Raw genomic sequence first — 72,089 nt, forward strand, 5'->3', positions numbered from 1 at the left:
AATCCCCCTCCGGCAAGATGCCGGAAAAGGCCCCAAGATGGGATCTCACGGGAACACAAGGTTGCGGTGGTGGAAAAGTGTTTTCGTTCTGGAGGTTTGGGAATATTTGCAGGTATCTAGGAGGACGATCTAGGTCAGGGAGTCACCGAGGGGCCCACAAGGTAGGGCCCCCCCTAGGACACGCCCTCCACCCTTATCGCCACCTCGTGGCTCTTCTGACTTACACTCCAAGTCCCGTGGGTGTCTTCTGGTCCAAGAAAAATCTTCGTGAAATTTTATTCCGCTTGGACTCCGTTTAGTATTCCTTTTCTGCGAAGCTCAAAAACAAGGAAAAACAGAAAATGGCACTGGCTCTAGGTTAATAGGTTAGTCCCAAAAATAATATAAAATAGCATATTAATGCATATAAAACATCCAAAACAGATAATATAATGGCATGGAACAATCAAAAATTATAAATACGTTGGAGATGTATCAATCATCAACATGCGACTGCCAGGCATTCACAATGTCCACGGATGCTGGAGGGGGTGGTGCACCAAGCGGTGCATCAAGGACATAAGACTTTTGGGCAGCCATGAGGATAATCCTTAGATTACGCGCCCAGTCCACAAAGTTGCTTCCATCATCTTTCAGCTTAGCTTTCTCTAGGAATGCATTGAAATTCAGGGGAGCTACTGCATGGGCCATTGATCTACAACATAATTTGCAAAGACAACTTAGACTATTGTTCAAGATAATGAGTTCAATTAATCATATTACCTAAGAACTCCCACTCAAATCAACATCCCTCCGGTTGTCCGAGTGTAACATGATCGAAATTCACCAACCCAAGTCCGATCATCACATGAGATGAGGTGGTTTCAATGGTGAACATCTCCATGTTGATCATATCTACTATATGACTCATGTTCGACCTTTTGGTCTCTTGTGTTCTGAGGCCATGTATGTACATGATAGGCTCGTCAAGTTTAACCCAAGTGTTCCGCATGTGCAAAAATGGCTTGCACCCGTTGTATGCGAACGTAGAATCTATCACACCCGGTCATCACGTGGTGCTTCGAAACAACGAACTTTCGCAACGGTGCACACTTGGGGAGAACACAATTAATTTTATCTTGAAATTTTAGTGAGGGATCACCTTATAATGCTACCGTCATCCTAAGAAGAATAAGATGCATAAAAGGATTAATATCACATGCAAATCATGAGTGACATGATATGGCCATCAACTTGTGCTTTCGATCCCCATCTTCAAAGCACCGGCATGATATTCATCATCACCGGATGACACCATGATCTCCATCATTGTGTCGCCATCAGGGTTGTCACGCCAACCATGCTTCTACAACTATTGCTACCGCTTAGCGATAAAGTAAAGCACTACATAGCGCTTAATGATTGACACGCAGGTCATACAATAATTAAATACAACCCTATGACTCCCGCCAGTTGCCAGATTCATCAACATGCAAGTCGTTATAATCTATAAAAAACATGATCATCTCATATATCAAATATATCTCATCATGTCTTTGGCCATATCATATCACAACATACCCTGCAAAAACAAGTTAGACGTCATGTACTTTGTTGTTGCATGTTTTACGTGGCTGCTATGGATGACTAGTAAGAACCGTTCTTACCTACGCAAAGCCACAACGGTGATATTCAAGTTGCTATTTAACCTTCTACAAGGACCGCCTTTCTAGAATCTGACTCAACTAAGGTGGGAGAGACAGACACCCGCCAGCCATCATTATGCAATCAAGTTGCATGTCTGTCGATGGAACCGGTCTCATGTACATGGACATGTAAAGTTGGTCCGGGCCGCTTCATCCCACAATACCGCTGAATCAAGATAAGACTAAGGAAGGAAGCAATCTAAATATCAATGCCCACAAACTCCGTTGTGTTCTACTCATGATGTCATCTACGCATAAACCTAGCTCATGATGCCACTCTTGGGGAACATTGCATGGGAAACAAAAATTTCCTACGCTCACCAAGATCAATCTAGGAGATGAACATCTATGAGAGGAGAGATTGAATCTACATACCTTGTAGACCGCTAAGCGGAAGCATTAAGAAACGCGGTTGATGTAGTCGAATGTCTTCGCGATCCAATCATGATTCGTCCATGAACTCCTGATCCAAGTGCCGAACGGCCGGCACCTCCGCGTTCAACACACGTACGGCTTGATGACGCCTTCACCTCCTCGATCCAGCGAGCGATGGTGAAGTAGTAGCTCGAGTTCCCCGGCAGCACGACGGCGTGGTGGCGGTGGTGGTGGTGGTGGAGAAATCTCAGCAGGGCTTAGCCGAGCCTAGCAAAGAAGGAGAGGAACTACAAGGGAGAGGAAGGGCAGCGCCGTGGCATGAAAGGGTGCGACTACACTCCCTCTCCACCTCTATATATAGGGGGAAGGGAGGAGGGGTGGCGCCCTAGAGTTTCCCCCTAGGTGGGGACGGCGGCCACCAAGGGGAGGCGCCCCCTAGCTACCTTGCCTCCCAAGCAAGGGAGCGGCTGCCCTAGGGGGGCGCCCAACCCACCTGACCGAGTGGGCTAGGATTTGGGGTGGCGCCCAGCCCCTTGTGGGCTGGTGTGCCCCTCTTCCTTGGCCCATGAGGCCCCCTGAAACCTTTTTCGATTCTCCGACGAAAACCAGTACCTCCCGGAACACTTCCAGAATCCGAATCCCTTCATCCTGCATATCAATCTTCACCTCTGGACCATTACGGAGTTCCTCGTCATGTCTGAGATCTCATCCGGGACTCCGAACAACCTTCGGTCACCAACACAATAACTCAACTATACTTAGATAGTCACCAAACATTAAGTGTGTAGACCCCGCGGGTTCGAGAACTACGCAGACATGACTGAGACACCTCTACGGTCAATAACCAATAGCGGGACCTGGATGTACATATTGGTTCCTACATATTCTACGAAGATCTTTATCGTTCGAACCTCGATGCCAAGGATTCAGCTAATCCCGTATGCAGTTCCCTTTGTCCATCGGCATGTTACTTGCCCGAGATTCGATCGTCGGTATCTCCATACCTAGTTCAATATAATCTCGTTACCGACAATTCTCTTTACTCGTTCCGTAATACAAGATCCCGTGGCTAACTCCTTAGTCACATTGCTTGCAAGCTCATTGTGATGTTGTATTACCGAGTGGGCCCCAAGACACCTCTCCGCCACACGGAGTGACAAATCACAGTCTTGATCCATGCCAACTCAACAGATACCCTCGAAGATACCTGTAGAGCATCTTTATAGTCACCTAGTGACGTTTCGACGTTTCATACACACAAGGTACTCCTCCGGTGTCAGTGAGTTGCATGATCTCATGGTCATAGGAACAGATACTTGACATGCAGAAAATGATAGCAATAAACTTGGTACGATCATATGCTACGCTTATAGTTTGGGTCTTGTCCATCATATCATTCTCCTAATGATCTGATCCTGCTATCAAATGACAACTCATGTCTATGGCTAGGAAACCATAGCCATCTTTGATCAACGAGCTAGTCCGGTAGAGGCTCACTAGGGACATGTTGTTGTCTATGCATCCACACATGTATTTGAGTTTCCAATCAATACAATTATAGCATGGATAATAAACAATTAACATGAACAAGGAAATAATATAATAATCACTTTATTATTGCCTCTAGGGCATATTTCCAACATTTCACACTACAAAACCTCTTACATTCAGAGTACAGGCACGTCTTCTATTAGATATAGGGTGAAACCAGATCAGATTTGGACGTATAATGCTTATACTGTATCATTTTTCACATTTATTTTCATATTCAGAAGAGGAACGGATGTGGATTCGAATATTGGATTACGCGGATTTGTACCAGGTACTGTAACGAAGCGACGTTGGATCGCAAACATTCACTTATCACATATGCATATATGAGGAATATATAAATGCTTTAAACTAAAATTGTACATAAATAATGAGGAGATATTAATACTTGTATGTTTAAAAAACCAAATAAAGCACTAGATAGTATTAAAACTGGCCAAATAAATTACTAATAAGCATATTCCATGTCTCATAAGAAAAGATAGCCTTCATGTATTGCCAGTTAATACTTCAAAATTTAGCCATAAATCGTATGTCCATATTTAAAATGGTTGGATTATCCTGCTAGAAAGAACCAATTATCCCACTGTGTCTCTTATTAGTAATATCATATCCTATCAATCAGATTTGAATTTGGAAATGGTTTCGGAAACGGTTTCAAGCGGAAATTGTTCTAACCACTTTCACCCTTAATTAGATACATGAAGTGATTGGAAATATATATGGTCTTGTCTATCCATATCTAGTGGAAATGTGTGTAAAATCATGTTATAAAACATATAATCTCTTGGTGCTATTTTTAGCAACTAATATTTACATGTCTCTAAGATGATATGGTCGTTCCTATATATAGAGATTGTGTTGTTGTTTGAATTTAATCATAATAAATGTGACCAGGTTAGGTATAAAACATTGATCTTATGCCAATATTATTCATGATATCTAGCCTTTTGGGCATGAGTTTTAAGGACATTTTCTACCCATGGGTTTTTGTCGGTTGATATGCACAAAGTCACCGATTGGGCTTAGATTCAAATATGCCCCATGCCCCTGCCCCCGGGACACCCGTTAAATAACTATCTGACAGGTGGGTGCCAAGTCCAAAGTGTTGGGAAACGTAGCATGCAATTTCGAAAAAATTCCTACGCTCACGCAAGATCTATCTAGGAGATGCACAGCAGCGAGAGGGGGAGAGTGTGTCTACGTACCCTCGTAGACCAAAAGCGGAAGCGCTTGACAACGCGGTTGATGTAGTCGAACTTCTTCTCGTTCTGACCGATCAAGTACCGAACGTACGACACCTCCGAGTTCTGCACACGTTCAACTCGATGACGTCCCTCGAACTCTTGATCCAGCAAAGTGTCGAGGAAGTATATGAGTTCCGTCAGCACGATGGCGTGGTGACGGTGATGGTGAAGTGATCCGCGCAGGGCTTCACCTAAGCACCGCGAGAATATGGCCGAGGGTGTAATCTGTGGAGGCGGGCGCCGCACACGGTTAATAGATGTTGTTGTTATGTTCTAGGCGCCCCTCCCCATGTATATATAGGTGGGAGAGGGAGGGGAGCAGCAAGTGGGTGCCCCAAGTAGGAGGAATCCTACTTGGGCACCTCCCCAATTCGGCCTTCCCCCTTCCAAAAGTTCCGGAGGGGGAAGGAAGGATGAAGGAGGAGGGAAGGAAGGGGGAGGCCGAATCCCTCCCCTTCCTTCTCTCTTCCCCTATTTCCTTCTCCTCTGGTTTGGACCATATGGGGGGCACAGCAGCCCCTGTTGGCTGCTGCATTTCCCCTCTTGGCCCATTAGGCCCATATCTTTTGTCGGGGGTGCCCGGAACCCCTTCCTGTGACCCGATATGTACCCGGTACCCTTCAGAACACTTCTGGTGTCCGAATACCATCGTCCTATATATATATCAATCATTACCTCTCAACCATTTCGAGACTCCTCGTCATGTCCATGATCTCATCCGGGACTCCGAACAGCATTCGGTCACCAAATCACATAACTCATATAATACAAAATTGTCATCCAACGTTAAGCGTGCGGACCCTACGGGTTCGAGAATTATGTATACATGACCGAGACACCTCTCCGGTCAATAACCAATACCGGAACCTGGATGATCATGTTGGCTCCTACATATTGTACGAAGATCTTTATCGGTCGAATCATTATGACAACATACGTTATTCCTTTGTCCATCGGCATGTTACTTGCCCGAGATTCAATCGTCGGTATCTTCATACCTAGTTCAATCTCGTTACTGGCAAGTCTCTTTAGTCGTTCCGTACTACATCATCCTGTAACTAACTCATTAGTCACTTTGCTTGCAAGGCTTCTTATGATGTGCATTACCGAGAGGGCCTAGAGATACCTCTCCAATACTCGGAGTGACAAATCCTAATCTCGATCTATGCCAACCCAACAAATACCTTCGGAAATACCTGTAGAGCATCTTTATGATCACCCAGTTACGTTGTGACGTTTGATAGCACACAAGGCATTCCTCCGGTATCCAGGAGTTGCATAATCTCATAGTCGAAGGAATATGTATTTGACATGAAGAAACCAATAGCAATAAATAGAACAATCATTATGCTAAGCTAACGGATGGGTCTTGTCCATCACATCATTCTCCTAATGATGTGATCATGTTCATCAAATGACAACACATATATCTGGTTAGGAAACTTAATCATCTTTGATTAACGAGCTAGTCTAGTAGAGGCTTACTAGGGACACGGTGTTTTGTCTATGTATCCACACATGCATCAAGTTTCCGATTAATACAATTCTAGCATGAATAATAAACATTTGTCATGATATAAGGAAATATAAAATAACAACTTTATTATTGCCTCTAGGGCATATTTCCTTTAGTCTCCAACTTGCACTAGAGTCAATAATCCAGTTCACATCGCCATGTGATTTAACACCAATAGTTCACATCTTTATGTGATTAACACCCATAGTTCACATCGCCATGTGACCAATACCCAAAGAGTTTACTAGAGTAAATAATCTAGTTCACATCGCTATGTGATTAACACCCAAAGAGAACTAAGGTGTGATCATGTTTTGTTTGTGAGAGAGGTTTAGTCAACGGGTCTGCCACATTCAGATCCGTATGTATTTTGCAAATTTCTATGTCTACAATGCTCTGCACGAAGCTACTCTAGCTAATTGCTCCCACTTTTAATATGTATCCAGATTGAGACTCGGAGTCATCCGGATCAGTGTCAAAGCTTGCATCGACGTAACCCTTTACGACAAACTCTTTGTCATCTCCATAACCGAGAAACATTTCCTTAGTCCTCTTTAGGTACCTAAGGATAATTTTGATCGCTGTCTAGTGATCTACTCCTGGATCACTATTGTACCCCCTTGCCAAACACATGGCAAGGTACACAATAGGTCTGGTATACAGCATGGCATACTTTACAGAACCTATGGCTGAGGCATAAGGAATGACTTTCATTCTCTCTCTATCTTCTGCCGTGGTCGGGTTTTGAGTCTTACTCAACTTCATACCTTACAACTCAGGCAAGAACTCCTTCTTTGACTGATCCATTTTGAACTCCTTCAAAATCTTATCAAGGTATGTACTCATCGAAAGTCTTATCAAGCGTCTTGATCTATCTCTATAGATCTTGATGCCCAATATGTAAGCAGCTTCACCGAGGTCTTTCTTTGAAAACTCCTTTCAAACACTCCTTTATGTTTTCCAGAAAATTCTACATCATTTCCGATCAACAATATGTCATTCACATATACTTATCAGAAGGCTGTAGTGCTCCCACTCACTTTCTTGTAAATACAGGCTTCACCGCAAGTCTGTATAAAACTATATGCTTTGATCAACTCATCAAAGCATATATTCCAACTCCGAGATGCTTGCACCAGTCCATAGATGGATCGCCAGAGCTTGCACATTTTGTTAGCACCTTTAGGATTGACAAAACCTTCTGGTTGCATCATATACAACTCTTCTTTAATAAATCCATTAAGGAATGCAGTTTTGATATCCATTTGCCAGATTCCATAAAATTCGGTAATTGCTAACATGATTCGGACAGACTTAAGCATCGATACGAGTGAGAAATTCTCATCGTAGTCAACACCTTGAACTTGTCGAAAACCTTTTGCGACAATTCGAGCTTTGTAGATAGTAACACTACCATCAGCGTCCATCTTCCTCTTGAAGATCCATTTATTCTCAATGGCTTGCCGATCATCGGGCAAGTCCACCAAAGTCCACACTTTGTTCTTATATATGGATCCTATCTCAGATTTCATGGCCTCAAGCCATTTATCGGAATCTGGGCTCATCATAGCTTCTCCATAGTTTGTAGGTTCGCCATGGTCTAGTAACATGACTTCCAGAATAGGATTACCGTACCACTCTGGTGCGGAACGTGCTCTGTTCGACCTACGAGGTCCAGTAGTAACTTGCTATGAAGTTTCATGATCATCATCATTAGCTTCCTCTCTAGTTGGTGTAGGCATCACAGGAACGGATTTCTCTGATGTGCTACGTTCCAAATTGAGAGAAGGTACAATTACCTCATCAAGTTCTACTTTCCTCCCACTCACTTCTTTCGAGAGAAACTCCTTTTCTAGAAAGATTCCATTCTTGGCAACAAATATCTTGCCTTCGGATCTATGGTAGAAGGTGTACCCAATTGTCTCCTTAGGGTATCCTATGAAGACGCACTTCTCCAATTTGGGTTCGAGCTTATCAGGCCGAAGTCTTTTGACATAAGTGCCGCAACCCCAAACTTTAAGAAACGACAGCTTAGGTTTCTTGCCAAACCACAGTTCATACGGTGTCATCTCAACGGATTTAGACGGTGCCCTATTTAACGTGAATGCATCTATCTCTAATGCATAACCCCAAAACGATAGTGGTAAATCGGTAAGAGACACCATAGATCGCACCATATCTAATAAAGTACGGTTACGACATTCGGACACACCATTACGCTGTGGTGTTCCAGGTGGCGTGAGTTGTGAAACTATTCCATATTATTTTAAATGAAGGCCAAACTCGTAACTCAAATATTCGCCTCTGCGATCAGATCGTAGAAACATTATTTTCTTGTTACGATGATTCTCCACTTCACTCTGAAATTCTTTGAACTTTTCAGATGTTTCAGACTTGTGTTTCATTAAGTAGATATACCCATATCTGCTCAAATCATCTGTGAAGGTCAGAAAATAATGATACCCGCCGCGTGCCTCAACACTCATCGGACCGCATACACCGGTATGTATTATTTCCAATAAGTCATTGGCTCGCTCCATTGTTCCGGAGAACGGATTTTTAGTCATCTTGCCCATGAGGCATGGTTCGCAAGTATCAAATGATTCATAATCAAGTGATTCCAAAAGCCCATTTGCATGGAATTTCTTCATGTGCTTTACACCAATATGACCTAAACGGCAGTGCCACAAGTATGTTGCACTATCATTATCAATTTTGCATCTTTTGGCATCAATATTATGAATATGTGTATCACTACGATCGACATTCAATAAACCATTTACATTGGGTGTATGACCATAGAAGGTTTCATTCATGTAAACAGAACAACAATTATTCTCTGACTTCAATTAATAATCGTATTGCAAAAAACATGATCCAATCATATTTATGCTCAACGCAAACACCAAATAGCATTTATTTAGGTTCCACGCTAATCCCGAAGGTAGAGGGAGTGTGCGATGGTGATCTTATCAACCTTGGAACCACTTCCAACACACATCATCACCTCGCCCTTAACTAGTCTCTGTTCATTCTGCAACTCCTGTTTCGAGTTACTAATCTTAGCAACTAAACCAGTATCAAATACCGAGGGGCTACTATGAACACTAGTAAAGTACACATCAATAACATGTATATCAAATATACCTTTGTTCACTTTGCCATCCTTCTTATCCGCCAAGTATTTGGGGCAGTTCCACTTCCAGTGACCATTCCCTTTGTAGTAGAAGCACTCAGTTTCAGGCTTAGGTCCAGCTTTGGGCTTCTTCACGGGAGTGGCAACTTGCTTGCCATTCTTCTTGAAGTCCCCTTTCTTTCCCTTGCCCTTTTTATTGAAACTAGTGGTCTTTGTTAACCATCAACACTTGATGCTTTTTCTTGATTTCTACCTTCGCTGATTTCAGCATCGCGAAGAGCTCAGGAATCATTTTCGTCATCCCTTGCATATTATAGTTCATCATGAAGTTCTAGTAGCTTGGTGATAGTGACTAGAGAACTCTGTCAATCACTATCTTATCTAGAAGATTAACTCCCACTTTATTCAAGTGATTGTAGTACCCAGACATTCTGAGCACATGCTCACTAGCTGAGTTATTCTCCTCCATCTGGTAGGCAAAGTACTTGTCAGAGGTCTCATACCTCTCGACACGGGCATGAGACTGAAATACCAATTTCATCTCTTGGAACATCTCATACGCTCCATGGCGTTCAAAACATTTTTGAAGTCCTGGTTCTAAGCCTTAAAGCATGGCGCACTAAACTATCAAGTAGTCATCATAACGAGCTTTGTCAAACGTTCATAACATCTGCATCTGCTCCTGCAATCGGTCTGTCACCTAGCGGTGCATCAAGGACATAAGTCTTCTGTGCAGTAATGAGGATAATCCTCAGATCACGGACCCAGTCCGCATCATTGCTACTACCATCTTTCAACTTATTTTTCTCTAGGAACATATCAAAAATAGGGGAGCTACAACGCGAGCTATTGATCTACAACATAATTTGCAAATACTATCAGGACTAAGTTCATGATAAATTAAGTTAAATTAATCAAATTCCTTAAGAACTCCCACTTAGATAGACATCCCTCAAGTCATCTAAGTGATACTTGATGAACTAACCCATGTCCGATCATCACGTGAGATGGGGTAGTCATCAATGGTGAACATCTCTATGTTGATCATATCTACTATATGATTCACGTTCGATCTTTCGATCTCTAGTGTTCCGAGGCCATGTCTGTACATGCTAGGCTCGTCAAGTTTAAACCAAGTATTCTGCATGTGCAAAACTGTCTTACACCCGTTGTATGTGAACGTAGAGTCTATCACACCCGACCATCACGTGGTGTCTCAACACGACAAACTGTCGCAATGGTGCATACTCAGGGAGAACACTTATACCTTGAAATTTAGTTAAGGGATCATATAATAATGCTACCATCGTACTAAGCAAAATAAGATGCATAAAAGATAAACATCACATGCAATCAAAATATGTGACATGATCTGGCCATCATCATCTTGTGCTTTTGATCTCCATCTCCAAAGCATCGTCATGATCCCCATTGTCACCGGCTCGACACCTTGATCTCCATCGTTGCGTCGTGGTCGTCTCGCCAACTATTGCTTCTACAACTATCGCTAATGCGTAGAGATAAAGTAAAGCAATTACATGGCGTTTGCATTTCATACAATAAAGAGACAACCATAAGGCTCCTGCCGGTTGCCGATAACTTTTACAAAACATGATCATCTCATACAAAAATGTATATCACATCATGCCTTGACCATATCACATCACAACATGCCCTGCAAAAACAAGTTAGACGTCCTCTACTTTGTTGTTGCAAGTTTTACGTGGCTGCTACGGGCTTCTAGCAAGAACCGATCTTACCTACGCATCAAAACCACAACGGTGATTTATCAACTTTGCTATTTTAACCTTCAACAAGGACCGGCCGCAGTCAAATTTGATTCAAGTAAAGTAGGAGAAACAGACACCCGCCAGCCACCTTTATGCAAAACTAGTTGCATGTCTGTCGGTGGAACCGGTCTCATGAACGTGGTCATGTAAGGTTGGTCCGGGCCGCTTCATCCAACAATACTGCCGAATCAAAATAAGACATTGGTGGTAAGCAGTATGACGATCACCGCCCACAACTCTTTGTGTTCTACTCGTACATATCATCTATGCATAGACCTGGCTCGGATACCACTATTGGGAAACGTAGCATGCAATTTCAAAAAAATTCCTACGCTCACGCAAGATCTATCTAGGAGATGCATACCAACGATAGGGGGAGAGTGTGTCTACGTACCCTCGTAGACCGAAAGCGGAAGTGTTTGAAAACGTGGTTAATGTAGTCGAACTTCTTCTCGTTCCAACCGATCAAGTACCGAATGTACGACACCTCTGAGTTCTGCACACATTCAGCTCGATGACGTCCCTCGAACTCTTGATCCAGCAAAGTGTCGAGGAAGTAGATGAGTTCCATCAGCATGACGGCGTGGCGACGGTGATGGTGAAGTGATCCGCGCAGGGCTTCGCCTAAGCACCGCGAAAATATGACCGAGGGTGTAATCTGTGGAGGGGGGCGCCGCACACGGCTAACAGATGTTGTTCTTATGTTCTAGGCGTCCCCTCCCCATGTATATATAGGTGGGAGAGGGAGGGGAGCAGCAAGGGGGCGCCCCAAGTAGGAGGAATCCTACTTGGGCGCCTCCCCAATACGGCCTCCCCCCTTCCATAAGTTCCGGAGGGGGAAGGAAAAGGAGGAAGGAGGAGGGAAGGAAGGCAGAGGCCGAATCCCTCCCCTTCCTTCTCTCTTCCCCTCTTTCCTTCTCCTCTGGTTTGGCCCATATGGGGAGCACATCAACCCCTACTGGCTGCCGCGTTTCCCCTCTTGGCCCATTAGGCCCATATCTTTTGCCGGGGGTGCCCGGAACCCTTCTGGTGACCCGATATGTACCCGGTACCCTTCAGAACACTTCCAGTGTCCGAATACTATCGTCCTATATATAAATCTTTACCTCTCAACCATTTTGAGACTCCTCGTCATGTCCATGATCTCATTTGGGACTCCGAACAACATTCGGTCACCAAATCACATAACTCATGTAATACAAAATCGTCATCGAACGTTAAGCGTGCGGACCCTACGGGTTCGAGAACTATGTAGACATGACTGAGACACCTCTCCAGTCAATAACCAATAGCGGAACCTGGATGCTCATATTGGCTCCTACATATTCTATGAAGATCTTTATCGGTCGAACCGTTATGACAACATACGTTATTCATTTGTCCATCAGTATGTTACTTGCCCGAGATTCGATCACCAGTATCTTCATACCTAGTTCAATATCGTTACTGGCAAGTCTCTTTACTCGTTCCTGAAAGTGCAACTAATCCCTGGGTGGTTTTGGTAATTCTTAACCACATAGCTCATTGAACTAACACTCTTTCAAGATGAACATTTCAGAAAGTTCAATGATTGGCATGGCATGGACTAGAGATGTGGACCCCTCAAGATGCTAAGGACATATATTGGCTCAAGCTCAAGACTCTATATTTTCATTTTAGTGATCCAAGATCACATTGAGTCCATAGGAAAAGCCAATACTATTAAAAGGGGACGAGGTGTTGCTTAATGGCTTGGTTGCTCAAAATGCTTAGTGATATGCTCCAAAAGTTCTCAATCACTTTCTCATTTCCACATATGTCCTAAACTTAAAGTCAAACTCGGCCCCACCGATTTGATCTATCCGGTGCCACCGAGTTCATTTGACATAGCCATAGCCAGAAACCCTAATCAGTTCGGTCTCACCGATAGGGATCTCGGTCTCACCGAGATGGGATTGCAAACTCTCTGTTTCCCTTCATAACATTTTGGTCTAACCGAGATGAGCGATCGGTCCCACCGAGTTCGTAATGCAAACTCTCTGTTTCCTTTTCATAACATTTCGATCTCACCGAAATGAGCGAATCAGTCCCACCGAGTTTGCCTGACCAACTCTCTGTTTGCCTATTACAGAAATCGGTCTCACCGAGTTCATGTGATCGGTCTCACCGAGATTACGTTATGCCCTAACCCTAATGAAATCGGTCCCACCGAGTTGATGTGTCGTCCCACCGAAAATCCTAACATTCACATTTTGAACTAAATTGGTCTGACCGAGTTTGAATATTTGGTCCCATAGAGTTTGGTAAATTGTGTGTAACAGTTAGATTTTGTGTGGAGGCTATATATACCCTCCAACCATTCTTCATTTGTGGAGAAAGCCATCAGAACGTGCCTACACTTCCAGCATTCATTTTTTGAGAGAGAACCACCTACTCATGTGTTGAGACCAAGATATTCCAATCAAACCACAAGAATATTGATCTCTAGCCTTCCCCAAGTTGCTTTCCACTCAAATCATCTTTCCACCAAATCCAAATCTGTGAGAGAGAGTTGAGTGTCGGGGAGACTATCATTTGAAGCACAAGAGCAAGGAGTTCATCATCAACACACCATCTATTACTTTTTGAAGAGTGGTGTCTCCTAAATTGGTTAGGTGTCACTTGGGAGCCTCCGTCAAGATTGTGGAGTTGAACCAAGGAGTTTGTATGGGCAAGGAGATCGCCTACTTCGTGAAGATCTACCCTAGTGAGGCAAGTCCTTCGTGGGTGATGGCCATGGTGGGATAGACAAGGTTGCTTCTTCATGGACCCTTCGTGGGTGGAGCCCTCCGTGGATTCACGCAGCCGTTACCCTTCGTGGGTTGAAGTCTCCATCAACGTGGATGTACGATAGCACCACCTATCGGAACCACGCCAAAAATCTCTGTGTCTACATTGCGTTTGCTCCCTCCAAACTCCTCCCCTTTACCTTCATATGCAATGATTTACATTCCCCTACTATACTCTTAGAATTGCATGTGTAGGTTGATTGCTTGACTTGTGATAAGTTGCTAAAATCTGCCAAGACTTAAAATTGGGAAAATGCTAGATTTTTATTCGGTCAAGTAGTCTAATCACCCCCCTCTAGACATACTTTCGATCCTACAGTTCCGTAATACATCATCCTGTAACTAACTCATTAGTCACTTTGCTTGTAAGGCTTCTTATGATGTGCATTACCGAGAGGGGCCAGAGATACCTCTCCGATACTCGGAGTGACAAATCCTAATCTGGATCTATGCCAACCCAACAAATACCTTCGGAAATACCTGTAGAGCATCTTTATGATCACCCAGTTACGTTGTGACGTTTGATAGCACACAAGGAATTCCTCCGGTATCCGGGAGTTGCATAATCTCATAGTCGAAGGAATATGTATTTGACATGAAGAAAGCAATAGCAATAAACTGAACGATCATTATGCTAAGCTAACGGATGGGTCTTGTCCATCACATCATTCTCCTAATGATGTGATCATGTTCATCAAATGACAACACATGTCTATGGTTAGGAAACTTAACCATCTTTGATTAATGAGCCAGTCTAGTAGAGGCTTACTAGGGACACGGTGTTTTGTCTATGTATCCACACATGTATCAAGTTTCCGGTTAATACAATTCTAGCATGAATAATAAAATTTTATCACGATATAAGGAAATATAAAATAACAACTTTATTATTGCCTCTAGGGCATATTTCCTTCACAAAGCCCAACGGCCCCAAAGACCCAAAGGTGAACCTGAATATGTGCTTATGTGTGGCTAACCCTAGCCAACTAACCTTCTCTGGAGTCCGGACTCATCCATATGTGGATGTGTCCAGGATGTCGTGGACTCCCTTGTGCACAACTGCACACACAACCACTAGCTGGCCACGCACGCAATGCCAGCAAGCGCAACCCCGACAATCCCCATCTAGGCATGCACATGTTGGTACTATGCTACTTCGGTCTTGACCAAACTACCATGAGTGACGAGCCCAATAGTTGTCCCCAGGCGCCTCTTTTTCAGCCATATTTTGCTATCTTACTTTTATGCGTCACTTGTTGTAACATGACTAAGATTTGATCGTGGTGTGTAACTTTTGGCTATGTGAGACCATTTATTTGGTGGTGACTCATTGCTGCAATTTTGTATCAGAAATGAGTATTGACTATATTTATGTTGTGACGTTTGTGCAAGCAAGTGAGATAGTTAAGTATATGTATTGTTCTTATGTTGTGCAAGGTTAAATATTTTATTTTCATATATGACTTTTACTGTTGTTGTTATTGTCGTTGTTGTTGTTGTTGTTGTTGTTGTTGCATTGTACATGTTGTGTACACAACTACACATTGTTATGGATGCTTCTTTTATTGCTCAATGAGTATATCCATGGGTACTTGAATATCCAACATGTATGTATGAATATTTGCAGAATCCATGTCCCGTTGATAATATCACGTGTGGGGAATGGATAGACACATGGATTTGGAGAGGAATTCTACCCGTCCAAACCACCCCGTTGTCATTTGTATGAGTCGTACTCGTCCAAACTATCCATCGTCACCCTTTAATGTTAAGCTCTAAGAGATAATCTCCTAGCCGGTAGAAAACATTCATTGTTTTTGCCATTTATCTTCCTTTCACATCGCCTATCGCTGTATGCGACACCTCTAAAAAGAGGTTGACAACTTTGACAACATCATGTTGTGTGTGCATCTAACTATAATCTCGTGATATTCCCTAATAATTAAGACAAAGCCATTTTGATCTCCATCTATTGCATTAGATGCCATATCCTAACAATACTTGTTTGTTATTTACCTTTGATCGTCACATAAAATTCAGGAGCATGCAAACATTAACTGATAAATATAGCACCAAGCGATAATCCATTCTATAATTTGTTTTTACCGTCTCTGTGTGACATAGAGGGGCTTCATCTACCTTTTTTTTGCGGGAAGACTTCATCTACCTTTTTTCCGCAGGAAGGCTTCATCTGCTTTTTTTGCGACAATAACTCTTCCATTACTCAAATGTTCAAGTGATTACAATCTCGCAATACAATATCTAGGACATCCTCGGGACTCGAACCAAGCCAGACCATGGTTCGGCCCTGAGTTCTAACAAAATTTGCTAAAACATGACTAGCACAATTGCCATTGCGATGAATATGAGTAATGGAAGAGTCCCGTTCCCCCATACTTTGCTTAATCTCTCTGATCATGAAAGAGAACTTTGACATGTTACCCTCAGCGCTCTTCAACATAGTCACAGCTTCTAGGCAGTCAGATTCAATATCGATAGGTAAGGTGCTCCATTGCAGTGCAAGGTTGATCCCTTCCCGAACAACCAGAATTTTAGACTCCAGTGCATCCTCACAAAGCTGAACATGCCTGCACGCACAGAATATTATGTTGCCTAGATGATCACGAAGAACCATGCCTGTCCCGGCCACACCATTTAGAACCGAGCCGTCTGTATTAAGCTTCACTCGCCCATGACTTGGAGGTAGCCAACCTATGCTCTCAGCCATTCTGTCAACACACACGTCCTATAATAATGGGAAGCAATGGTTGACAGCCATTTTGCCTATAAACAAAACTGCATTGGGATTCACTCTTATGCTGGAGAGTGTGTCGAGGTAACTTGACAGGAACCTGACCCAAACATCAATAGGTGGAGTTGGTTTAGCATGTACGACCTCATTTCTGACGTACCAGACTCTCCAAAGCAGCATCAACACACGGACTCGTGTCTGTTCATTTGCTTCAATTATCAACTGTAGGAGCCAGTCATCATGCCGCTTAATATTTGTTAGAGTCGGTAATTCCCAGACTTTGGCCATCGCCCTCCAAAGACGCTGAGCGTTATGACATGCACAAAGAACATGGAACAGATCTTCCTCCTCTCTCCCACAGACCGGGCAAACTGCATGTAACCCCAGAGTTCTACACTTTTTATTTAGCCACGTAGCCAAAGAATCAGTAGCAGCACGCCATGCAAAAGAAAGGACTTTTGGTGGCGCTCGGCAAGACCATATCAATCTCCAAATGTCCCGGCGTCCATCAGGAGCGCTGCTGGTGGAAGGAATTGAGGCACAGTTCACTTCATCCGTTGCTAGCCAGTAGGCACTTCGTACTGAAAAGTGGCCATTCTTCTCCGGCGCCCAGGCTAAAAAATCTTCGCCAAGTCGAGGCGACGTCTTGATCATTCGTATGGCATGAACATCCACAGGCAAGAAGAATTGATTTAGTCGGTCAATATCCCAGTTACCATTATGATTGAGCAGATCGGACACCCATTTGAAACGACATCTCCCTCTCCTAGAAAGCATTTCGCCTGTAGTACCCCGGACTAGCCAGCGATCACAAATGCGTACTTTCTGTCCATTAGCTATACGCCAAACCATACCCTTCTTCAAGAGTTCAAGACCATGGCACACAGCTTGCCAAGTTGTGGAGGGATTTCCTGTGAAAACGGTATCCTCAAGCCTCCCACTAGGGTAGTATTTGGCTTTAAGCAATCTTGCACACAGACTGTCCGGAAAAACAAGAAGCCGCCAAGCCTGTCTAGCCAATAGGGCTTGGTTAAAGATCCGGAAGTCCCTAAAACAGAGGCCACCTCGGGATTTTGGCCGAGTCATCTTGTGCCAAGCATACCAGTGGGTTTTCCTCTTGCCTTTTTTCAGCTCCCCAATAGTAATTCCGCACCATGTGATTCAGGTCATCACAAACACCTAAAGGCACTTTAAACACACTCATAATAAAGGTTGGAATTGATTGTGCAACGGACTTGATATGAACCTCCTTGCCAGCTTGAGTAGGGTGGCCATCAAAAGCAAACAAGCGTTTTGTTAACTTTACTTGCAAATTTTGAAACTTGCCTTTTGTCATTCGGCCATCAGGAGTGGGCAAGCCCAAATACTTCTCTTCGAATCCCGAAGTAGTGACTCCTAGCTCAGCTTTGATCATGTCCATAATGGATTCCGGGCAGGAACTACCAAACAAAATAGATGATTTTGAGGGGTTCAAAAGTTGTCCCGTGGCCTGCCCATACACCTGTAGGATTTGTTTAACATAACTTGCCTGCTGCACATTTGCTTTAAAGAACAGTAGTGTGTTGTCCGCAAACAGAAGATGAGATATCCCAGGGGCTCTCCTTGTAATTCTCAAAGGAGATAAGTCACCAGAGGTTATACCCTTATTGAAAAGAGCAGAGAGACCATCAGCCACAAAAAGGAATAAGTATGGGGATAATGGATCACCTTGCCGAAGCCCACGCAACGATGCAAACGAATCCGAGACGACTCCATTAAATTTTACGGAATACCTCACCGAGGTTACACATGACATGATCCAATCAACCCAACGGTGAGCGAAGCCAATATTTTGCATCATTTGCTTAAGGTAGTCCTAGTCAACCCTATCATAAGCCTTAGAGAGGTCCAGCTTGTAGGCACAAAAACTTTTGGTGGGATCCTTCTCTTGCTTGATATGATGAATACACTCAAACGCAATTAAAGAGTTATCGGCGATCATACGTCCAGGGATGAAAGCACTTTGTGTTGGTGAGATAATGTCATCGAGCACCGGCCTCAACCGGTTAACCAAGCACTTAGAGACCACTTTATATATGACGTTACATAAACTGATAGGCCTAAAATCAGTTATCTTAACCGGGTGTGAATTTTCGGAATCAACACAATAGTAGTATTATTTACCTCCGCTGGCATGACTCCGGACCGGAAGAATTCCTTGACCGCAGCAACAATACTCTCCTTCAGAGTGCCCCAGTTGCGCTGAAAAAAGCGTGCCGGGAAGCCATCAGGGCCAGGGGCCTTCAAAGAACCAATTTGAAACAATGCGTCTGAGATCTCCTTCTCAGAAAAATCAGCACATAGGGAAGCATTTGTAACATCATCTATAACAGGACCAAAGAGATCAATAATGGGCGCTGGATCCAAAGATGGGTCCATAGAAAAAATCCCTTTGAAGTACTCTGTAGCCACACACCCCATCTCATCATTCTTAGTGAACAGATTACCATCTGTATCTTCTAGTTTCTTTATTTTGTTTTTTCTTGCACGCCAAACAGATTTTGATTGGAAAATTTTTGTATCATGATCCCCATCTTTTAGCCACGTAATGCGAGATCGTTGCATCCACATGAGTTCCTCCCGGTACAACAGCTCATTCATCCTATCCGTCACTCGGCGGATCTGGCACCTATCCGCATTTATTAACATAAGCTCTTCTAATTGTGTGCGAGATTTTTCAATTTTCTGCACTACATTGCCAAATTTTTCTTTGCTTCAACTATACAATTTGCGCATTGTTCCTCTAAGGGCAGCATGAACGTCTCCAAGAGAATGCTTCTCCCCTGCTTCTCTCCATGCAGCTGCAATTACTTCCTGGAGGGCGGGCTCACGTTCCCACATAACTTCATACTGTCGAATCCTTGGCTTAACTTGTCGATCCTCCAAAACCTCACATGAGACGTGGACTGGTACATGATCAGAGCAAGGCGAGGTGAGGTGCCTAACAAAGACATTGTCAAACATATTTCTCCAAGCTGGGTTTGCAACTGCTCGATCGAGCCTAACTCTAACATTTGCATTTCCGCTCCTCTTGTTATCATAAGTGTAGGCTTCATCTGCTTTTGGTTGCATTACTCTATGTTACCCTTACACTTTATTATCGTAGAGATGTACTCCTCATGTGGTTAACGAAATAATTGATCGATGTTTTCCTCTTCTTTTCCGACATAACGGGAGTAATGGTCTTATTCGCTAAACATATCTGCAAGCTTGAAATATTGAATCAAATCCCCACATAAATAAATGATCTATGCATTAAGCTGTTCCCTGGACCAAAGAAGGCTCATCATCACATTACACATCCTCGTCAGGAAATGATGGTGTTCTAAGGAAACTTAATGAGCAGCCGAGAAAATCAGAACATGATAGTACCAGGCATGAATAAATGAAACGCGTACGATCAATCATCAAGCTGCATTTACCCCACCTACCGCTCTCCTCTCCCTGTGAGGAGACTGCCATTAGTTATTACTTCGTTCATCTCAAAATAAGTGTCGTGATTTTAATTTTAATTTAAGCTATTTTTTAAGGTTTTGTATTTAAACTACTATTCTTCCGTCCTAAATTAAGTGACTCAATTTTATACTAACTTTGTCTTTCGTCCCAAAATAAATGACTTAACTTTGTACTAAAGCTTCACTTATGTTGGGACGGAGGAAGTATTTTGAAACGGCGGGAGCAGTGGAAGAAAAAATGGACTGCCGTTTCATCGTCTGAAGTTCCACATTCCGAGTGAAAAATAAACGGACAGCCAACAACGACCGCAACGGATTGCCGGCAGCATTCTCGCCGATTAACCACAACGGTAACAAAGTAAAACTTCACACCTGCCGATCTTCTTTGACTGATGCGCCAGTGCCAACCTCTGCCCTTGACTTTTCCACTAGAAAATCAGTAAAAAAAAGTATAGTAAAAAAGTGTAGTACTACTAAACAAAGTGGGTAAACAAGTGTGGCAGAGGGAGCACTGCACCACACGTAGGCACTGTTCCTCCTGACACCCTGTTCTGGAGTAGCAAAATATACTGTCCCTCCCTCCCCAAGATCGTACCGCTAATCCGCCTTAATCTTTGTCCTTACCTTTAACACTATTTATTTATCAAATTACTAATAAACAATTAATATACCCATCACGCCGCCCGGACCCTTTCCTCCTCCTCCCCCACCCCCCACACTAGTACTCCACTGCTGCTTCCCTCTGCTCCTCCATGATTGCATTCACTCCTGTCCGTCCAGGAAGCACACACTCTCTTCTCTTCTCACTCCCTCTCTCCTCCATCCTTCTCCTCGGGCGTTCGTGTACGGGGTTCATGTGTAGGATGATGATGTCCTAGGGTAGGGTGGAGTAGCGGTGGGATGGGGAGCGGCTGGATCTCCGCAATCCTGAACGGTTCGCAGCTGCGGCGGCGGCGCTGAGGGGTTCAAGATCTTGTGCTACTCAAGGTACGTCTCGATTTGGGCGCCGCGTAATCTTAGGCGGCAATGTGGAGATTGTGCCGGAGGAACATAGATTCCCCCACTTCTTTTCTCGTGGATTTCGTTCGCGGGTGCTTTTGGCTATTTTTGGCCGCGGGCTGCGCTGCCCGCCCTGTTTCTTGGCCGGGGCCGTTTGCTTGTGCTGTTCCTCGTGCGTGCCGTGCCGTGCCCTGACGACGATATCTTCCCAGATAATCCCATTCCCAGAACGCGAACTGCCCATCTTTTCCTGCCAAAAAGGCTGTGGTTTTAGTTCCAGTGAGGGGGCTGGGTTGCTTCAGGCTGCCTTTTTCTCTCGGCGTGGTGGTGGTGGGCTTATTCTCCTTCTCCTTCTTCTTCTTCTTCTACAGGATGGATGTGACGCGGGGATCTCGCTCTCTGCCTCTTTAGGAAATGCGGCGATTTCTCCCCTTTATTGGTAATTTGTTTCGAGGACCCACATCTTGCAAATATCTCGAGATTTTCTTCTTCTTCTTTCCTTGGATTTGCCCTTGATGGCGCTGCTGATTCCGGGTTCGTTCGTCCCCTTTTTATGCCGCTCGCTTGTGATGCCTATCACTGCCGTGGACGGTCAGTTTCCCCCTCTTTGCGGCCGGCCGGGTGGGTGCGGGTGGGTTTCTTGCTGCGTCTCTCCTTTCTGCTGCTGATTTGAGGCCTAGGTTAGTTGGTGATATCTATCTTTCTCTGTTTCTGTCGTTGGTTGGCTTCTCTTGTCACTGCCCTCCTTCTCCTTCCATCCACCATTCGTGCATTCATTTGCGTTGGTGGGATTAGGCCCCATTTTGAAGGATTTTTTCTTCTTGTGATTTTGGTGTGTGAAGTGGGATTTTAGCCATTCTTGTTTCTTGATGAGGCCAGGCCTCTGCATCTTCTTCTTCCCCAAGTGTTCGTTTCCCAATCTTGCTCCACTTCTTCCAATCTTGTCTTGTAGTAGCAGTGTTCTGGTAAATCCATGCCCCCTTTTCTTGGCTTCAACTTTTTCTCCGGGCATTGCTTGGATCATCAACAAGCTGCTAGAATCCATGAAAATTTCGTGTCTATCCCCCCACTGAACTTGGGGACTCGTGGCTGCCATCTTGGCACGTTTCTGAGCTTGTTGGAGAAATCCTCTGCAGATGTGGGTGATCCAGCTGTGGCTGATGCCCTCTGTTTTGTCATGGCTTCATCTCAAACCAAAAGTCATTAATGGCCTTAATGGCGTTTCCCTCTTAGTGCGGTCATACGTAAAGATACTCCTAACAAACAGCTGGGCCGTTTCAGAAAGATGCTAATTTTTTGGAAACAATTTACTGCCTTACCGTTTACCCAGTCATAGTTTTTGACCGTTGTGCGCTACTGCTGGCCGGTTTGTTTCGAAGATGTCTATATATAGCAGAATACAGCCACCCCCTACTGCAATTTCTGTCTCCAGAGAGTCTCTTGGTTTCCTAGGGTGATCAGTTCAGATCCATCTTTTTTTGTGTTTGTCTAGTTTTGGTTTCGTTCATAAGAAATCTTCTGCATATAAGGCACTAACTAACATTCAGTGTTTCTGTTGTGCCGCAGGTTGTTGGCCGGGAATAGATCTTATGTAGGCCGATTTCTGGTCGATTTGAATTTCGCAACAGGTTCCCTTAAGGATCCAAGGAGCACTGTTCTGTTGCGCTCTCTTGGCCGGCTCTGATGTCGAGGACGAAGATGGCGGCGAACAATCCGATGCGCAAGTACTCGTGGTGGTGGGACAGCCATATCAGTCCCAAGAACTCAAAATGGCTCCAAGAAAACCTCTCAGGTAAACATGTTGGGTCACTGTGGTCATATCTGTTGAGATCTTCATATTCATTGTTTGGAAAACACCAACCATATGAAATATACTTGAACTTGAATTATTGCTGGTCCTCTGTCAATTCAGTTTGGAAACAGTTGTTATCCTTGCTGTCTCTTGCGTTGGTTGGTATAGGCTATGTTGAACCCCAAGCATTTTCTTGCCTTACCACGTCATTATCTTAGCAGTGTGTTGTGCATGTTCAAGTTCAAGGGTAAGGGTGGACTGCTTTTAATTATAAAGGACAAATTCAGTTGAACGCTCTGCCTGTTATAATGTTGTACAAAAATGGCCCATCTCCTCATGTCTCGTTGAAAGTCATCAAAGTTATTGAGGAAAGGCACATGGGCAAGTTCAATGCCCCTGTACAAGAAAACGCTACTTAAATGGGCAATCTTTGTTGGGAGTCACATGTCCCTGTGCTGGATTAGGTTGTTTAGGAGGTACATGGTAAATTCTTGTGAGGAATCAATATAAGTTGAATTGACCTGTCAACAATCTGGACTAGTATAGCTCCTATGGTGAATATTAAGTTCAGGTTCAGTAGGGCGACATTCATTAATCTTTTTTTTCAACAATGGATATTTGATGCTCGTACCACATGTGACACTGTTCTATAATATAATGTGGGCACCGCATCAATGCCACACCTGAACTAACAATTTGATATACAAGTATGATAATTAAAACTTGCTAAACTTCATATGAAAATACAGTAGTAAAATATAATACAAGTACAATAGTTAAAACTTGCTAAAGTTCAGATGAAAATACAGTAGTAAAATACTTAATGTAAGAATAAACATTGTTAGTTTACTGTTTTGTTTGTGGAGAATAGATGGAAAATTATATCAATTTCATTTTTTGTGTGTTACTTTCCGAAACTATTAGATTAAGTGTTTGCCGTGTCAACGTGTATCAGTAGATAACTATTTTTCCTTTTGCAACATTTACGTGGATTGTATACTGAACCAATCTCCATTAATGCATGATTACACAGATACGGATAGCAAAATCAAAGTTATGATCAAGATCATTGATGAGGACGCCGACTCGTTTGCAAAAAGAGCAGAAATGTACTACAAAAGGCGCCCAGAGCTGATGTCCCTGCTTGAGGAGTTATACCGTGCTTACCGAGCTTTAGCTGAAAGACATGACCATGCAGCTGGGGAACTCCGATCGGCTCATCGGAAAATGGCAGAAGCATTTCCGGATGAATACCAGTTAGATTTGGATGATGACCTGCCATCTGAAACTGCATCCTCTGAAACTGACTCTGACAGCCGTGACATGACACCCTTTTTCCGCTCTTTCATCAACACTGGCGACTCGAAAAAACGTAGTAAAGGTATCTGTACAAACTCACTTCTTTTGTAGATGCAATATGCAAACATGAGTGAGATAAAACTAATACACATGTATTTAAAATTGCAGATGATCAGGACCATGAGAAGTTACAGAAAGAAATTTCAAGCTTGTCACAGGAAAATCAAGACCTTAAGAAGAAGATTTCATCTGTGTTAGAAAAGAGTGAAAGTGCTGAATCTGAAGTTCGATCCCTCAAGGAGGCCCTTGCACAACAAGGATCCGAGAAAGAAGCCGCGGTTTCACAATGCCAGCAATCCAGTGACAGGTTGCAGAACCTCAAGTCTGAAATATCACATACCCAGGAGGAATTCAAGAGGCTAAAAGAGGAGATGCAAAATGGCCTGCAGAATTTAAGCACTGCAGAGGAACAGTGCCTTATGCTTGAGAGGGCTAATCAGGATTTGCATGTGGAGCTAGATAAGCTGAAGTATGCTTCAAAAGAGAAGCATGAAGAGCTTAATGAGAAACAGATTGAGCTGGAAAAGCTCAGCATCTCTATACAAGAGGAGCAGCTCAAGAGCATGCAAGCAGAAATGGCACGGCTGTCTTTAGAGAAGCAATTGGCACAAGTACAGGAGAAGCTGCGGCTTTTGTCTCTTGAAAAGCACGGTGAAACAAGTAAGTTTAAGGATGTTGAAGCAAGCAAGCTTATGCTTCAGAAAGAATTGGAGATGATTCGAGAAGAGAACCGTAAACTGGATGATCAAAACCACTCCTCGACATCCGTGATAATACGTCTGCAGGATGAGATAATTTCCTTGAAGAATGCACAACGGAAACTCGAGGAGGAGGTGTCTCGGCATGTGGAGGAAAAGAAGGTACTTCAAAATGAGCTTTCACACATAAAGAATGACAGAGGTGATGTTGAGAGGAAGCACTTCTCAATCAAGGAGCAAATACAAGTGGTTAATTTCAATGTGGAGTCACTCCAAGCAATTGCACAAGAGATGAGGGATGGAAATGTTGAGCTAAAGGAGACTATCAAGAATCATGATGGCATGAAAGCGTTGTATGTTGAGAATCTGATGCAGCTGGAGAGAACAATGGAGAAAAATGCTCATTTGGAGAGATCTTTGTCAGCTGCTACCACCGAGGTTGCAGGATTGAGACAGAATAAGGCCACACTGGAAGAATCTTGCAAACAGCTTAGCTCCAAGATTAATGGCTACCAGTCTGAGCGAGCCATGTTCATTGCGCGGATTGAGGGAATTTCTCATACCATGGAGAAGCTATCAGAGAAGAACGTGTTTTTGGAAAATTTATTATCTGAAAACAATACTGAGCTTGAAAACCATAGGATGAAGCTTAAAGACTTGGAAGAGTCTGCACAGGCACTCCGCAATCAGAATTCTTTACTTCGATCTGACAAGAGAACTCTTGTGCAGGAGGTACAATGCCTGATATCTATTTTACTTTGTTACTCCCTCCGTCCCATAATATAAGAGTGTTTTTGACACTACACTAAAAAACACTCTTATATTATGGGACGGAGGGAGTAGTTCATTGTAATGCTAAAAGCGATGTAACTTCATCTAAAATAACATGTAACTTGATGCCTGGATTCTTTGATGTTGTCTCAGGTGGATAGCATCAATGGTGCTCTACTTGATTTGGAAACGCAGTATGCAGAGTTAGAAGGAAGGCATTTGGATCTCCAGCAGGAGAAAAACGTGGTTCGTAATGAAGCGGTCAAACTACAGGAACTGTTAAGGCTAGAGAGAGAGAAGAGCCAAGAACTCACCCACTCAGATAAGGCTCAGTTCAGTGCTATACAGAAGCAGATAGCCCTACTTCTAGAAGATGGACGGCATAAGGAGAACCAGCTTCAAGATGAGGAGCACAAGATTGTTGAAGCTCAGATCGAGATTTTCATCTTGCAGAAGTGCTTAGGTGACCTGGCAGAAGCAAATTCTGATGTCTCAGGGCAACTGCAGAAGCAACAAGAGGCACACAAAGTTCTTGAGGAGAAATTGGCATGTTTGACACAGAACAACCAGCAGCTTACTGAAGGGATTGGTTCTGTGATGGAAGTACTACAGTTTGATGAGAAATATGGACCCTTGGATCTGATGAAGGTTGACGTGGTTGTGCAGCTCATCTTGCATGAGATTAAGTGCCTGCTGAACACCATTTCTGATGCCCAGGATGTCAAGCAGAACCAGATCCTTGAGAAGTCGCTTGTTGTCACCCTCCTGGAGCACTTTGGACGGGAGGTGGCGGATCTGAGGTCAGAAAGGAGTGTTCTGAGGCAAGAGTGGCAAGCGAAGAGCGAGGAACTGCTGCAACTGCAGAGTGAAAGGCATGACCTTCTAAAGATCAGCTGCGACTTGCGTAAGGATGTGGAGGCCCGTAACCGCAAAGTGGATGAGATGAAAGCCGAGTCAAAGTTCTTGGTTCGACAACTCTCAGAGCTGCAAGAATCACGCCAGTCATTGCAAGCTGAGATTATTAAGCTCATAGAAGAGAACTCCTCGCAGGCAGGAAAACTTTATGACTCAAGGGAGAAAGAGAAGTCGTCTGAAGATGATTTCAGTAATCTGATTGGTGAAGCAATCAGGACAGATATCCTTGGTATTGTTTTCAAAAGCCTTCACGATGAGAGGACATCAGAACTGCAAGCTTTGCATGATGATTTCGGTTGCCTCCATGCGGCAGGCAACGAGCTTTATCAAGAGATCAGACTGATGAACAAGAAGCTTGGCGATCTGCAACTCGAGAATAACTACCTTGAGAAGGAGCTCAGCAGAACTTTAAGCATCTGTGATGGCTCTAGTCCAGAGATTGGTTCTGCAAGAAGGCGTACCATGCGAAGAGATACCAAGCTATTGAAATCTGGCAGGAAGAGCCTACAGGAGAGTGCGGTGAACGTGGAACAGCGCAAAGAAGTCGACAATGCTGGTCTTGAAAAATCAAACGAGATGTTAAGGGAGGAGCTTCACAAGCTGCAGAGTGAAATGCAACTGCTTAAGAACAACAAGCAGCCAGTGATTGATGTCCGGTCTTGCGACGCAGAGATCTCGAAATTGCTGGCGAACATGCAAATTGCCACTGCCAACGCAGCTCTCTTCAAGGAGAAGGTCCTTGAGCTCATCGTAGCATGCGAGAGTTCTGAGATCAGTGAAATAGTACAGAAGGAGGTGTTGAAAGAGGAGATCAGTCGAAGGAACTCCTACGTGGATGCACTGAAGGACAAGCTAAATGCTGTTGAGATTGAGAACAGGAGGCTGAAGGTTGACCTGAATGGTGACTTCACGGTGCTAGGCGCATTGCAAACTGAAGTCAGTGCCTTGGAGAAACAAACCCTGTCACTGGCCAAGGATTGCGTACCTTCGAACAAACTCAAGAAAGAGGTATACAACCATGCATTTTATCCGTACCATGTTCTTTTTGTATCTTCCCCATTTGTATTCACGTTGAAGTATGATGCCAGTTTATTCAACTCTTTTTGCTAGACGTTTTTTTCTTCATATTTGTGTTGTAAATATAAATAGTATGTATTTTTTATTGATTACCTTATGTGATTTTGTTTCACTCATATGGGTCTCATTTCACTTGCCCCTTTGCCAGGAATTTCTTTTGTCACCTCAGCTCTCAAAGATTGCTGTGAGACCAAGCGATGACCAAAACTCGCCGAAGCTGGTGAAAGACATGGAGCTGCAGAGATTGCATGGAACCATCAAAGCACTCCAGAAGGTGGTTACGGACACCGGAGTCGTTCTTGAGCAAGAAAGGCTTGATTTCAGCAGCAACCTCCAGGACGCCAGGAAGCAGATCGAAATGCTCAAGCTCAAGGACGCCCTGGACAGCGACGCGAGCGACGCAAACTACGAGAGAATGCTCAAGGACATACAGCTTGACCTCGTCCAGACCCCCAGCCGTCGAGCCATCGGCTCGCACCGCCTCAAGAAGAAGATCACGGCCCCGCCCGACGACAAGATGCTCGCGCTCTGGAGCGTGGTGAGAACAAGCAGCGGCAGCGGCAGGCACGACGATCTGCGGCCGCCGCAGAGCGAGGCGGCGTCCGAGAAGGACAAGGGCAGACGGTCCACCTCCGAGCTGATGCTGGTGAAGGACCTGGTGGTCGACAAGCAGGACCTGCCAAGGCCCGTGGTCACCACCACAGAGCCGCACCGCGAGTGGAAGAAGAAGGTGATCGAGCGGCTGTCCTCGGACGCGCAGCGGCTCAGGGACCTCCAATCCATCCTCCAGGAGCTGAGGGCGAGCGTGGAGGCGTCGGGGGAGAGCGAGCTGGAGAGCGTGCGGGCGCAGATGATCGAGTCCGAGGAGGCCATCACGCAGCTCATCGACACCAATGGCAAGCTGCTGACCAAGGCCGAGGAGTTCACCTCGGCGGACGGGCTCGACGGCGGGAGCGTGGACCTCCGGAGCCGGAGCCAGCGCAAGATCCTGGAGCGGGTGAGGAAGATGTCCGAGAAGGTGGGCCGGCTGGAGATGGAGATGCAGAAGTTCCAGCAGGTCCTGCTCAAGCACGAGGAGGAGCGCGCCAGCCGGCGCGCCGCCAAGACGGTGCAGCGCCGGTCCAGGGTGCAGCTGGTGGAGTACCTCTACGGGAAGCGGCGCGGCGGCGGCGACGGTGGCTCCCGCCGGCAGAAGCGCGGGCCCTCCTGCTGCATGAGGGCCAAGGCCATCGACGACTGACTGACGTCCCCAGTTTGTTTATCCAGCCCAGTGCTAGAAAGGCGCCAAGTTTTTTTTTTCTTACCTAGCTTTAATCTTCAGAAAATGCAGCAAACTTTGCTCTTGTTTCATCATTTTATTATGCTGCTCTAGGTAAATAATTATGTGAACTGTCTATCCTAGTTTCTTCATTACCTCAAGTAAGGATGTAAATGGTAGTCGTCAGGACAGCGGTAAACTGTTAATCTTTTGTCGTATAAACTGTTAAATCTTTCGTCGTAATTTTGTTCGCTCATGTACAATTATGATGCTGTTTTTCATTCCCGTTGACAGAGGTAAACTGTTAATCTTTGGTCGTATGAACTGTTAATCTTTCGTCGTAATTTTGTTCGCTCATGTACAATTCTGATGCTGTTTTTCATTCCCGTTGGTTGATCCAGTTCATGTTCTTCGGTTATGCTTCCTCCGCCCGAAAATAAGTGTTGCTGATTTAGTATAACTTTGTATTAAATCAGCGACACACATGTTTTGAGATGGAGGGAGTAGTATGAATGAATATGTAGTGACCCCCCTAGTTGAAAATATTTTGCAATGAAATCGCAGGCCAAGATCTTTGGAGTTTGCCATGATCTTTTTTTTTTGAGGGGTTTGCCATGATCTAGAAAAGCTACAAAATGGACTCACAAGTTTGGGCTTCAGGGTTGTTTAGAACGACCGCTGTTTGGGCTTGGGCGCAACATTGTCAACCATGTAACTATCACACGTCTCTCCTTGATGCGGTTGATGCGGCTCTTGACGTCTTTGATGTCAACGGGTACCTCGCCCTTTATTGTCACGTTGAATTGTTGATGCTTCTGTGTATGAAACCCATAAAGGTGTGTGCGGAATCTGTTGGCGTGTCTTCGGTCTCATAGTACAGCTCCCTGGTTTGTGAGGAGTCCCGCACCTGTTTCTATAAAAAATGATGTTTCGCCTCCTGGAGAAAGCGAAATATGTGTGTTGTGTAGTGTGGCCAGGGGAATCGACCTTATTAGAACTTTGATTATTTGCTTATTATGTTGGCCATGACTTTGTTTTGCCATTTCACTTGCATCCAATATCAATAGCTACAATACCAAATAAATATTAGATGGACATATATTTCATAGTGAATCTAATGACACTGATTTGGTAGTTTGGGACATATATTTCATAGTGAATCTAATGGCACTGATTTGGTATTGTGGATGTTGATGTTAATATAAAAAAATTCAAACTTTACAAAATTTTGCTTAGGATAAAACTAATATGCTATGTATTTAGACATGGGGGAATTATATAAACAAGAATTTTATGCATTGAGGAATCCCAACCTGAGCCCTAATTGACTAACCACACGAATAAATATTCTTTGAGAGTTCTGATGCAACAACTCTCCTTCTTTGTCCCGTCTTTCTTCTAGAAAATACTTAATCCCAAAATCCCTATGTTTTCCCCATACAACATCCAAACAAAGCAGATCATAATTCCATAAAAACCAGTCATGCCATGACATCCAAATCATGTCTTTTTACCTATTCATGTGTGTTTGGATTCCAGCTTTCCGAAATGCCCTAAACCCACCTGGACATCCAGGTCTGCAACCCTAAAAATCTCAGTGCTAGGCACTGTAAGGGTTGTTGGCATTTCTCATTGCAACTAGGGCCTTCTGATGGTCATAGGCTCTGTTAGGACAACCTCTCGATCCGCACCTGCTCTAATCGTCTAGATTTTGTTGCTGGTGAATACGCACAACTGGTATCTAGAACGAGAGCTCCACTACCATCTTAGTGGCTACCAATTCTCGTCACCTTCGCCCATTCTGTTGCCGAACAACGTTGGACCAACATTAGTGATGCTCGGCCACACATGCGACCGGAACAAGGGTATCACGACTGAAGGGCATGGCTGCTAGGTTTGTTGTGGCTAGGTGCCCGTGAAACAGAGGTAGATTTTTGACGGTTTCTTTTTGTTTGTGCTATACTTGCAACCACACACAAATGTCATAGGCTTTTTTCCTCGCCAAAACCTTCTTTTGTTCCTGAAGGTAAGGGTGGAAAGTGGCAGTGGATAAATATAAATAACTGATGTTTGTATTTAAGAACATGCCTATTCGTATTTGAAACATCCACGTATGAAATAAAATGGGATGGAAGATATCTGGATATATTTGAAAAATACAAACACAAACATGGTACAAAAGTTTATCACAAATATGAACATGGAAGTGGATATATCTGTATCCCGATAAAAATTTCATGAGCTAATTTAAGCAATCCTAGCCCAACATGGCAATATCCAGCATAAAAGCCTAACAAGCTGTCAATTTTACTTTATTATCTAATTAAACTTAGGAATAATTATGCATTATAGTAGAATTTATTCATAAACTTGTCCATCATTGACTTGTTGTATATTGCAACTTGATTATTTTGTGTCACTTAGCTATTCACTTATTTTCTTTAAATAATATATCACTATTATTCGTACCTGTTTCGAATCAAGTAAGCATCTGATATATATTTGTATATTGGAGCAACATTCGATCCGCATATGTATTCGTATTCGTATTTGTTTAGGAAATATTCTATAACACTAAGCTCCCTAGTTTTAAAGAGCCCACATTCAATTGAGGTCTTCAATTAGAATTGGGTCACCTGATTTTTGGCCGGGTCAACAATTTCTCAAAGCTCTCTCATTCAATTTTTTAACATTATACAATATGCTTCCTAATTTTTATGGCCTCACAATTAATTGAAGCATTCAATTTAGAATTGGGTCAACCAATTTTGACCGGGTTAACTCTTTCTCAAGCCCTCATATTCAATTCTTTTAATTCACTATGTTCGCTAATTTTGAAGCTCTTTCATTCAATTGACGTATTCAATTTTGGATTTGGTTTACGATTTTGAATGGGACAACGATTTTGCAAATCAATCAGCAACAACCGTTCTATAAAAACATATCAATCCCGTGCACCCTCCCACCACCTAGAAAAAAGAAGCACCACCATGTGATATTGTAGAACCAATATAGTAGTACATGTGACCACTGATACGGAAAATACTAACACAAACATGTTATGGAAGATACCCGGATATATTTGAAAAATACAAACACAAACATGGTACGGAACTTTAACACAAATATGAACATGGAAGTGGATATGTCTGTATCCCGATAAAATTTCACGAGCTAATTTAAGCAATTCTAGTTCAATATGCCAATATCCAACATAATAGCCTAACAAGTTGTCAATTTTACTTTATTATCTGATTAAACTTAGGAATAGTTATGCATTATAGTAGAATTTATTCATAAACCTGTCCATCATTGACTTGTTGTATATTGCAATTTGATTATTTTGTGTCACATAGCTATTGACTTATTTTCTTTAAATGATATATCGCTATTATTCATATCCTTTTCGAATCAAGTAAACATCCGATACATATTCATATATTGGAGTAACATTCGATACGCATACGTATTCGTATTCGTATTTGTTTAGAAAAAAATATGAAAAGTGAAGTGGCGAGCCAATCAAGGCCGCTTCTGGGCTATTGTACTTTCGTGCGGACTGATTACGGCAGGCCCGGCCCGCCCCAGGAGTCCTCTGTCCCCTCCATCATCTCCGTCTACAACACTTCTCCGTCCGTCTCCTTCTCCGCCCGCACGCCACCTCCTCGCCGCGTTCCCCCCGAAAAAAAAGAAAACCTCCTCGCCGGCCGGACCTCTCCGTGCCCCTCGATTTCCCACCTCCGCTCGCCGGCCGTCCATGGCGGCGGCGGCCGTCGGCATCAGCAGGACCAGCGCGGCGGGGGCGGGAAGCACCAACAGCAGCGAGTTCCGCTTCTTCCTGTCCTGCGACATCAGCCTCCCCCTCACCTTCCGCGTCCTCCAGGCCCCCATCCCGCCCCCCGCTCAAGGCGCTCACTCGCACTCCCTCCCCTGCCCCCTCTCCCCTCATCCCCAAATCTCTCTTGTGTTCACTTCTGACCTTTCTTCTCTGCTTCCTGGCAGATGGTCTCGACAAGAAGGTCTCGGAGCTCTTCGTCGAGTGCAAGCTCTACATCGACGGCATCCAGTTCGGCCTTCCCGTCAACACAAGGTACTCTCGCTCTGTCCCGTCTCTCCTATGATTTGTATGTACTTGACTAGATGATCTCCAGAAACCCGTGGATGAATAAAATTTGTTAAATGTGAAGTTGGAATCTAAGATAAATTCTCCTGGAATAAATTTGGTAAACTGAAATAGCCAAGGCCCGTAAAATAGCCAAGGTGTTCAGAAAGCACAAATGAAAAATCAGTATGCTATGCCTAGATAGCACAGCTGAAGACAGCCGTGTTGAAGTAAATGGAACGGGGAATAATTTTACTTTTGCCTAATTATGATGCAAGCTCATTAAGCAAAACTTGGACGATTCCATCTGTCAGTAATGGGAAGTGTTGATTCAGAACAGCACAATTTGGAAGCTGCAAATTCAATCTTTTAAGCTAAAAAATTCGCACGAAAAAAGTTCTTTTAATCTAAAAAGGGAGTTAATAAAAGATTTACTGGGAAGTGACAAAAGCATTGGAGCGATTGCACACTGAAGCGTGCTAAAAGTACATCTAGAGGTCACTCAGGAGAGAATTTCACACCTTAAATTTTTTAATTAACTTGTGATTTCTCCTTCCTAGATGTAGGCATAAAAAACATAAGGTAATTATGTGAGGATGGATAAATGAATAAATTTCAGGCAATAAAAAGTGTTTCAATAATGGTGAGCAGTAAGCATATTTAGTAAAAACAATTAAAAGGATTTGGAATGGCATACATTTCATACAGTATTGAAGAGGACAGCAGCCAGCAGGTTAGGTTACTGTTGTACTGTAGCAACCCAGAAACTACAGATCTAATATGATATCGTCATTATTCCGTTACTTACCAACCAGAAGTATGCAATTACCTCTTATTCACATCGCCACCATTAGTAACTTCTTGTAACCTTGGTTCCAGGCTCGAATCGTCAGGACCGCCGTACTGCTGGAATGAACTCATCACGCTGTGCACCAAATACAGGGACCTAACCTCCCTCGCGCAGCTCGCATTCACGGTATACCATCTATATCTATCACGGACTTCGATGATTTTGAATTATAACAAAACAAAACTATCTTGACAGGTTGATATAACTCGTTAGTATGTTGTTTGACTTTTGAACTGTGCTTTTGTATTGTTGATTGATGTAGGTTTGGGATGTGTCGTCTGGTGAGGGCAAAAGTGTTGTTGGTGGGGCCACTATATTTCTGTTCAACAGCAAGAAACAGCTTAAAACAGGGAAGCAGAAGCTGCAGCTATGGCCCCAAAAGGAGGCAGACGGAAGAGTACCTACCACAACCCCTGGCAAGGTGGGCAACCTTTTTTTAGGATCATCAATCTCTGCGTCTGTTGTTTGCTTCTATCACCTCAAGGCGAGATTAACTTTTCGTATCGGTTAGTACCTGTAGGTTCCTAAGAATGAGCGAGGGGAAATTGAGCGGTTGGAGAGGCTCGTTAACAAGTACGAGAGAGGGCAGATACAGCATGTGGATTGGCTGGACCGTCTGGCCTTCAGTGCGATCGACAAAGTCAAGGAGAAGGAGTGTGAAAGGCTGGAGAATTCTTTCCCGAGCCTAGTTGTTGAATTCTGTAGTTTTGAACACAGAGTTGTCTTCCAGGTTAACATCGATTCTCCGTTCAGTTTCTATGTGTCTTCTTTTCATTCTGCATGTTACCATTTTTTCATCTGTGTGTTCTTTTCATTCTCTGGTAACTATTCATAGATAAAGGAGAAAGAAAATTCTTTTTGAAATGTTGAGTAATCTGATATTTGTTTAAATGCAAGAAATATAGTAATGTTCACGAAAAATTCTACTCTGATTTTTTTCCTGCTCAGGAATCTGGAGCGAATTTCTATGCACCAACCCCTGTATCATTATCAAACGAGCTTGTTACCGTGTGGGATCCTGAACTTGGACGAACCAACCCATCTGAGCACAAGCAGTTAAAGCTTGCCAGGAGCTTGACTCGTGGAATAATTGATAAAGATCTGAAACCAAGCTCAAATGAGCGAAAGTGAGTGCAAACTGCAGTATGTTTTGTTTCGTTTGTTGTTTCCCCGTCACCTTATGATCTTCATGTGGTACCACCATCACGCTGTAGTAGCACTCAGAGAATAGAAAGTCCCATGATGAATGCTGCTAATTTCAATGGTTGCTAATATCTTGATTTTCTCAAATGAATTAATGAGGCAAACACATTTTTATGTTACCTGCATGAATCAGAAGTGGCAAGAAGCACAGACCAGGTGCTTAGCTTAACAGGAATATACAATTGTCGGTTTCTAGTTAAATAACTTTGTGCTTTGTGGGCAGGTCGCTTCAAAGAATCATCAAATGTCCTCCTACACGGACTATACTACCAGATGAGAAGCAATTGGTGTGGAAATTCCGTTTCTCTTTGATGTCTGAGAAGAAAGCTCTTACAAAATTTCTTCGCTCAGTGGATTGGAGCGATATCCAAGTTAGTAAAAATACCAATATCTCAATTGATTGTCATACTTCATATGTGCACCAGAGGAAACCAGGGGATTTCTTTGCTTGCATGTGCTCTAAAGGACCTGGCAGACTGTTTAATTTTTTGGAGATACTAAATCCACATACCTCGATCTAATTTATAAATTATCTTGCAGCTTCTTATGTTTAGTATGTTATAATGGGCAGGAAGCTAAACAAGCTGTTGAATTGATTGGAAAGTGGGAAACAATTGATGTGGCTGATGCATTAGAGCTTCTCTCATCAGATTTTAAAAGCGAGGAAGTAAGCTATCTAGGCACCTCTGTCCATGCTTCTGTTTTTAATAAATGTATGTGAGGTTGTTTTTGTATTGCTCTTTCATTGATAGAGGCTTTTGTTTGTTGCCCTTTATTCTGTTAACTGAATTACTACCTCCGCCCGGGTTTGTTGGTCCCCTTCGTATTTTGTGCCAAACATTGACCGTAGATTTGACTACAAATTATAAGTTGTATGTCACAAAACTTATATTGTTGGATTCATATCTGAAAGAGGTTTTCAATTATACTATTTTTAGTGTATTAAATCAAAGGTCAAAGTCTGACCCAAACTACAAGGAGGACTAATAAACCAGGACGGAGGTAGTAGTCACTAATAATTATGCAATTCCCATTCTAGATTTTTTTTTTTGAAAAAACGTTGGTATGACATCTAGAAGACGTGTGTTCCTTTTGTCGGGTCTGTTTATTCAGTTTTGCCATCACTTACACATACTTCTCTCATATATCGCTTGCTCTGGTGCAGTAGAGACACCGTCTGCTCATTTTGTCTTGTATACTAGATTTATGTAGTCGTCCTATTCTGTGTTTGGGATTGGCATGGTATATGAAAAATATTACCGGCGCTGCTGGCTTCTTACCTGGAGTACAAACATGAGTTTTTTCTATTTTAGCCTGTGAGCTTTCATTTCTTAACCTTCTTTAAAATAACTTTCTCCTGCACCGCTACTAGCACATTTTTCTTTCCGACCAAAAAGGTTTTCTTAAGGTTATAGAAGATTCTCCCACCTCTTAGTAACTAAGCAATGATCGAGTAACTAGTCCATTCGAATCTGGATGACAGATTTTATCATCTCATGCCCTCCTAAATATTATATCCTAAGTTGTATTTTTTGTGCAAAGGTCCGTGCTTATGCTGTGAGCGTACTTGAAAGGGCTGATGATGAAGAATTGCAATGCTACTTACTCCAGTTAGTGCAAGCCCTTCGATTTGAACGATCAGACAAGTCACGTCTGGCACACTTTCTTGTAAACCGCGGTATGATCTATCCTTCTAATTAAATTCTACAATGAATGTGATCATGAGTCCATTTGTCACATCTGGTTACTGGATCAGTATTTCTTTGTTATGTGACTACTGAGAAAACTCAAGCATGCGTTATGATCTTTTGTCCATTTCAGCTTTATCAAACATTGAAATTGCTAGTTTCCTTCGCTGGTATGTGGTTGTTGAGCTCCATGATCATGCATATGCAAAACGATACTACAGTACGTATGACATGCTTGAAGATGAAATGATGAAAGTATGTTCCCTTCCTTTTTGGACACATCATATTAGCTCTATCGTTCCTGTTCCTGATACCTAATCTTTCATTATGTACCATTGTTTCTGTTAACAGATGGTTGCTAGGGAGGATGGGGATGAAGATGGGTTTCGACTGTGGCAGAGTTTATCACGTCAAACGGAACTCACTGCTCAATTATGTTCTATTATGAAGGATGTAAGAAATACTCGTGGTAATGCAGAAAAGAAAATCGAGAAACTGAGACAGTTGTTATCAGGAGTTCACAGTGAGCTTACCCACTTTGATGAGGTAAAACTTGTTACAAATGCTTACATTTACTGTTCTTCAATGCTAGAAAAACAAGGATTGTGTAGATTAACTTGTCTTAGTTGCTTGGATTGACTAATTCTGATAAATCCTTTCCAGCCAATTCGTTCACCATTAGCACCTACACTTCTCCTTACTGGTGTTGTGCCTCAAGAGTCATCTATATTCAAGAGTTCCTTAATTCCATTGCGCCTTACATTTAAGACGGCAAATGGGGGAACGTCCAAGATGATTTTCAAAAAGGGTGATGACCTCCGCCAGGATCAATTGGTAATTATTCAAGTCTGATTCTCATTCAGTGGAAATCATTTTTGGCTTTTGTTATAGTCTGTATGTCGGCATGTATCACCATCTTTACATACTGGATCTTACATTCTGAACTAGTGGTTACATTGTGATATTCCTTTGAAGCAGGCCAGTCATATCTTCAATCCTTGCTAACTTGCCACTTAAGCTACTCCCTCCGTTCCTAAATATAAGTCTTTTTAGACATTTCAAATGGACCACAACATACGGATGTATGTAGACATATTTTAAAGTGTAGATTCATTCATTTTGTTCCGTATGTAGTCACTTGTTGGAATCTCTAAAAAGACTTATATTTGGGAACGGAGGGAGTATAAAAAAATTGAACATTACGCATTGTATGTGATTGCATGCTGACTTGAGTCTTCTTTCAAAGGCACATAACTGTGTCCAATCATTGTTTTAAATCAGTGACACTTTCTGCTTAAGCATTGATCTTAGGTCGCTCTTCTGTGTTACTCAGTCATGTTGAGAATACGGTGGTTATAGTTCCTACAAGAGTACTAACCATGAGCTGCATATCACATTCCTGTTTTTGTGGTGCATGTATATGTAAATTTCAATGCATAGATAGCCTATGTTTAGCATAGGCACCATGTCATTGTATAAATAGATACATCCTTTTTACAATAGTGGAGCTGCATACGAGGCAACATGCAGCATATAGATGCTTAAAGATATGGTGACCATTCTTGTGCTATTATTTAAATATTGGTCTCAGTGTACATCTCAGTACCTACCTACTTGTATGGAAGGTAGAGATATCATGACTAATTCGTGATTCACTTTGTAGGTCATTCAAATGGTCTCTTTAATGGACCGATTGCTCAAACTAGAAAACATGGACTTGCACCTTACTCCATACCAAGTTCTTGCAACTGGACAGGATGAAGGGATGGTTGAATTCATTCCTTCCAGCCCGCTTGCACAGGTAATTTGAGTATTTGAAGATCATGGAAGCCAGTAGCTAATGTCGGTTTTTAGAAGACTGGTTATGTTTTACGCTGTAACAAAATTTTCTACATATTGTAGATTCATTCTGAAGTAGTTTGTTGATTTAAATTGTTGTTTGTTCGCAGATTATATCAGAACATCGCAGTATTACAAGTTACCTGCAAAAGTTCCATCCTGATGAAGATGGTCCTTTTGGTATAACTGCCCAATGCTTGGAAACTTTTATAAAAAGTTGTGCTGGTTACTCTGTCATTACATACATTATGGGTGTTGGAGACAGGTTGGTGCCTTCTCTTTTTAAGTACTCCATATCTGTATAAGAATCAGGATAGCTAATCCTTTATGCTTAGAAATGAATATACAGAAGCATTTATTTCAGTTTTCTGTACATTCAGCAATCTTCAACTGTGATGCTGCATGTCCAACTCCATTCATTTTCATTTAGAGGAAACTGAATTTATTTGAGTGCCCCACTTCATTTTTATTTTTCTTGATTACTGTTCAGCGATGAGTATGGTTGTTTTTCGTGTACCATTTTGTAAGGATTATATAGCTCAACTAGGTGTTTATTAATTGTGACCGATATTCTGATTTATAGCGCCAACAAGATGAAATGCTCCTCATTCTTGTAATCTGTCTATTGTCGGGGTATTTCTATAGAAACTTTTATCAATAGCAAGGATCTGGTTGGCTGACAATGGCATCCAGTTCTTTTTTCCAGTCCATTTGTCTACATGAGCTATATGCAGTTTGCGAGGAATAACAAATTGCTGATTTCCCCTCCCTCTCTATTTCTCTCTAGGCATCTAGATAATCTTCTTATAAGAGATGACGGGTGCCTTTTCCATGTGGACTTCGGTTTTATTCTGGGTCGAGATCCAAAGCCATTTCCACCTCCAATGAAACTATGTAAAGAAATGGTCGAGGCCATGGGTGGCACGGAAAGGTAATTTGTTGATCCGTTCTGTCAATACTTGAATTATTATTCATTTGCTACAGCTCTTTGAATCGCTGCAACTTGCCTTTTGGATTTCAGCCAATACTATACAAGATTCAAGTCCTACTGCTGTGAAGCATACAACATTTTAAGGAATAACAGCAGCCTTATATTGAATCTATTCACGTTGATGGAAAGATCGAGTATTCCAGATATCTCTACCGAGGAAAATGCGACCCTTAAGGTAATTAAATTGGTTTTATGAGTGGATTTTTTTTCTTCACAAAGAGCAGAGCAGCCTATAATCCCATACCGTTTCCCCCTTTTATGGTGTGCATTGATCAGGTTCAGGAGAAATTCCGGCTGGATCTGGACGATGAGGAGGCTATACATTTCTTCCAGGGTCTTATCAACGACAGTGTCAGCGCGTTGTTCCCTCAAATGGTTGAGACCATCCATAGATGGGCTCAATATTGGCGATGACCACTTCTCCTTGTTTGTATAGGGTGAGTTTGGTGATGATGTCTGGCTGTTGACATGATATTATCGCATAATAACATGCTCTTGCAAAGTTGCAATGGCCACTGATGACCTCCACTCTTTTATTTAATCTTCACCAGCTGCAACGGACTATTAACAAATAACAACAGATGTCAAGCAGAGACTGAATGTTAAGAGGAGACGAATGCGATAGATTTACAGCATAACGGGGAAACAACGGACAAATGAGCACACATACTTTATTTCCCCGTTGGATACTTCTAACTTACGAAATGCAAACTTGTGAATATGTCTTCTTCATGTAAATCGTCTTGTGTGTGATGTAATTAACAAAGACTGTGAAGTGCAAAATTGTGAACATGCTAGCATTTAACTTGGTCTATGTGTGATGTAATTCGGCATATATAATATGTGGTGGCAATGTGTTGATATAAGCCTAGGAAAAAAATGTAACAAGCGGGCGCTTATTCTAGTTTACCAAACAATAGAGTGCTCATTTGTTGCTATCCAGAAAATTTCGTGAGATATTTTTTCGCAGATAATGAAGATCTCTCATCTGAAACTGGCCTCGACTCATGGCTAATGCCAAGTCATTGTTTCGAAACTGGCCTTGACTCATGGCTCATGCCAAGTCATTGTTTCTTCTCTGAGAAAAAAAAAGTTGGTGAATACGGATTGTTGGATTTGGAAGGATCTTGAAACAGAGAAGACGACGAATGATCTGGTGAAAGTGCTTGGCGTTGTTTGACTCAGGGGGATAACAAAATCTCAGAAGAGCATAAGCAAGAGAGCACATTATTCCCTTGCGTACATAGTGCATAGAAATAAGTATGAAATCAGTGATAATTAATATAGATCGGAGCGAATAGCAATAATCATAACTACCAACACTACAACAAATTAGATTGACGGCCGACTTGCTTGTCTCATCACAAACAATCCGTTTCACTCACGGCAGGCAGGCAAATAGCTAAGAATCTTATCACAAGCAACCCGTTTTACTCACGGCGGGTAGGCAAATAGTAGCTAAGAAACTTTGTGTAAAGAACAACACATGAAAAAACAAATTTCGCACATTTGTTGCCTTGGTCTGTCGGTAGCTTGGCCTAGGATCTCAAGTTCTAAACCATTTGATTCGTCCCTGGGGCGACAAATCCCTGCAGCGTTCGCTGTTGGCTGTCGACAATAGGAGACACGCTGACGGCATCCCCATCATTCCCAAACGAGGGGGGGGGGGGGGGGGGGCTAGCCCATGAAAACTTGGACACTCCATGCCAGGGTGGTGGTTTTCTTGGGGTTGTTTGGGGGGGGGGGGGGGCAAGGTGCTAGAAGAGTTGTTCTACCTTACCCTGTAAAGGTGCCAAGGATAGAAGCGCGATGATGGTCTCCCCTTCGGGTGACATGCATCACTGTGGAGCCCCAATACCTCTCGAGAACCGGCCTCGTGGTTTGCAGGTGAAACCCTATGATCCAACTCTTTGGATTGGACGATGGGCATCTTGTCCCACCTCGTCACCTTCTTGGGACGTCGCTTTGGAAGACCTTCATTCCTTTTATGAATTCCCTGTGTAATGGAATTGTGGTTAGCAGGATATCGGCAGGCGATGCCGGTTGCTATCTTGTGACTTGTGCGGCAGCGATGTTGACGATACGCAATGTTCCGAGTCGTATCAATACTTTGTAGTCAAGACTGAACTCGATAAACCAAATACTTCTTGTAAGTTTGAACGAATGGAGTAATATAAAAGAAGCTTGCAATCTGAATCCAGTTCAAAATTTGCAGCTCCATGTTTTTTTTAGAATTTAAACTCCATGGCTACTTGCTATCCAGTGCACACTTTCGATGTATGGGTGTGTATGTGTTAGAAAATGAAAAAAAAAGAGAGGCAAAACTAGACACGTGCTTTCTTGGCCGAGGAAAAAAAAAGGAGGACAAAAACTGAAAGAAGACGAGGAGCTCGCGACCCCAAAACCCTAACCCCTGTAACTCTCGGCGGCGGCGGCGGCGGCGATGGCGGACGGAGGCGGTGGACGGGCGGCGGAGCTCAAGGACCAGGGGAACGAGCAGTTCAAGTCGGGGAACTACCTCAAGGCCGCCGCGCTCTACACGCAGGCCATCAAGCTCGACTCCGACAACCCCACCCTCTACAGGTGCCCCCTCTCCCTCCCTTCCCATCTCCGCTCGTTCAGTGCGCGAAACCCTACTGCTCTGATCGATCTCCTCGGGCGGGGATGAGTTGAGATCGTGCGTGCGCTTGTTTGGTCAGCTGGTCAGCTGGGATGAGGAAATGCGCGGCGTTAGCACATATGTTGCGGTGTTGTGGATTTAGGCTTTGGGATCGATGTGCCCTGAGGTTTGATTTGTGTGTCGCCGTGTTGCCGCCTGCGAGCATTGCAATTCCATCCTATGAAGTATGACCAAATGACATCTTTTTCCTACAGGAATTGAGACATATGCCATCTCATTTCATATGGTTTTCCTATTCGTATCCTATGGATCAAAGGAGGCCTAAGTTCTGGAGCTTTGGACTTAAATAGCTGTATTGGTGTTGAAACTACATTAACAGCTAATAAGCCTTCCGTGTGGTTGTTTCGATGTCAATGGAAATTAGCTTGTATGCTTCCAATAATCCGATCTTAGCGATTATTCATATTCCTGCGATATAGCCCATCGATGCACAGTGTTTGCTGTGCTCTACCCTGCTGCAGGTTACAAGACAAACCATTTCCAAAGTACCTGTTATACAAGTCAAGGCTGAGAAAATATTCTTTCTATCATTGCCTTGGGAGGATTTACTTCTGGATGCAACTAATATTCACAAATGTAGGGAAACCTTCTATTCCCAGCACCTTTTGCTCCAAGCAAGAAGATGTGACTTCTTCAGTTGTAATGTATAAGCATTCTAAGAGTCCTTACTTCGCATAGCCGGTTATGATTAGGTTATACCTTACATGCTGTTGTTGTTGTGGAATCAGTGCTGTTGATTCTATCATAAACCCACACTTTGCCTGTTTGACATAGATTGCAATATGACTATATGAGGCACATGATGATCGGTGAGAATGAGTGTGGAAGAAAGTTAAGCAACCCTACTAACTGGTTTAGGCAGTCAGCACCTCAGCCCTTAGGCGAGAGACTGAATCCTAAACCATCCAATCACGAGGGGCGGGCAATGAAACTGCATTGAAAGAAATGAGGAGGATCTGATATTGCATATAGATTAAGGAAGCAATCAATCATGTCATGTGATGTGTGCTAGACAAATCATTCGGTATTCTGTTTGAGAAGTTAAGTTGGGATCTATTATTGACAGAAATTCACAACATAACTCAGAAAACAAAACTAATAAATTTGGTACCAATATTGATAATAGGCCATTTTTACAGCCTTACATTAGGTACTATTCAGAGTTAAATTTGTCAAAAGGAAATCTTGACCTGTGTTATGAATGTTGATTTGAAATTTTGTGACATGTTAGGTATCAATATTATCTGTGTCATGTATATAGTTTTCAGAAAATTTTGAAACTTTAAAGGATGCCAACCGGGACTGGGTCACCTGGTGCGCCAGATATTCTCCCAGACGTCAGGTAGAGATACTGAATCCTAAACCATCCAATCATGAGGGGCAGGCAATGGAACTACATAGAGGGAAGCGAGGAGGATCTGTTATTGCGTATATAGATTAAGGAAGCAATCAATTATGCAATGTGTTCTAAACAAATCATTCGGTAAATTCTATTTGAGAAGTTAAGTTGGAATCTATTATTGACAATGTTTTTCTAGGCTTACAATAATCAAACGATTTGGGAGGCCTTATTTGCTAGCCAAAAACAGAGTTAAGAATGATTGTGTTGTCTTCTTAAAGCTGACAAAATTTGGCAACGGCAACTGGAGGGTATCTATGCCGCTAAGCAGGTGTCAAATTAATTGGTCTGAAATCTCAAAAGAAAAAGAAAAAGGTCTGAGAGCCAAGCCAACTTTCAAGTAGTAAAAAGCAGGCATTAAGTTGGAGAGTTGTGATGTATTGATTTTATTGAAATAAACTTTTTGGAAACTTCTGATATCTTTTTTATTTAAATCACTGCCAGCAACCGAGCTGCTGCATTTCTGCAGCTGGTTAAGCTTAATAAGGCACTTGCTGATGCTGAGACGACAATAAAACTGAAACCAGAATGGGAGAAGGTATAGAAATGCCAAATCGCACTCTGCTTCACCTACTGTCATTTATTTTGCTATCAGGCTTTACAGCCTAACTTCTTCCACAATACAGGGTTATTTCAGGAAAGGATGTGTTTTGGAGGCCATGGAGCAGTATGAGGAGGTTAGAGTAAAAGGCAAATGACTTGCTACTTTTGATCGACGGGGGAGAGGGATTTGGTCACACCCTCTCTTTTTCCTTAACGTTCCGCAAAGTGTACACTTTGACCAAGTGTCCATGTCAACTATGTTGTAGCAAGTTGAGAAACAATCACATTAAAAAATTCGTGCTTTAAGTAGTGTTTCTATTGATTGCAAGTATGAAAAATAAAGATCTGAGGATGTAGATCAGATGACTACTCAGTTGATACCCTTTGTGGTGAAATTGATAAATAATGGGTGAACCAAGGTCTTAAGCTTTTTGAAAATGTTGTCTATTTCACTATATTACGTTATACTTGCTATTGTTCCAAAAAATATAAGATGCATCTTGTTCTTGAATGTGATTATTTTGTGTTGAGGTTTTATATGAACCATACAATGGCATTCCTTTATTGTTGCTGTTTGCATGCATCCATTTACGAAGCCTGTTTTTTGTGGACAAATTGTTTAACTATGGCCCATGTTCTCCTTTATCTGACCGAAATCTGGAAAGTATCTGCTCAAACTGTATATGTATTGAGATGAACCAGTGTTAAATTCATAACTAAGATTATGTTACGTTATGTTCTCGTGCAGGCAATATCTGCTTTTCAAATAGCTTTGCAGCACAATCCACAAAATACAGAAGTCGCGAGAAAGATCAAGAGGCTTACTCAGTTAGCAAGGGAACAGAAGCGAGCTGTTGATGTGGAGAACCTGCGTTCCAATATTGACATCGGGAAGAACTTGCAGTCATTGAAAAAGGAGCTGGTGAGTTTTTTTATTGCAGCCATTGCTACCCTCATAAAAGTGCGGAAACAGGAACCAAGAAGTTTTATCAGCAAGGCAGTCCATGAATAGTTTTTTCAATTTCTTTTTATTTAATTTCATGTTTTTACACTTCTAGCATTCCAATTCAGATGCACTTGAATACTCTTCTCAAAATTCAAATATGTATACAGATGCACGTTGTAGATTATATCACCTGCATAAAAATTTAATGTTATGAGTTTGATTGTTGCATAAATTACAGAAGATATTGACATCTGTTGTAGACAAAACATGGCCTGTCATGTATGTTTCATGATTTATGTATTTCTATTGCAGGTTACAAAGTATGGAGATGGAGAAATGGGACAAAATATATTCTCATTTGTTATCAGTGTGATTGAATCAGCGATAAAGGTTTGGCATGACACAGGAAAGGTGGATGCTAAGGTCAATTTTCTTCTTGATGATCAGAAGACTGACACTGAAAAATATGCCCCAGTGGTTAACATTGAGAAGGTATTATGCTGCTTCAGGACTCTTTGTTTGCTGCTTCTCAAACTTATACGGTGCATAAGCAATGGAAAATCCTTAAGTTTTATAGTACAAAGGATCTGGTTTTATTTGAGATATCTATTTGTTTCTTTACCATTATAACTTATATCCCAAATTTTTGACTTATCAACACTTATGTGCTCTCTTTTCTGGTAGGCCTTTGAGTCACCCCATACCCATGGCAGTTGCTTCGCATATTTGCGGCAATACTCTGAGGAGTCTTTTTCAAAGGCTGCCTGTATGGTAGCACCTAAGAGCATCATCTCCTATCCACAGGTTCGATTCACCTCTTCTCTGTGTTGGTGTGATCTGCATTTCCATAGTGTGATGTTGTGTCCCTTGAACCGGTATTCAGTTTGTTTCATCCTTGATAAGTAATGATAGCATGCATGGTATCTTTGGTGCTAGAATGTACTCCCTCCGTAAAGAAATATAAGAGCATTTAGATCACTACTTTACAGAGGGAGTACAAGATGAGTCTAACATGACCCGTCATATGCAGGTCTGGAAAGGGCAAGGATCAAGAAAATGGAAGCTTGACCAGAGTGATGGGTTCTTTGTACAATTTGAATCACCAATTTTACGGAAGATATGGTTTGTTGCTAGCACAACAGAGAAGGGACGAGCATTGTGCAGGTAATTCTCCTTCTTCAGTCCAAAGATCCGTGTATATTCATCTACCTGTGACTTGGCAATTTGAAAGCTGTCAAGTCAAAATCTTATCCGAATATGTCTCTATTGTAGCTCCTGTTGTCATGATTGCCTATTTATTAATGTTGCTTGTGCTAAAGTTTTGCTGATCCTTTAAGATTCCTCTTAAATTCAGGATAAGCATCGACAGCATTAGCAAGTCAACACGGCAATCAAATAATCAACTAGTTGTACCACCACATTATTAATTTTCGTTAGCAAGACTCAAGCAACCCAGGATACGAACATAATGCACTCACATGGATATTCTTCTAGAAGTCTACTGGTATTTCTACATGCTTATAAAGGAAACTGCTAACCTTCCATTTTAGCTGGCATGTACCCCGTTACGCATGCAATCTTGTGATGCTCAACAACACCTTTCTTGTGAACTTTAGATGCATCTGCTGTTGCACCGCTGAGTACTTTACAACCTTGAGTTGATGCCTTTGGGGTTGCTTTCGCAACCTGTTGGATAACCATCACTCTTGCCTGCCCTTTATGGTAATCACAAGCTTTAATAGCGTACCATGCCTCTTCTTTGGCACTTTTTTTTGGCAGGAGCCCTGAGCCCTTGGACATTACCATCCACGAGATCCTTCCTCGTATATTCAAAGAGAACGAAACCAGTGCTTGAACGACAGGTGCACCGTCGACGAGATCTTGATTCCACCACCCCTGACTGCGTGATCTGTATTGCTCGCGGTGGTTTACGGTTGAGAAGGGGGCAGGTATTTTCTCACACAGGAAGAACTGAATGCCATATGTCTTGTAAACCGACGATCCAGTGTCGGTGTCATGTACACCCAGGCACTCCAATTTTGTTGCTGTGTGGTTTTTGCTGTATGCAGTGTATACAAGCTTTGGTGGGGTTATGCTAGTTGCGTTTCTTTCGTTCCTAAAGAGAGATATTCCAGTGTGCATTAGATGCTTGTGCTCTGATTTTATTGTGTTATGGCTGGCCTCACACTTTTTTTAATAGATATAAGCCCCACATTGTTGTGATGTTGAAGCACACCGAAATTCTCTCCTGAGCAATCTGCATGGATGGATAATGATGAAACGGTACCCTGGAAATCTGGCAAGTGATGCATCGCCATCCGTTGCTTTTCAGGCGCATGATGGTGTGATGTAAAGATTGTAGAGCCGTACCCGCATCGAGAGCTAATTAGACTAAACTAAACCCGTGTGCTGAGTATAGTGCCTCCACCTTTTCTTTTGTCTAAATCATGAGATACTCGAGTGCGTCTGTAATTTGACTAACTAAAATGTATACAGCTGCAATGAGTAGCATTTCGCGTACAAACTATATGCTATATCTTTGTACGCTATCATAATCTGGCCTCATCTAAGAATAAGGGGTACATGGATCACTCCAGTGGACACGCAAAATATTTTGTACGTACTAATTATGATATAAAATAGCAGTATGTCAAGTCGGTATCTGGTTAATCATTGGGGAGGTAGCAAAGCATCAGCAAGAGTTGCTCTCCATACAAATAAACGCTATGCGAGTAGCGTTATAGGCAAATAAACACTCCGACATGTACAAAGCCACCTGCTGCTGTAGATACAGTATCAGCCACCTGCTGCTGCAAGCGACGGGCTGCTGCTTTCGGTGGCCGCCCTCCTCTCCGTTCCCGCCATGCTCCGTTTCCGGCGAGAGCGACGCCGGCTGCAAGCAAGCAAGCGAGCGAGGAGCATGTGACCAAGCCAGGCTCGCTCTGGATCGATGTTAAGTGTAAGCGTGACGGGTATTAATGGGCGGCGTGGCGAGGCGCGTATTTACGCCGTCACACGCGACCGATGCAGCTCTGCAGGCCTAGGCGGAGGGGGAGGGGTTGGGTGCTTTCGCTGTAGTAAGGGATGAGATCGCTCTGTTCCGTTCAGTTCACTAAAGATCCACTCAAGATTCGGATCGGTGCCACACCTAGTACACGATCCGTAGGATTTTCGTGTGTGTGTGAGGGAGAGTTCGGTGACATACCATGTGTGTACATGTGGTTAGATAGTTAAGAGAACAATGGTATCCCCTGCCGTCAGTGTTCAAGTCCCTCGCATTTTTCTGAATTTATTTTAGGATTTTTGATGATGCGTCTTTAGTGGGATGAGACATTTTCGTCGACTACGAGGCGCCTACGATGACCTCGTCAATCTCAAGATGATATGCTGGCTCTGTCTCTTGGAGGTGCTCATAGGAATGGAGTATGCGTTTATATGAGTGAGTGTATGCGCGTATATATGAGCGTTTGTGTTTGTACCGTATTCAAAAGAAAAAGAAATACATGTATCTGTGTGTCCGGTAGCGCAAACTAATATATACAAAATAAAATAAAATGCGCAGTTGTTTTTTTTTTAGAAAATTATACTACCAAGTATTAGTACCTCTTGGATGACGTGCGCGTAGAAAGGACTGTGCGTACGTTACGTACCATGCGTGGACGAGAAAGAAAAAAGGAATGGGCAAAAGCATAAGAGTGTGTAAAAGAAGACGCATGAGGCATATGCATGCGCCAACGCGACACAGGCCAAACTCACCCATGGATTTATGGATGCCGCGACGGGCGACGTGACCGCATCTGCGCGCCGGCCGGGACGATGGATAAAACGAACGACAGTCCTTGGACGATGCTTGCACGACCGATGATCCAACGGTGCAAATCCACGCATCAGATGTGATTAAAGGCTCAGCTGGCTCTGTCGTCCATAAATCGTGCAAGGAATGCCGTCTGTGTAGCAATGCTCTAAAACGAAAGAGAAAAAAGGTACACATGCACGCATGCATATGCCGCGAAAGTACGCACAACACAAACCGAGCACTGTTCCAAAAGAAAAGGTACCACCGCACAACACAACGCAAACACATCCATCCGTGAATGCCGATCCGTCGATCGATCAGAAACTCAGGATCGTTCGCATGATCATCATGACCGTCAACTTTAAATTTCGCTCCTCCTTTTGACGCAGCCCCGCTCCTTTCCCGTTCTTTGTTGCTACCTTGCATATGTAGTAAAATGCCCCCAAAACAAAAGCCCTGCGAAGCAGAGCACGAGGTGAGATTGGGTGAGATGCCTGAATGCCGCACGGCCTCCTGAGATAGCTACCGCTTCTGCAAAAAAAAGTTAGGGCTTTTTTTTTTGCGACGAACCCATCCGCAGTCTACAAGGTCACGCCGGCTCCATGTGGGAGAGGCAGCGGCGGCGTGCCTTCGGGCCGTCTCAGAGTTTGTGGTGGGTTGGAGCACCAAGGACCCGGTTGTAATTTAGTTTTCTTTGGGGAGCTTGTATCACTGGTGTTCTTTAATATATTAATTATGATTTGGGGTTTTTTCTGCAAAAAGTACATTCATTAGATACATCATGAGACGTATTTTTATACTGTCCTAGCAATGTGCCCGTGCGTTGCAACGGATCCAAAGTAGAATAATACATGTTCACAAACTTGAAAGAAAACACTCTAGTTTTGATATACATATGTCACTAAAAATATATTATGTTCCACTCAAAATATATTCCTCGGGCTGTTTTGATGAGGTGGGTGAGGGATGTGGTTGGTTTCAAGATACTTAGGTTTTAGGTTTGATCTAATGGTCAGAAATGATGAATGGCAGACACACCATCATCACCAACTGAGTCTTTTATAGGGGTAGAGATATTTGATATTTCACAAAAATAAATACTATATGTTTGATACTTTCGATGGTAGTAGGATATATATTGACACTTTTCGCTATAAATTTGTTTAAAGAATGCAATTTTGTCTTTAAAAGATTTCTTTATGCACTACATCATGTAACGGAAGGATCATCAAAACAGATGATGCGTGGGTCCATCTACCATTGAAAGATAAAGGTAAAAATAAAAGAGAGGACGAAGAATAAAGGTGCCACAATGGTAAAAAAGTTTTTTTATACACTCATATAAAAACTCAATGAAAGACGAAAAAGTTACATTTCTCGTCTTTTTTGTTCCCATGATAAGAGGTGGCTACGGCGAACCCATCCCCTCCAGGCACCATCGACGAGTTCATGGTTCATTTCCCTTCTACCTACAGCTCCGCTGCGTAGACGGGGAAGAGAATCTCGGTGCCTTGACCGAATCTAGTAGTGTAGGTTAAGGTTTTCTACTCCTCGTAGAGATGACACTTCTTCGTTAAGTTGGTCTTCCAGGCTATGATCCTGTCCGAGTCCGTCCGTCTGTACAGAGTCGATGCACTAAGAGGTTAGGCTGGTTCGGCACAGAAGCGGCGGCAAAGACTTAGCTGCTCGATTTCATTTTTGCGGTGAACTTAGTTGCTCGTTTTGACCGTGGCCATGGTCGTTCAATAGTTCAGGGACCTCGATAAATTCTATTTTTTACCCCTAAAATATGTGCTTGTGACAGAGAACATCACAAATCGGGGTTTTTGTCAAATTTTTACTACTAAATTTAGCATTCCTTCACATTTTAGTATGTTTGAGGTAATTTATTCTTTAATAATAATGGATGCATGTCTTTTCCAAAAAAATTGAAAAGTTTATATTAACGAAAGAGGAATATGCATGCGGCACGGGCGCGCCGGCCAAACTAACCGATGGATTTATGATGCCGCGACGCGTGACGTGACTGCCTCTGCGTTCGCCGGGGGATAGAACCAAGAGAGGAAAAGTACTGCACATGCATCTGCCGGCCGGCACAAAGTACGCACAAAGTAAACACATCCATGAGTATGGATGGATGGATCAAAACTCAGAAGCGTCGCATGACCCGTCGGCTTTAAGTTTGCTCCTCCATCTCTTCTTTTGACGCTCTCCGGTCACGAATGCCGTGCTAGACACAGACACACACACACACATGTTCTCCGCTCTTTTCCCTTTTTATTCTCCCATGTATTCTCCGTGCAAAATTGCTAACCGTAACATTTCTCAGATTTTCACCGTGAACCAACTACCTCGTCCTCTGATTGATTCACCAGTCCATAAAAAAGAAAGTTTCTGTAGACGTAGCAATAGCATGCTGATTCTTTGTGGTTGCTTTCTTACGTGCAAGTAGCACAGCGGCCTTGCGAGCAGAGCAGAGCACCGGCATGCATGATCCCGGAAATTCTTCGGAGTTCGGCTGACGGTGCTGACGTGCTATACCTGGATGATGATGTGACAGTGGGGAGGTCTTGGTGTGGGGTCTCCGTGGCAGTGGGCCGGGGACCGTCCGATTATATGTCATCCCATCTGTCGAGCAAAGCGAGGGCAAAATAAGTAAAGCGCACGCGGTCAAAGCTTGAGAACCAATTCGGCTTTGTGAACCCTGGTCAAAGAGAGCCAAAAAGTCCAAGCAAGAAAACGGAGAGCAAAAAGGATAAGAGCGTCTAAGGCCGGACTTGGCAAATCCGGGACCTCAACCGCCCGCGAACATTGACCGGCCATGACTCAAATAATGCATTTCACATCCGCGTACCTCATATCCGGTGCCCTATATCCATGCTACGCGTGCAACGTGATGAACTATTCTACATGATCAAACAACGGACAACGAAATCGACATCAGGCGGACAACCAAATGCACATAAACCCACTCTACATCATCCAAAAGATCATCGGAGTTCATCGCCGGACAAGTTCTTAACTTAAACGACTGAAAAACGATAATAAATGGAGGAGCGTCTTCACCACTTCCTCACCAGACCTTTGCCCTTCCGGTCGTCGGCACAGCTATAGGCGTCCGCAGCTGGTGGAGGATCTTAGTCGTCGGAGAAGGACGTGGAGCTGTGGTCGTCGCCGTCGTTGGATGAGGACGACCAGACCCTTCATCCGGCGGATGGCCCTATCCTGTTGTTGCTTCAACTTGGCCACCCGAGCCGCCTCTATCGCCGCTCCGCCGCCTCACGCTTCGACTACTCAATGGCAGCCGGAGCACCTTCGCATTCTTCTACCATAGGCGGCGAGCGTCCGTGTCCGCCGCCGTCAGCGACCGGCGGTAGACCCAAGCGAGGAGCCACTTGTTCTTGTCAGGCTCCACCGGCAACCCGCGACAGCGCCGAATGGACTGCTCCGCCGCGTCCCTCTCCCTTGCCTGCTACCTCTCGTGGCGGGCGGCGTGCACCTCCGATTCCGGAGTGCACGTGCGGGCCGGCGAAGCGGGCACTAGCACCAACCGCTGCCCCGCACGGAGCAGCGGCTAGCGGGGGAAGGGGAAGGCGCGGGGGCGAAGCGGATTGCGCTGCCCTGGCGGAGCTGCGCGCGGGCCGGGAGGGGCCAGCTTCAGCGTCCGCTGTGCGCCGACGTGGGAGCGGCGACGGTGCAGATCCGGAGTTGCTCCCTGTATCCACCTTCGACCGCTCCAACGCAATGCGGAGGGCCATCTCCTCCTCGACGTCGAGATCGGAGCCGGAGTGGCTGCCAGAGCTCAACATGTCACCATATTGGATCGAAATCGAAGAGGGGAGAGAAAGGGACGAAGCGAGAGAGAATAGTTAGTGAGGTAGGTTCGGAGAGGGGACATATTGGGGTTATTTTGTGAGACAGACGGTGGTCGGGGGTGGGCCGGGTGGACACGCCCGGGCCGTCCCATATTCGCCCTTCATTTGGGCTGGATATGAGGGGCTTCGAACAACCCGGGTGTTTGAGGCCTGTTTGAGGCACCCGGGTGGGTTGTCTTTTTTGTGACCGATCAGTGACCAGTCCGCCCGGCCGGGCGTTTGAGACTGGTTTGAGATGCGCGACTGTACATGCTCTAAGGCTTTCTTTGTAAGGGCCTCTCCAACGCTGATCCTCAAACCGCCCGCAATTGTCTAGACTGGGCCGTCCAGACGTGTTTTGTCATCCAACATGATCCTCTATCGGTCCGCTCTGCGCTTCAGACGTCCGTTTTCCACAAAACGGAAGCAAACTGGGGGAGCTATGCGAGCGTCCGGACCGCTACCATGCAAGCGTATGACAAATCTGGCCCACCCCAAAACTCTCCCTCGCCTGCTCCCTTTCCCGCTCGAAGCGGTCAGCGACGTTCAGTGACACATTCATGTTGGCTCAGAGCGGACGCGGCCTCTCACATCGGTCCGGCCGAGAGCTCCGCCCGAGCCGCTTTCTGATGCATGCAATTGTTTCGTGGTCACATGATAGCCCTTCCGCTTGCCTACCTGCATTAAACATGTGCGGATACCGAGGAACCTACTCCGGTGCCACCTGTCCATCCGTCTGCGGCCCACCATTAACTACGACTGCTGACTCTACTTAAGCAGCCTAAAACCCCGGACTGCGGGCTTTCGCTCTTACCCATGAAGGGATAAGAGCGTCTCTCCGTCCCACTTTGTTTTTTCGTTGATCATCATCTCCTGGCATAGTGGAAGCACTCGACGAGGCCCCTCGCCGGTTGTCCTACCATCCGCCCGTTATTGAAACCTCAGGCCAAGTCATAACAGCATCCACAACATCCTCCGCTCCATTTCTCCTTTCGGCACCACAACCGACATGTCCTCCTTGGGCTTAAAAGCTGTCTGGGACAACCTCTCGTCCGAGCAGAAGCAGGAGATTGCCGCCATTGCAGTCGGATGGCAAGACGGCAGGCAGACGGAGGCCAACACTGCAGACGCGCCAATGGAAAAGGTGCCCGAAGATGAGCCGATACCCCCATCCTTGTCGGCAAAATGCCGGCATCACCTGTTGGGGAACGCAGTAATTTCAAAAAAATTCCTACGCACACCCTGAAGGAAATATGCCCTAGAGGCAATAATAAAGTTATTATTTATTTCCTCATATCATGATAAATTTTTATTATTCATGCTAGAATTGTATTAACCGGAAACATAATACATGTGTGAATACATAGACAAACATAGTGTCACTAGTATGCCTCTACTTGACTAGCTCGTTGATCAAAGATGGTTGAGTTTCCTAGCCATAGACATGAGTTGTCATTTGATTAACAGGATCACATCATTAGGAGAATGATGTGATTGACTTGACCCATTCTGTTAGCTTAGCACTTGATCGTTTAGTTTACTGCTATTGCTTTCTTCATGACTTATACATGTTCCTATGACTATGAGATTATGCAACTCCCGATTACCAGAGGAATACTTTGTGTGCTACCAAACATCACAACGTAACTAGGTGATTATAAAGGTGCTCTACAGGTGTCTCCGATGGTACTTGTTGAGTTGGCATAAATCGAGATTAGAATTTGTCACTCCGATTGTCGGAGAGGTATGTCTGGGCCCTCTCGGTAATGCACATCACTATAAGCCTTGCAAGCAATGTGACTCATGAGTTAGTTGTGGGATGATGTATTACAGAATGAGTAAAGAGACCTGCCGGTAACGAGATTGAGCTAGGTATTGAGATACCGACGATTGAATCTCGGGCAAGTAACATACCGATAACAAAGGGAACAACGTATGTTGTTATGCGGTTTGACCGATAAAGATGTTCGTAGAATATGTAGGAACCAATATGAGCATCCAGGTTCCGCTATTGGTTATTGACCGGAGACGTGCCTCGGTCATGTCTACATAGTTCTCGAACCCGTAGGGTCCGCACGCTTAAAGTTCTGTGACGATCGGTATTATGAGTTTATATGTTTTGATGTACCGAAGGTAGTGCGGAGTCCCGGATATGATCACGACCATGACGAGGAGTCTCGAAATGGTCGAGACATAAATATTGATATATTGGAAGCCTATATTTGGACGTGGGAAGAGTTCCGGGTGAAATCGGGATTTTACCGGAGTGCCGGAGGGGTTACCGGAACCCCCCGGGGGTTAATGGGCCTAGTTGGGCCCTAGTGGAGAAAGAGAGGGGCCGGCCAGGGCAGGCCGCGCGCCCCTCCCCCTCTGGTCCGAATTGGACTAGGAAGGGGGGGGGCGCCCCCCCTTTCCTTCTCCTTCTCCCCCTTCCTTTCCCCCTCCTAGTAGGAGTAGGAAAGAGGGGAGTCCTACTCCTACTAGGAGGAGGACTCCTCCTCCTGGCGCACCCTACAGGGCCGGTCGGCCTCCCCCCTTGCTCCTTTATATACGGGGGCAGGGGGGCACCCTAGAACACACAAGTTGATCATTGCTCTCTCCCAGCCGTGTGCGGTGCCCCCTCCACCATAATCCACCTCGGTCATATTGTAGCGGTGCTTAGACGAAGCCCTGCGACGATAGCTTCATCAACATCGTCATCACGCCGTCGTGCTGACGAAACTCTCCCTCGAGCTCTACTGGATCGTGAGTTCGCTGGACGTCATCGAGCTGAACGTGTGCTGAACGCGGAGGTGCCATACATTCGGTACTGAGGATCGGTCAATCGTGAAGACGTACGACTACATCAACTGCGTTGTCATAACGCTTCCGCTTAACAGTCTACAAGGGTATGTGGACGACACTCTCCCCTCTCGTTGCTATGCATCACCATGATCTTGCATGTGCGTAGGATTTTTTTTGAAATTACTACGTTCCCCAACAGTGGCATCCGAGCCAGGTTTATGCGTAGATGTTATATGCACGAGTAGACCACAAGTGAGTTGTGGGCGATACAAGTCATACTGCTTACCAGCATGTCATACTTTGGTTCGGCGGTATTGTTGGATGAAGCGGCCCGGACCGACATTACGCGTACGCTTACGCGAGACTGGTTCTACCGACGTGCTTTGCACACCGGTGGCTGGCGGGTGTCAGTTTCTCCAACTTTAATTGAACCGAGTGTGGCTACGCCCGGTCCTTGAGAAGGTTAAAACAGCACTAACTTGACGAACTATCGTTGTGGTTTTGATGCGTAGGTAAGAACGGTTCTTGCTCAGCCCGTAGCAGCCACGTAAAACTTGCAACAACAAAGTAGAGGACGTCTAACTTGTTTTTGCAGGGCATGTTGTGATGTGATATGGTCAAGACATGATGCTATATTTTATTGTATGAGATGATCATGTTTTGTAACGGAGTTATCGGCAACTGGCAGGAGCCATATGGTTGTCGCTTTATTGTATGCAATGCAATCGCCCTGTAATTGCTTTACTTTATCACTAAGCGGTAGTGATAGTCATAGAAGCAATAGTTGGCGAGACGACAACGATGCTACGATGAAGATCAAGGTGTCGCGCCGGTGACGATGGTGATCATGACGGTGCTTTGGAGATGGAGATCAAAGGCACAAGATGATGATGGCCATATCATATCACTTATATTGATTGCATGTGATGTTTATCCTTTATGCATCTTATTCTGCTTTGATTGATGGTAGCATTATAAGGTGATCTCTCACTAAATTTCAAGGTATAAGTGTTCTCCCTGAGTATGCACCGTTGTGAAAGTTCGTCGTGTCGAGACACCACGTGATGATCGGGTGTGATAACCTCTACGTTCAAATACAACGGGTGTAAGCCAGTTTTGCACACGCAGAATACTCGGGTTAAACTTGACGAGCCTAGCATATGCAGATATGGCCTCGGAACACTGAGACCGAAAAGGTCAGCCTGAATCATATAATAGATATGATCAACATAGTGATGTTGATCATTGAAAACTACTCCATCTCACGTGATGATCGGACATGGTTTAGTTGAGATGGATCACGTGATCACTTAGATGATTCGAGGGATGTCTATCTAAGTGGGAGTTCTTAAGTAATATGATTAATTGAACTTTAATTTATCATGAACTTAGTACCTGATAGTATTTTGCTTGTCTATGTTGTTGTAGATAGATGGCCCGTGCTGTTGTTCCGTTGAATTTTAATGCGTTCCTTGAGAAAGCAAAGTTGAAAGATGATGGTAGCAATTACACAGACTGGGTCCGTAACTTGAGGATTATCCTCATTGCTGCACAGAAGAATTACGTCCTGGAAGCACCGCTGGGTGCCAGGCCTGCTGCAGATGCAACTGACGACGTTAAGAACGTCTGGCAGAGCAAAGCTGATGACTACTCGATAGTTCAGTGTGCCATGCTTTACGGCCTAGAACCGGGACTTCAACGACGTTTTGAACGTCATGGAGCATATGAGATGTTCCAGGAGTTGAAGTTAATATTTCAAGAAAATGTCCGGATTGAGAGATATGAAGTCTCCAATAAGTTCTACAGCTGCAAGATGGAGGAGAATAGTTCTGTCAGTGAACATATACTCAAAATGTCTGGGTATAATAATCAGTTGATTCAACTGGGAGTTAATCTTCCGGATGATAGTGTCATTGACATAATTCTTCAATCACTGCCACCAAGCTACAAGAGCTTTGTGATGAACTATAATATGCAAGGGATGAATAAGACAATTCCCGATCTCTTCGCAATGCTAAAGGCTGCGGAGGTAGAAATCAAGAAGGAGCATCAAGTGTTGATGGTCAACAAGACCACCAGTTTTAAGAAAAAGGGTAAAGGGAAGAAGAAACCCAAGTCTGGACCTAAGCCTGAGACTGAGTGCTTCTACTGCAAACAGACTGGTCACTGGAAGCGGAACTGCCCCAAGTATTTGGCGGATAAGAAGGATGGCAAGGTGAACAAAGGTATATGTGATATACATGTTATTGATGTGTACCTTACTAATGCTCGCAGCACCTGGGTATTTGATACTCGTTCTGTTGCTAATATTTGCAACTCGAAACAGGGACTACGGATTAAGCGAAGATTGGCTAAGGACGAGGTGACGACGCGCGTGGGAAATGGTTCCAAAGTCGATGTGATCGCGGTCGGCACGCTACCTCTACATCTACCTTCGGGATTAGTTTTAGACCTGAATAATTGTTATTTGGTGCCAGCGTTAAGCATGAATATTATATCTGAATCTTGTTTGATGCGAGACGGTTATTCATTTAAATCAGAGAATAATGGTTGCTCTATTTATATGAGTAATATCTTTTATGGTCATGCACCCTTGAAGAGTGGTCTATTTTTATTAAATCTCGATAGTAGTGATACACATATTCATAATATTGAAGCCAAAAGATGCAGAGTTGATAATGTAGTGCAACTTATTTGTGGCACTGCCGTTTAGGTCATATTGGTGTAAAGCGCATGAAGAAACTCCATACTGATGGACTTTTGGAATCACTTGATTATGAATCACTTGGTACTTGCGAACCATGCCTCATGGGAAAGATGACTAAAACGCCGTTCTCCGGAACAATGGAGCGAGCAACAGATTTGTTGGAGATCATACATACTGATGTATGTGGTCCGATGAATACTGAGGCTCGTGGCGGGTATCGTTATTTTCTCACCTTCACAGATGATTTGAGCAGATATGGGTATATCTACTTAATGAAACATAAGTCTGAGACATTTGAAAAGTTCAAAGAATTTTAGAGTGAAGTGGAAAATCATCGTAACAAGAAAATAAAGTTTCTACGATCTGATCGTGGAGGAGAATATTTGAGTTACGAGTTTGGTCTACATTTGAAACAATGCGGAATAGTTTCACAACTCACGCCACCCGGAACACCACAGCGAAATGGTGTCGCCGAACGTCGTAATCGTACTTTACAAGATATGGTGCGATCTATGATGTCTCTTACTGATTTACCGCTATCGTTTTGGGGTTATGCTTTAGAGGCGGTTGCATTCACGTTAAATAGGGCACCATCGAAATCCATTGAGACGACGCTTTATGAACTGTGGTTTGGCAAGAAACCAAAGTTGTCGTTTCTTAAAGTTTGGGGCTGCGATGCTTATGTGAAAAAGCTTTAACCTGATAAGCTCGAACCCAAATTGGAGAAATGTATCTTCATAGGATACCCAAAGGAAACTGTTGGGTACACCTTCTATCACATATCCGAAGGCAAGGCATTTGTTGCTAAGAAAGGATCCTTTCTAGAGAAGGAGTTTCTCTCAAAAGAAGTGAGTGGGAGGAAAGTAGAACTTGATGAGGTAATTGTACCTGCTCCCTTATTGGAAAGTAGTTCATCATAGAAACCGGTTCCTGTGACACATACATCAATCGGTGAAGAAGCTAATGATATTGATCATGAAACTTCAGATCAAGTTACTACCAAACCTCATAGGTCAACCAGAGTAAGATTCGCACCAGAGTGGTACGGTAATCCTATTCTGGAGGTCATGTTACTTGACCAAGGCGAACCTACGAACTATGAAGAAGCGATGGTGAGCCCAGATTCCGCAAAATGGCTTGAGGCCATGAAATCTGAGATGGGATCCATGTATGAGAACAAAGTGTGGACTTTGGTTGACTTGCCCGATGATCGGCAAGCCATAGAGAATAAATGGATCTTCAAGAAGAAGACTGACGCTGACGGTAATGTTACTGTTTACAAAGCTCGACTTGTTGCGAAAGGTTTTCGACAAGTTCAAGGAGTTGACTACGATGAGACTTTCTCACCCGTAGCGATGCTTAAGTCTGTCCGAATCATGTTAGAAATTGCCGCATTTTATGATTATGAAATTGGCAAATGGATGTCAAAACTGCATTCCTGAATGGATTTCTGGAAGAAGAGTTGTATATGATGCAACCGGAAGGTTTTGTCGATCCAAAGGGAGCTAACAAAGTGTGCAAGCTCTAGCGATCCATTTATGGACTAGTGCAAGCTTCTCGGAGTTGGAATAAACGTTTTGATAGTGTAATCAAAGCATATGGTTTTATACAGACTTTTGGAGAAGCCTGTATTTACAAGAAAGTGAGTGGGAGCTCTGTAGCATTTCTAATATTATATGTGGATGACATATTGCTAATTGGAAATGATATATAATTTCTGGATAGCATAAAAGGATACTTGAATAAGAATTTTTCAATGAAAGACCTCTGTGAAGCTGCTTATATATTGGGCATCAAGATCTATAGAGATAGATCAAGACGCTTAATTGGACTTTCACAAAGCACATACCTTGACAAAGTTTTGAAAAGGTTCAAAATGGATCAAGCAAAGAAAGGGTTCTTGCCTGTGTTACAAGGTGTGAATTTGAGTCAGACTCAAAGCCCGACCACTGCAGAAGATAGAGAGAAAATGAAAAGTGTTCCCTATGCTTCAGCCATAGGCTGTATCATGTATGCAATGCTGTGTACTGATACGTCTCCAACGTATCTATAATTTTTGATTGCTTCATGCTATATTATATTCTGTTTTGGATGATTAATGGGATTTGTTATACACTTTTATATTATTTTTTGGGACTAACCTATTAACCGGAGGCCCAGCCCAAATTGCTGTTTTTGCCTATTTCAGAGTTTTGCAGAAAAAGAATACCAAACGGAGTCCAAACGGAATGAAACCTCCGGGAACGTGATTTTCGGAACAAACGTGATCCAGAGGACTTGGACCCTATGTCAAGAAAGCAACCAGGAGGGCACGAGGCAGGGGGCGCGCCTACCCCCTGGGCGCGCCCTCCACCCTCGTGGGGCCCACGTTGCTCCACCGACATACTTCTTCCTCCTATATATACCTACGTACCCCCAAACCAACAGAAGCATCCACGAAAATCTAATTCCACCACTGCAACCTTCTGTACCTGTGAGATCCCATCTTGGGGCCTTTTCCGGCGTCCTGCCGAGGGGGCATTGATCACGGAGGGCTTCTACATCAACACCATAGCCTCTCCGATGATGTGTGAGTAGTTTACCTCAGACCTTCGGGTCCATAGTTATTAGCTAGATGGCTTCTTCTCTCTTTTTGGATCTCAATACAATGTTCTCCCCCTCTCTTATGGAGATCTATTCGATGTAATCTTCTTTTGCGGTGTGTTTTTTGAGACCGATGAATTGTGGGTTTATGATCAAGTTTATCTATGAACAATATTTGAATCTTCTCTGAATTCTTTTATGTATGATTGGTTATCTTTGCAAGTCTCTTCGAATTATCAGTTTGGTTTGGCCTACTAGATTGATCTTTCTTGCAATGGGAGAAGTGCTTAGCTTTGGGTTCAATCTTGCGGTGTCCTTTCCCAGTGACAGCAAGGGCAGCAAGGCACGTATTGTATTGTTGCCATCGAGGATAACAAGATGGGCTTTATTTCATATTGCATGAGTTTATCCCTCTACATCATGTCATCATACTTAAAGCATTACTCTGTTCTTTTGAACTTAATACTCTAGATGCATGCTGGATAGCGGTCGATGTGTGGAGTAATAGTAGTAGATGCAGGCAGGAGTCGGTCTACTTGTCACGGACGTGATGCCTATATACATGATCATACCTAGATATTCTCATAACTATGCTCAATTCTATCAATTGCTCAATAGTAATTTGTTCACCCACCGTAATACTAATGCTCTTGAGAGAAGCCACTAGTGAAACCTATGGCCCCCGGGTCTATTTTCCATCATATTTTTCTCTAGTCAACAAGCTATTTCTTGCGCCGTTTATTTTGCTTTCTTTACTTTTAGTCTTTATTATAAAAAATACCAAAAAATATTATCTTATCATATCTATCATATCTCACTTTCGTAAGTGACCGTGAAGGGATTGACAACCCCTTTATTGCGTTGGTTGCGAGGTTTTTATTTGTTTGTGTAGGTGCGAGTGAGTTGAGCGCGGCCTCCTACTGGATTGATACCTTGGTTCTCAAAAACTGAGGGAAATACTTACGCTACTTTACTGCATCACCCTTTCCTCTTCAAGGGAAAACCAACACAGTGCTCAAGAGGTAGCAAGAAGGATTTCTGGCGCCGTTGCCGGGGAGGCTCACACCAAGTCAAGTCAAGATTTGATTTCCCGTCAACGAGCCATTTCTGGCGCCGTTGCCGGGGAGTCTATGCAAAAGTCAACATACCAAGTACCCATCACAAACTCTTATCTCCCGCATTACATTATTTGCCATTTGCCTCTCGTTTTCCTCTCCCCCACTTCACCCTTGCCGTTTTATTCGCCCTCTCTTTTTCCGTTCGCCTCTTTTTTGCTTGCTTCTTGTTTGCGCTTGTGTTGGATTGCTTTCTTGTCACGATGGCTCTACCTAGATTTGGTGATCTTTACCTTAAAAGGTTAGAAGAGATTGAAAGCAATGTTAGAAGTTTCATGACTTTACAGTTTGAGCATAATTTTTTTTAGAAACGAGCTTAAAGAACAAAAAAGCTTTATGGGTTACATGAATAAAGAGCTCGACGATATGTCTAAGGAATTTTATGGTTTGAAATCTCAGATTGCTCATCTCGAAAAATTAATTGCTGAAATTTAGGATAAGCAGGCCACCTTAGTTAATAAGATGGCCGCTAAATCGGATAGTTTCTATGAAAATAAAGATGAAGATCTAAAAGTTATTGATGTGTCCCCTATTAAATCTTTTTTTTGCAATATGAATCTTGATAATGATGGGACTGACTATGATCCACCTTTACCTAGAAGACATTCCAAAAATTCGGAGTTTTTAGATCTTGATGCTAAAATTGGTAAAAGTGGGATTGAAGAGATTAAAACTCTAGATATTAATGAACCCACTATTTTGGATTCCAAGGACTTTAATTATGATAATTGCTCATTGATAGATTGTATTTCCTTGTTGCAATCCGTGCTAAATTCTCCTCATGCTTATAGCCAAAATAAAGCTTTTACCAAACATATCGTTGATGCTTTGATGCAATCTTATGAAGAAAAACTTGAGCTGGAAGTTTCTATCCCTAGAAAGCTCTATGATGAGTGGGAACCTACTATTAAAAATAAAAATAAAAATCATGAATGCTATGCTTTGTGTGATTTGGGTGCTAGTGTTTCCACGATTCCAAAAACTTTGTGTGATTTGCTAGGTTTCCGTGAATTTGATGATTGTTCTTTGAACTTGCACCTTGCGGATTCCACTATTAAAAAACCTATGGGAACAATTAATGATGTTCTTATTGTTGCAAATAGGAATTATGTGCCCGTAGATTTTATTGTTCTTGACATAGATTGCAATCCTTCATGTCCTATTATTCTTGGTAGACCTTTCCTTAGAACGATTGGTGCAATTATTGATATGAAGGAAGGAAATATTAGATTCCAATTTCCGTTAAAGAAAGGCATGGAACACTTCCCTAGAAAGAAAATGAAACTACCATATGAATCTATTATGAGAGCCACTTATGGATTGCCTACCAAAGATGGCAATACCTAGATCTATCCTTGTTTTTATGCCTAGCTAGGGGCGTTAAACGATAGCACCTGTTGGGAGGCAACCCAATTTTATTTTTAGTTTTTTTTCTTTTTGCTTCTGTTTAGGAATAAATATTTGATCTAGCCTCTGGTTAGATTTGTTTTTATGTTTTAATTGGGTACACCTTCTACCACAGATCTGAAGGCAAGATCTTTGTTGCCAAGAATGGAACCTTTCTAGAGAAGGAGTTTCTGTCGAAAGAAGTGAGTGGGAGGAAAGTGGAACTTGATGAGGTAATTGTACCTTCTCTCAATTTGGAAAGTAGCACATCAGAGAAATCCGTTCCCGTGATGCCTACACCAACTTCAAATCAAGTTACTACTGGACCTCGTAGGTCGAACAAAGCACGTTCTGCACTAGAGTGGTTCGGTAATCCTGTCCTGGAAGTCATGTTACTAGACCATGGCGAACCTACGAACTATGAAGAAGCTATGATGAGCCCAGATTCTGATAAATGGCTTGAGGCCATGAAATCTGAGATAGGATCCATGTATGAGAACAAAGTGTGGATTTTGGTGGACTTGCCCGATGATCGGCAAGCCATAGATAATAGATGGATCTTCAAGAAGAAGACTGACGCTGATAGTAATGTCACTATCTACAAAGCTCGACTTGTCGCAAAAGGTTTTCGACAAGTTCAAGGGGTTGACTACGATAAGACTTTCTTACCCATAGCATGCTTAAGTTCGTCTGAATCCTGTTAGCAATTGCCGCATTTTCTGATTATGAAATCTGGAAAATGGACGTCAAAGCTGCATTCCTTAATGGATTTCTTAAAGAAGAGTTGTATATGATACAACCAGAAGGTTTTGTCGATCCTAAAGGTGCTAACAAACTGTGCAAACTCTAGCGATCCATCTATGGACTGGTGCAAGCATCTCGGAGTTGGAATATACACTTTGATGAGGTGATCAAAGCATATGGTTTTATACAGACTTTCCAAGAAGCCTATATTTACAAGAAAGTGAGTGGGAGCTCTATAGCATTTCTGATATTATATGTAGATGACATATTGTTGATTGGAAATGATATAGAATTTCTGGATAGCATAAACGGATACTTGAATAAGAGTTTTTCAATGAAAGACCTCGGTGAAGCTGCTTATATATTGGGCATCAAGATCTATAGAGATAGATCAAGACGCTTAATAGGACTTTCACAATGCACATACCTTGACAAAGTTTTGAAGAAGTTCAAAATGGATCAGTCAAAGAAAGGGTTCTTGCTTATATTACAAGGTGTGAAGTTGAGTCAGACTCAAAGCCCGACCACTGCAGAAGATAGAGAGAAAATGAAAGTCATTCTCTATGCCTCAGCCATAGGTTCTATCATGTATGCTATGCTGTGTACCAGACCTGATGTGTGCCTTGCCATAAGCCTGGCAGGGAGGTACCAAAGTAATCCAGGAGTGGATCACTGGACAGCGGTCAAGAACATCCCGAAGTACCTGAAAAGGACCAAGGATATATTTCTTGGTTATGGAGGTAATAAAGAGTTCACCGTAAAGGGTTACGTCGATGAAAGCTTTGACACCGATTCAAATGACTCTGAGTCTCAATCTGGATACGTATTGAAAGTGGGAGCAATTATCTAGAGTAGCTCTACGCAAAGCATTGTAGAGATACAAATTTGCAAAAATACATACGGATCTGAATATGGCAGACCCGTTGACTATACCTCTCTCACAAGCAAAACATGATCACACCTTAGTACTCTTTGGGCGTTAATCACATGGCGATGTGAACTAGATTATTGACTCTACTAAACCCTTTGGGTGTTGGTCACATGACGACGTGAACTATGGGTGTTACTCACATGGCGATGTGAACTATTGGTGTTAATCACATAGTGATGTGCACTAGGTTATTGACTCTAGTGCCAGTGGGAGACTGAAGTAAATATGCCCAAGAGGCAATAATAAAGTTGCTATTTTATATTTCCTTATTCATGATAAAGGTTTATTATTCATGCTAGAATTGTATTGACCGGAAACCTAAATACATGTGTGAATACATAAACAAACACCGTGTCCCTAGTGAGCCTCTACTTGACTAGCTCGTTGATCAAAGATGGTTAAGGTTTCCTAACCATTGACATGAGTTTTCATTTGATAACGGGATCACATCATTAAGAGAATGATGTGATGGACAAGACCCATCCGCTAGCTTAGAATAATAACCATTTAGTTTTATTGCTATTGCTTTCTTCATGTCAAATACATATTCCTTCGACTATGAGATTATGCAACTCCCGGATACCGGAGGAATGCCTTGTGTGCTATCAAATGTCACAACATAACTGGGTGATTATAGAGATGCTCTACATGTATCTCCAAAGGTGTTTGTTGAGTTGGCATAGATCGAGATTAGGATTTGTCACTCCAAGTATCGGAGAGGTATCTCTGGGCCCTCTCGGTAATACACATCATAAGCTTGCAAGCAAATGACTAAGGAGTTAGTCACAGGGTGATTTATTATGGAACGAGTAAATAGACTTGCCGGTAACAAGATTGAACTAGGTATGAAGATACCGATGATCGAATCTCAGGCAAGTAACATACCGATGGACAAAGGGAATTGCGTATGTTGTCATAAAGGTTTGACCAATAAAGATCTTTGTAGAATATGTAGGAAACAATATGGGCATCCAGGTTCCGCTATTGGTTATTGACCGGAGAGGTGTCTCGGTCATGTCTACATAGTTCTCGAACCCGTAGGGTCCTCACGCTTAACGTTCATTGACGATATAATATTATATGAGTTATGTGATTTGGTGACCGAATGTTGTTCGGAGTCCCGGATGAGATCACGGAAATGACGAGGAGTCTCGAAATGGTCGAGGTAAAGATTGATATATAGAACGATGGTATTCGGACACTGGAAGTGTTTCGGAGGGTACCGGGTACTTATCAGGTCACCGGAAAGGAGTTTCGGGCACCCCCGGCAAAGATACCTTATGGGCCAAGAGAGGGAACACACCAGCCCACAAGGGGCTGATGCGCCCCTATAGAGGCTGGCCCTATGAGGAGGAAAAGGAAAGAGGGGAGGGAAAGGAAAGTATGGAGTAGGACTCCCCCTTCCTTCCCTCTCCCCCTCTTTCCTTCCCCCTTCTTCATACAAGGAAAGGGGGGCGCAGGAGGGCAGGAGCCCTAGGGCCGGCGGCCAGCCCCTTGGGGCGCGCCCTGGCTGCCCTAGGCTGCTTCCTCCCCCCTCCCACCTATATATATATGTGGGTAGGGGGTGCCACACAAGGACACAACATGGTCTCAGCCGTGTGCGGCGCCCCCGTCCACCGTTTACTCCCTCGGTCATATTTTCATAGTGCTTAGGAGAAGCCCTGCGGATATCACATCACCATCACCGTCACCACAATGTCGTGCTGTCGGAACTCATCTACTACCTCGCCGTCTTGCTGGATCAAGAAGGCATAGGACGTCCCCGAGCTGAACATGTGCAGAACGTGGAGGTGCCGTGTGTTCGGTACTAGATCGGTTGGAGCGCGAAGAAAGTTCGACTACATCAACCGCGTTGTGAAACGCTTTCGCTTACAGTCTACGAGGGTATGTAGAAAAACTCTTTCCCTCGTTACTATGCATCTCCATGGATGTATCATTGCGTGTGCGTAGATTTTTTTTGTTTTCCATGCAACGATTCCCAACAGTAACTTAGCAAAGTCAATATGCGAAAAGCATAGGCATTGGATCAGTGATGGATAATGTTGGATGACATTCATCATGTAACAGTCACAACCTAGAGCGACACAGAACTAGCTCCAATTCATCAATGCAGTGTAGGTATGTATTCCGCATATAGTCATACGTGTGATAAGAACTTGCATGACATCTTTTGTCCTACCCTCCCGTGGCAGCAGGGTCCTTAAGGAAACTAAGGAATATTAAAGCCTCATTTTAATAGAGAACCGGAACAAAGCATTAACACATAGTGAATACATGAACTCCTCAAATTACGGTAATCACCGGAAATAATCCCAATTATTGTCACCTTGGGGTATGCAGATCATAACATGTAATAGGTGCGTATAACTTGCAAGATAGGATGAAGAACTCAAATATATTCATGAAAACATAAAGGATTCAGGTCTAAAATCATGGCACTCGGGCCCTACTGACAAGCAATAAGCATAGCAAAGTCATAACAACATCAATCTCTGAACATACTGGATACTAGGGATCAAGCCCTAACAAATTGACTCGATTACATGTTAAATCTCATCCAACCCCATCACCATCCAGCAAGCCTACGGAGGAATTACTCACTACCGGTGGCGAGCATCATGAAATTGGTGATGAAGAAGGGTTGGTGATGATGATGGTGACGAATCCCCCTCTCTGGAGCCCCAAACAGACTCTAGATCTGGCCTCCTGATGAAGACCAGGAGGTGGTGGCGGCTCCGTATCATAAAATGCGATGAAACTTCTTCTCCTATTTTTTTCTTGGGAAATAGGAATTTATAGGCTTGAGATTAGGGTCAGCGGAGCCACGTGGTTCGCACAAGGTACTTGGGCGCGCCCAGGGGGTGGCCGCGCCCAAGTGCCTTGTGGGCCACTGGCGTGTACCCTCTTGTGGATCTTCGCTCCAATATTTTTTATATATTACATAAAAAATCTCCAAAAAAGTTTTTTCCAATTCCAAGAGCTATTATTTCTGCACAAAAACAACACCATGGTAGTTTTGCTGAAAACAACTTCAGTCCGGGTTAGTTTCATTCAAATCATGCAAATTAGAGTCCAAAACAAGAGCAAAGGTGTTTGAAAAACTAGATACGACGGAGACATATCAACTCCCGCAAACTTAACTCATTGCTATTCCTCAAGCAATTCAGTTGACAAACTGAAAGTGATAAAGAAAAACTTCTACGAACTCTTTTGTTCTTGTATCCGTATATAAGCTTAAATAGTACCCAAGTTTTCAGCAAAGATCATAACTAACCATGCAAATGATAAGTCTTAGAAATTATATTCACTCATATCAATGGCAGAATCCACTAGTGAGCAATAATAACATATCTCAAATGCCAACACTTTGTTAAACCAATCATGATATAATATGATAGCATGGTATCTCGCTAGCCCTATCTAAGACCGCAATACATAAATGCAGAGCACCTCCAAAGTTCAAGTAGCGATTAAACATCGTAATTCATGGTAGAAGAGATCCAGTCATGATGGACACAATATTAACTATACACAATGCATACGAATGACAATAGTGCTCTCATGACTGGTGCTTTAATTGAGAAGGTGATGACTCAACAATAAAAGTAAAATAATATAAAAGTAAATGGATAGGCCCTTCGCAGAGGGAAGCAGGGATTTGCAAAGGTGCTGGAGCTCGAAGCTTAAATCATAGATAAATGCAATTTTGAGAGGCATGCCTTTCTTGTCAACGCCACGATAGAGAATTTTCAATATCTTCCATGCTAAACACATTATCAGCGGTTCCCAAGCAGAAGGGTAAAGTTTACTTCCCCTTGACCAACAAACACAAGCCATGGCTAGCCAAATCCACGGGTGCCCTCCATGCCAACAACTTTCTTGGGGAGTTTGTTTCATTTTTTTTCATTTTGATTATAGGACTGGGCATCCCAATTACCAGCCTCTCTCGTGCAATGACAGGTGAATAAACCCCCATCGTGAGAATAACCCGCTTAGCATGGAAGATACTAACCACCCCCTGTCGCTTGATATGTCCATTTTGCATCATGTTTTCCTACTATTATTTATAGTGTTTGATACGTCTCCAACGTATCTATAATTTTTGATTGTTCCATGTTGTTTTATTATCAATCTTGGATGTTTCATAATCATTTTATAGTCATTTTTTGGTACTAACCTATTGACATAGTGCCAAGTGCCAGTTGCTGTTTTTTCATGTTTTTTACATCGCAGGAAATCAATATCAAACGGAGTCCAAATGCCACGAAACTCCATGATGATTTTTTATGGGCCAGAAGGAAGGCAATGGGCCCTGGTTGCACCTGGGGGGTGCCCCGAGGGGGGCACAACCCACCAGGGCGCGCCAGGAGGCCCAGGCGCGCCCTGGTGGGTTGTGCCCACCTCGGGTGCCCCCGGACCGCCTCTTTGCTCTATAAAAACCCCAAAAATACCACAACCCTAAAAGCATCGACGAAATATTCATCCAGCCGCTGCAGAGTCCAGAACCACCAGATCCAATCTAGACACCATCACGGAGGGGTTCACCACTTCCATTGGTGCCTCTCCGATGATGCGTGAGTAGTTCTTTGTAGACCTTCGGGTCTGTAGTTAGTAGCTAGATGGCTTTCTCTCTCTCTCACTGAATTCTCAATACAATGGTCTCTTGGAGATCCATATGATGTAACTCTTTTGCCGTGTGTTTGCTGGGATCTGATGAACTTCGAGTTTATGATCAGTTATATCTTTTTATATCCATGAAAGTTATTTGAGTTTCTTTGATCTCTTATATGCATGATCTCTTATAGCCTCGTATGTCTTCTCCGATGTTTTGGTTTTGTTGGCCAACTTGATCTATTTATCTTGCAATGGGAAGAGGTGCCCGGTAGTGGGTTCGATCTTACGGTGCTTGATCCCACTGACAGAAGGGGACCCGACACGTATGTATCGTTGCTACTAAGGATAAAAAGACGAGATCTATATCTACCGCCATATAGATAAATGGATCTTGTCTACATCACTTCATCGTTCTTATTGCATGACTCCGTTTTTCATGAACTTAATACACTAGATGCATGCTGGATAGCGGTCGATGTGTGGAGTAATAGTAGTAGATGCAGGCAGGAGTCGGTCTACTAATCTTGGACGTGATGCCTATGTAATGATCATTGCCTAGATATCTTCATGATTATTTGAAGTTCTATCAATTGCCAAACAGTAATTTGTTTACCCACCGTTTGCTATCTTTTTCGAGAGAAGCCACTAGTGAAACCTACGGCCCCCGGGTCTTCTTTCTCATATATTTGCCTTGCGATCTACTTTTCCTTTGCATTTTTATTCAGATCTATTAAACCAAAAATACAAAAATATTTTGCTGCACTTTATTTTATTTGCGATCTATTATTTCAATCTATCACAATCTCTCGTCTCCTTGCCAATTTCTGGCGCCGTACCCCGGAAGGGATTGATAACCCCTTTAACACGTCGGGTTGCGAGGTGTTGTTGTTTGTGTGCATGTGATTTTTACATTGTGTTGCTTGGTCCTCCTACTGGTTTGATACCTTGGTTTCATAACTGAGGGAAATACCTACCATCGCTGTGCTACATCATCCCTCCCTCTCCAGGGAAATACCGACGTAGTTCCAGCTACCATCGAGGAGAATTTCTGGCGCTGTTGCCGGGGAGGATCTTCAACATAACCAGGTTCCTAATCACAACTCTCATCTCCTCACAATTTACATTATTTGCCTTTTGCCTCTGGTTTTCCTCTCCCCCAATTCACAAAAATTTGCCGTTTTATTTGCCTCTCTTTTTTCGTTCGCGGTTTTCTTGTCGGATCTGTTTTTGAGTGCAATCTTGTTGTATGTTCATCATGACTCAAGAGAACACCAAGTTATGTGATTTCTCAAATACCAACAACAATGATTTTATTGCCACTCCGCTTGCTCCTCCCGCCACTAGTGCGGAGACTTGTGATATTAATACTGCTTTGCTGAATCTTGTTATGAAAGACCAATTTTCCGGTACTCCTAATGAGGATGCCGCGTCCCATCTTAATACCTTCATGGAATTATGCGATATGCAAAAGAAAAAAGACGTGGACAATGATGTGGTCAAGATGAAATTATTCCCGTTTTCTTTGCGTGATTCTGTAAAAATTTGGTTCTCTTCTTTGCCTCGCAATAGTATTGATTCTTGGAATAAGTGCAAAGATGCTTTTATCACTAAGTATTTTCCTCCCGCAAAAATTATTTGACTTAGAACCCAGATCATGAATTTCAAGCAACTTGAGCATGAGCATGTTGCACAATCTTGGGAAAGGATGAAAATGATGCTAAGGAACTGCCCAACTCATGGGTTGAATCTTTGGATGATCATACAAAATTTTTATGCGGGATTGAATTTTGTTTCTCGTAATCTTTTAGATTCCACCGCGGGTGGTACTTTTATGGAAATTACTTTGTGTGAAGCCACCAAATTGCTTGATAATATCATGGCAAATTATTCACAATGGCATACCGAAAGAGCTCCTACTAGCAAAAAAGTTAATTCGGTTGAAGAAATTTCTTCTTTGAGTGATAAAGTTGATGCTCTTATGAAATTGGTTGCTAGTAAAAGTGCTCCTATTGATTTTAATGATATGCCTTTGTCTTCTTTGATTGAGCAAAATAGTGATGCCATTGATGTGAATTTTATCTCTCGCAATAATTTCAACAACAATGCTTATAG

The 72,089-nt window shown here is 43.2% G+C and overlaps 3 protein-coding genes across 4 annotated transcripts; all 3 read left to right on the forward strand.

Annotated features, from left to right (window-relative positions):
* Positions 1-21,064: 21,064 nt before the first annotated feature.
* Positions 21,065-29,465, forward strand: LOC123119460 (protein NETWORKED 1D). 2 transcript variants are annotated; one of them, XM_044539266.1, is made up of 7 exons: positions 21,065-21,340; positions 21,724-21,791; positions 22,919-23,144; positions 24,178-24,525; positions 24,612-25,933; positions 26,126-27,895; positions 28,113-29,465. In XM_044539266.1, the coding sequence occupies exons 3-7, from the start codon at positions 23,036-23,038 to the stop codon at positions 29,202-29,204; spliced, it is 4,641 nt and encodes a 1,546-aa protein (XP_044395201.1). In that variant the 5' UTR covers positions 21,065-21,340; positions 21,724-21,791; positions 22,919-23,035; the 3' UTR covers positions 29,205-29,465. The 2 variants fall into 2 exon arrangements, with proteins under 2 accessions (XP_044395201.1, XP_044395200.1); XM_044539265.1 differs by lacking the exon at positions 21,724-21,791.
* A 3,370-nt stretch (positions 29,466-32,835) lies between these two features.
* Positions 32,836-40,804, forward strand: LOC123119462 (phosphatidylinositol 3-kinase, root isoform). Its single transcript, XM_044539267.1, has 18 exons — positions 32,836-33,130; positions 33,225-33,312; positions 34,204-34,300; positions 34,437-34,595; positions 34,695-34,904; positions 35,123-35,301; positions 35,601-35,748; positions 35,949-36,044; positions 36,920-37,055; positions 37,199-37,320; positions 37,417-37,611; positions 37,729-37,899; positions 38,729-38,866; positions 39,015-39,169; positions 39,692-39,835; positions 39,926-40,070; positions 40,172-40,332; positions 40,447-40,804. Exons 1-17 carry the CDS (start codon positions 32,980-32,982, stop codon positions 40,307-40,309), a joined length of 2,472 nt encoding a protein of 823 aa, XP_044395202.1. The 5' UTR covers positions 32,836-32,979; the 3' UTR covers positions 40,310-40,332; positions 40,447-40,804.
* A 1,429-nt stretch (positions 40,805-42,233) lies between these two features.
* LOC123119463 (RNA polymerase II-associated protein 3) lies at positions 42,234-47,696 on the forward strand. The gene is made up of 8 exons (XM_044539268.1): positions 42,234-42,478; positions 44,419-44,512; positions 44,601-44,651; positions 45,266-45,439; positions 45,776-45,955; positions 46,148-46,267; positions 46,494-46,627; positions 47,243-47,696. The coding sequence occupies exons 1-8, from the start codon at positions 42,339-42,341 to the stop codon at positions 47,316-47,318; spliced, it is 969 nt and encodes a 322-aa protein (XP_044395203.1). The 5' UTR covers positions 42,234-42,338; the 3' UTR covers positions 47,319-47,696.
* The last annotated feature ends 24,393 nt before the right edge of the window (positions 47,697-72,089 follow it).

The sequence above is a fragment of the Triticum aestivum genome, chromosome 5D (assembly GCF_018294505.1).
Source record: "Triticum aestivum cultivar Chinese Spring chromosome 5D, IWGSC CS RefSeq v2.1, whole genome shotgun sequence".
In the NCBI taxonomy this organism is placed as follows: domain Eukaryota; kingdom Viridiplantae; phylum Streptophyta; class Magnoliopsida; order Poales; family Poaceae; genus Triticum; species Triticum aestivum.

What these genes read in the sequence shown, in the direction of transcription:
- LOC123119462 (XM_044539267.1), top strand. Translation starts at nt 32,980, where the DNA reads ATGGCGGCGGCGGCCGTCGGCATCAGCAGGACCAGCGCGGCGGGGGCG. An exon ending in TGGATTGGAGCGATATCCAA is followed by an intron (nt 35,749 to 35,948) that starts GTTAGTAAAAAT and finishes TATAATGGGCAG; the next exon opens with GAAGCTAAACAAGCTGTTGA. An exon ending in ACACTTTCTTGTAAACCGCG is followed by an intron (nt 37,056 to 37,198) that starts GTATGATCTATC and finishes TGTCCATTTCAG; the next exon opens with CTTTATCAAACATTGAAATT.
- LOC123119463 (XM_044539268.1), top strand. Translation starts at nt 42,339, where the DNA reads ATGGCGGACGGAGGCGGTGGACGGGCGGCGGAGCTCAAGGACCAGGGG. An exon ending in AGTCATTGAAAAAGGAGCTG is followed by an intron (nt 45,440 to 45,775) that starts GTGAGTTTTTTT and finishes TTTCTATTGCAG; the next exon opens with GTTACAAAGTATGGAGATGG. An exon ending in CAGTGGTTAACATTGAGAAG is followed by an intron (nt 45,956 to 46,147) that starts GTATTATGCTGC and finishes CTTTTCTGGTAG; the next exon opens with GCCTTTGAGTCACCCCATAC.
- LOC123119460 (XM_044539266.1), top strand. Translation starts at nt 23,036, where the DNA reads ATGTCGAGGACGAAGATGGCGGCGAACAATCCGATGCGCAAGTACTCG. An exon ending in AGAGAACTCTTGTGCAGGAG is followed by an intron (nt 25,934 to 26,125) that starts GTACAATGCCTG and finishes ATGTTGTCTCAG; the next exon opens with GTGGATAGCATCAATGGTGC. An exon ending in CGAACAAACTCAAGAAAGAG is followed by an intron (nt 27,896 to 28,112) that starts GTATACAACCAT and finishes CCCCTTTGCCAG; the next exon opens with GAATTTCTTTTGTCACCTCA.